The sequence below is a fragment of the Panthera uncia genome, chromosome A2, assembly GCF_023721935.1.
Source record: "Panthera uncia isolate 11264 chromosome A2, Puncia_PCG_1.0, whole genome shotgun sequence".
Classification (NCBI taxonomy): domain Eukaryota; kingdom Metazoa; phylum Chordata; class Mammalia; order Carnivora; family Felidae; genus Panthera; species Panthera uncia.
In genome coordinates this window covers 111,135,080-111,203,731 of record NC_064816.1, presented here as the reverse complement: position 1 = coordinate 111,203,731, position 68,652 = coordinate 111,135,080, and the positions used below count along the sequence as shown (strand labels likewise).

Genomic DNA, 68,652 nt, shown 5'->3' with positions numbered 1-68,652 from the left:
GAAAGAAAGAAAGAAAGAAAGAAAGAAAGAAAGAAAGAAAGAAAGAACTAGGATAAAAGGTTTGATAACGTCCTTCTTAAATTATATCCACCTATCACAATATATTCAGTATCTACTATGTGCCAGATATTGCCCACTCAATACTTTTGGACTGACTCTCTGAGTTCAGATTTGAAGAAAAGAGTAAATGGGGAGGTTTTCCTCCTTTTCAAACTCATGAAGAAGAAAACTTGATCATTCTAGAAAGAGGGCAGAGCAGCCACTTCTGCAGGCACCGGGGACCTGACCGTCTCTGAACACACTAGAAAAGCCTCTGGCTTTGGAACAGGTAGCGAGGGAAGGCTGCTGTAGAAGTGGGGCTTCAGCAGAGACCTGAAGAATGAGAAGAAGCCACTCATGCAAAGTGCTGAGAGAAGAGCATTCCAGACAGAGGCAAGAGTGTGAAGGAATGACAGAATCCATGAAATAGAGACCACAAGTGATAGGAGATTCCAGAGAAAAGGGATCAGTCCTTTAAGGTTGGGAATCAGAAACTTGGGAGTCCTAAGTATGTAAAACTAGAGAGCATATGAGAAAAGGACCAGGCATTCCAGGCAAGGAAATGGAAAAGAGCAAATCTGAACTATATGATGTAAAACAGGGCAGGCAAAACCTGACAAACAGGAAACAATAATCGGATTGTTTCCTAGTTGTGACCAGTTCTGGGCTTGGCTTCATCTGTTTGGAATTCCAACAGAACGTTCTCAGATGGCCAAAGGGCTCCAGCTGTGACTAGAGTTGGAACACTGTTTCCATGTGGCCAGCACTCACGCCTTATTTGCAAGCCCAAATTCACAAGCAAGAAATACTAGTTATTTTGGTTTTGCAGGAGCAAAGGAAAATACTTTCCATCTGGCCTGAGTTGTGAAGAAACCAATTCTTCCTACTCTGAAGCCAGTATATGTAAAGTGTAGACTCCCTGAAAAAGAAACGTATGGAAGATATAGCTTAAATCTTCCTGAGGATAAAAGAAGGACCCGAGGTCATCATTTTCCTGGTAAAGCTAACTGAGCCCTAATCAACAATAAGAAAAATTTCCTCCTTTTAGAGTTGTGGCCTTGGCTTCCTTTTTAGCCTCAGGAAAACTTTATCATTCAAGAAACACAGGGCAGAGCAGCCACTTATGTGGTTAGTCTCTCAGCCCCTGCGATGAGGCTCTGTGTCAGAAAAGCCACTTGTTCTAATCAGAAAAAGAGTTACCTCTCTTCTGCTGTTGACCATGGTTATTTGGTACTATATTAAAACCCAATAATACATGATAGGGAAGAAGATAAAAGAAGAATTGAGCCATGCAGAGAGATAGAAAGTGATTTTAACTTAAAATTCTCAACAGTCATACCACTTTCCCCGGGAGAGTTTAATTCCAAGTGCCACTTAGTTATTTTCCAAGGCAGAAAATGACAGCAGACTATCTGAGGAGAAAAAGAGAACAAACTACATTAATATATCAAAACCACCCCCCACCCCAGCTTCTGCCTGCCTTCCTCCTACAAGTGTGTCTTTGCCAGGAAGCTAAAAGGAGAAGGGTATTTGCAGCTAAAAGACACTTTTAGAGTTTGCAATAAGCAATCTTTACATTCTCAACATTTTTAAATACATCAAGTTCAGGGGGGAAGACCAAAGAGCTGCCCTTTTATTATATGGGGCAAGTAATAATTGACAATGCTTAAAATAAGGATTTCCATGTCACTTTTTACCTCACTTCTCTATAGAGATGTCAATTCCAGTCTCATGACCAGTGTGTGGACCATGTGCAGTGGGCAAGCTTTGGAGAAATGGCTAGGTTTTTGTTTTTTTTTAATGTTTATTTATTTATTTTGAGAGAGACAGAGAGAGAGAAAGAGAGCATGGATGCAGGGAAGGGGCAGAGAGAGAGTCCCAAGCAGGCTCCACGCTGTCAGTGCAGAACCCCACACAGGACAGGACTCAAACTCAAGAACCGTGAGATCATGACCTGAGGCAAAATCAAGAGTGGGAGGCTTAACCGACTGAGCCACGCAGGCACCCCAAGAGAAATGGCTGGAAGTTTTTAAGCCTCTGAATATATATACATATATACATATATATATGCATGTATATGTGTGTATATGTATATATACATATACATACATTTTTTTTTTTTTTAAAGACAGAGGACACAAGTGAACAAAGAGCAGAGAGGCAGAGACAGAGGGAGAGAAAGAAGTGGTGCTCATCCGAAGCAGGGCTCGAACTTACCCAATGCAGGGCTCGTGCTCAGGAACCATAAGATCATGACCTAAGCCAAAGTCCAATGCTTTACTGAGTCACCCAGGCACCCCAAGGCTCTGTTAGTATTTCAGAAAACTCAAGAGATACTATGTGAAACTCTTAAATCAAGTCATTATGAGACAATTTCAGTCTCCTTTAAAAGTCATCAAATGGTTCATCTGAAAAACCTAGAGAGATTAAAAGGAGAAAAATAGACCAAGAGAGTGGTGTTGAATCCCACTCTGTCTAGCCTCTAGGAAGTGGAAAATTATAAGAAATATTTTGGCCCCAGAAAAATCCCTAACCTAAACATTGAAAATAAAATGTTAGTATTAGATTTTACAGTGACAGAGAACTGCTGTAGGTGAATTGATAGTGCCCCAAATCCCACGGTGAGTACAAAAAATGGCCCTGACACCTGTTAGGATGAGCACTAGGTGTTGTATGGAAACCAGTTTGACAATACATTTCATAATAAAAAAAAATTAAAATAAAATTTAAAAATGGCCCTGAGGGCAGACTGAGAAGATACTGTTCACCCTGGAAGAAATCTGCACAAATCCAACCCCTCCCTTCCCTTCATTCTAAGATTGGATGTAAGAGACAGTACTATAGCAGGCTCATTTTTAAACTCCCAAATACAATAGCTTGGTGCTCCCAACCAATTCTGCAGGAATGGGTTCATCTCCTATGATCCCCATACCCTGGCCATCCTGGGCATCAGGATCCTGGGTGGTGGGCTACCATCAATGCCTGGGCACCAAATGCATATTGTGTGATGCCCTGCAGACTCTGTGCTTGCTGCTGACCCAGGCCTTTAAGAGCAGAGTAAGGAGTGAAGAGAGAAGCAGATCTTTCTTTTGGATCAAAGGACAGAAATTCCTATGTCCTAGGAACAACATGGACTATACTTAAGCCAAGATTAGTAGAATAGACGGTAAGACATGGTGCTAAGAGTACAAACTCTAGAGATAGACCTTTCTGGGTTTGAGTCTCTACTGTATGGTCTGTAAGACCTGTAACCAGAGCTCCCCCATCCAGTTTTTCTGCACCGGAGTCCCTTATTTAGAAAATGGGGGTAATAGAACCTCATAAAGTTGTTTTGGAGATTAAACAAGATACTGTACATGAAGAGCACAGCACAGGGCACAGCCCTTTGTAGATGCTCAATAACTGTTATTACCGCAGAGATCCCACTGAATGAGAGGCATGATTAAAAACAAATTCTCCAAATCCTTCCTGCTCTAAATCTTTCCCCCTGGAGCACATTCCAGTTTTGAATAGTTTTAATATAGGATGTGTAGAGATTCTGCCAGGAGGCAGGCCAGTGGCCCTTACCTAGCAGAGGTCCTTTTTCTGTGTCTTCCTGCTTCAATCATCCACTCGAGGCTTTTGAAATGAAACTCCCAATTCAGGCTCAAAGAAACAGAATAAAAGGGAATTTTTTCTCTCCTTTTCAAACTCATGAAGATGAGAAACAAATAAGCAAATTAAAAAAACCATATTTATCTCAAAACTGAAGATAACCTAATGCTATGCGGAAATTCCCAAACACCAGCGGCTCAAAATGTTTTGTTCCCTTGGGCCTTGATACCATATCTACCATGACACCCTCTCACCTAAAAAGACTCCTCCGAACCAGTTTGTTTCTTTGAGTGAAAAATTGGTAAACATTAAAGAAAGGGTGGGTGGGTGGATGAATTAATCACCTGAGAAAGTTAAATGAAAAATGATTTATTCAAATAAATGATGCTGCTAATCAACGATTAGAAGCAATGTGAAGTTATCCTTGACCTAAGGACTCAAAAGAGGTCCTAAATTCATTCTGGAAATATGTTTGAAAAATACTGACATTGGTGAAATCGAAAAAGACATTAAAAAAAAAATCGGAGGGGGAAATGGGCATTGAGGAGGGCACCTGTTGAGATGAGCACTGGGTGTTGTATGGAAACCAATTTGACAATAATAAATTACATAAATAAATAAATAAATAAATAAATAAATAAATAATAAAAATCTTTAGAGCCTAACTTCCTTACTTAAACACAGACTAATATTATTGATCCATTTTAAGCCAAAAGGTGCAAAATGACAGACTTGATCTGATTAAGCACAACTCTGACCACTAACCAGCTCTCTAACTCAATTAATGGATTAGCCATTCTACATTTTATTCCCAGTCTTTCTCCTACCCTGCAAAATGCTTCTACCCTCTTGTTTATAACATAAAACAAGGTCTGAGGATGGTCACCCATTTTAGATTTTTGTCATTGTAATTCTATGCAAATGGAGATATTTCACCACTTTGTCTCCCCCAAATTGCTAATCACACTTTACTGGGTTACCCATTACCACCCAAAATAATGGACAGCATGGAGTAATGCAAAGAGGACAAGCTTTAAACTTGTCCCACACCTACGTCTAAATCTTTTATCTGCAAACAAAATGTCTAATAATTGACTGAAAGATATATCAATGGTGATATAGCCACAAAGTAGAATAGCCATGAAAGTTATATACTTACTGACTTGGAAAGAAGTTCATACATTATACAAAAAGAATACAATGTATGGTATAATCTTTAAAAATATAAATAAAGGTATCGATACACAAAGCAAAAGGCATAGAATGGCTTAGTAACTAGTTTTAACAAATATTTATCAGGCACCTATTATGTGTCAGACACAGTCGCATGTGCCCAGATTATATCAGTGAACAGAATGAAGTCCTTGCCTTCACAGAGCCTAGATTCTAAGAAGCAACAGAAAAAAACACAATACATTAACATACAATTTAATGTTAGGTATATCACAATTATGACAAAAAGTAAAAAGGGAAAAAAGAGTGCTAGAGGCATGTTAATTAGGTAGGTGGTCAGAGACATATTTGAGCCAACACCTGAGAATATTGTGGAAGGGGATGGGAGGGGAAGCATGAAGATATCTGGGAATAGAGGAATATCACATTGAAGTCGCTGAGGCAAAAGCATGGAAGAGAAAGTCCCAGGAAGAGAAAGTCAATATGGTTGAAGAGGAATTAAGAAGGAAAGGGGTAGTTAAAGATGAAGTGAGGAGGCAGATAGGAACAAATTAGGGCTTGTGAGGCCACAGCAAGAACACTGGATTTTATTTTAAGTAGAAACAATACAGAGTGTGGGCAGGGGAGATCAGATTCACATTTATATGCTAAAATGTCAATAGCAGTTGTCTGTAGGTAGAAAAATTTCAGATTTGTCCTCCCATTTTGTTTTTCTATATTTATTCTTATTTTCATATTTTCTTTCTCTCCTCTCTAGCTCTTGAGCTCTCTCAAAAGATGACTCTACCATGCCCCCAACCAAAACTTAAGAATCATTCTGGGCTTTCAATTACTTAAAAATTGGTTTCAATTAACTCATTGATTCATTCATGCATTCATTCATTGTCTCTTTCATTATATCATGTCCTCTTTTCAGGTAAACATTTCTCTTAAAAAAAAAAAAGGATAACAATTTAACTACATCGATAGCAGCAGAAAGTGGTTAAAAACAGAACAGTGTTTGCAATTAAACCAAATGTACAAGTCAGAGGTTCTTATGTACGCTGTTAACACTTTAGTCTTCTGAGACAGAATTAAATAAGATGAGGCAGATTCTGTACATTTAAAATAAAGAACATGGTGTCACTAAAAAGGCAGACCTGAGCCTCTATAGTCTACCTAACTCCACAGTCAAGGTCCTAAATATTTCTTGAAGACAAATGAGACCCAAGTTATCATCAACTATGTAAAATAATGTTTAAATTACTTTTTTGCCAGTATACTGCTTAAAGATATTCTGAAATAACCCAAAATTACTCTGAAATAAATATGAAAGTTTTAATATGTTTCGTGACACCCTTTGTGTTAATGTCCTGATTAATTAAGATTAATTGAAGATATAAATACTACAGTATGACCTTTAAAAACTCAATAGTAAACTTCAACTTGAGGGTACAAACCTAGGAACCACCTCCGATCATAATCCTCAGACTTACTCCCATCAAATCCTGAACTCAAACTCTCCTACCATGAACAAAGCAATTTTCCACTGTTTTCTTTTGATAAAACAAAACCCCCAGTTATCTAAGATTCCTTTCAATCACTTACCACTTTTTAAATGCACAACCACCATTAAAGAAAAAAACTTATCACACCTTGTAAGTACAAATAATATATTTTATTTCATCCCTGAAAACAAAAACAAAAATGTCTACATCTAATAAGACTGAACAATTATTCCAAACTTCAACTGGCAATGGTATGTAATTAATTTCTTCACATAGAGTATAGGGAAAAGAGTTTAGAAAGCTACCTTTCATGAAACAATATTTTCTCATACTTATTTTAATAAAGCATTATAATTATTGCTACTATGTGTGGTAACATATTATAATAATAAACAATACAATATCCAAAACTAAATTCAATATAGCCTAAATCTAAAAGCTAGCTGCACTTAAGCAGTTATTATAGAGAATAAATACTATGAAATACAGGGCACCATATGGCAATTAAATTTGCTACAAGGGAAATTTAAATAAAGTTGTACGTTGCTCTATACTAGAATTATCCAAGATTAGGATCTCTTGTGCTATATACAATAGCTGTTTTCCTGAAAAGAGAGTCAATCTTCATAGCTTAAATTAAATGCTCTTGTTTTTAAGTGGTCATTATATAAAATGAATACCTAATATATCTTTTACACAAATCCACAATTTCATGAAGCCAGATACTCTTACATAATGTTAACATTTTCCAAGCAATTTAATGCAGCACAAAATACCTTTAGTATACACACCTGGCTAAAGACCTTAAGCATCCCAGTCTCACAAATATCTCAGTCTCCCCTTCCACTGCCAACATAACAAAAGCAAAACTTACCCAAATATGGAAATAATGTGCTTTCAATAGCACAGACACTCAAAAGGTTAAACTTTTAAATTAATATTCATGTATGTGAAAAATCATGAATTAATACTTTACTTAATTTTAATCTCATCATAAAAATCTTTTATTCTTCAAGGTATATATAAGAAAATGTTATTTATGAGATTAGAGATTCCTATTTTTACATTATTTTTCTCAATGTTTAGAATAGGTTATGGACAGTGGCTACTAACCATCTCAAGATTATAACCTTACAAATGTAATTTTTCACAATATACAATAATTAACCTCCAGTTATTCTGAAGGCTAGTGCAAATGAAGACATTCTTTGGGTCATGATTTCAAAACATTATTTTCAACATTATACTTCCTTTCTCTGCTCATAATCTGAGTAACAAAATATAGTACTGGAAGTAAGCACATTTTCTAATAGTATTAGTCTAACAGTTAAACCTATTGAGAACAAATGACAAAATGATTCAATAACAACATTCTCTAAAAAACATGTTACATATTTAAATAAATATTTTATAGAAATGAACCCATGTCTTTCAGTGTTTTTGTTTCACCTCCATCCCAAACACAAAAGATTTATACAAAGATCACCTACCTGCTTACTACATCAACCATGTTACCAAATTCCCTTTAAGGATATAGTAGTACAGCACTGAAGAGACTTGCCTGAAAGCAAACTAATAACTTTTAAAATTTATATACAGAATTAGAGCTCTGTGAATCCAGCATATTCCTCAGAAATGCGTAGGGCTTTTATTGTACAGTATTATTCTATCCTAGCCAGCAACTTAAAAGCTTTCTGCCATAGGATATGACCCACGGTGGATGTAGCAGCACAAGGTGATCTTCAACTGCTATCTAATGCTGCCCGACGCATTGATCCTTTTATTTGTGGTTACCGGCACCAGGTTTCCACTTGTGCCATTGGTAGTGTTGGTTGCCGAGCCGTTCACAACAATATAGTCCACTTTGTTCTCCAGCTTTACCAGGCGTTGTAAAATGTCATCTAAGAGGACAGCAATTGTTCTCTTTAGATCCGCTACAGGGGAAAAAATCAGAATAAACTGTATTAAACATTGATAGAACACTTAATATTTGTATTTTCCTAGTTTGAGAGGGGGGATAATGAAACATTACTGAGTCATCAGAGAGAAAATATACTAGAGAGAAAGCTCTCATACCACAAATAGGAAAAACCTAATTGTGTAAATCAATAGCACCATATACAGACCTTCCTAAAGGAATTTCAGAGTTATAAATGTGAGGGCAACTCTCACCTTCTAGTGCAATAAAACACATTTGAAGTCTGGTTCAAAACTGTATTCCCTTTGTAAGCAGTTTGTAAAGATGACTGTGGACTAGGCAGGTAAGGTAAAACAAACTAGGTAAGTAAGTAAGAAATTCAATGAAATGCAGAAACACGAAACCTGGATTCTCCAGAGGCTGAAATGTGTGTATGAGTGGGGGAGCCTAGGATCAGGGCAGATGCCAGGAAACTGATTAGTGCAGTAGAGATAATAACAATAGTTCCAAGTTAAATTTCTTCCAGAATGACAGGGAAGTTTATATGTCTTTGGGAGATTAAGGGGTTTCAATAGAATCTACCTAGAAAGAATGAAATTAGGGCTTTTCCTTAGAATTATTTTTTCAAGTTTCCCAAAGGCGCCTGTACATATGAGGTACTCAGTAAGTGGCAACTAATATTGTTATTTTTTGCTGATTTTGAACTAAAAAGCAACTCAAGCCCTAATATGTGACCAGGGAAACAATCATCTAACCACAATTGATAAATTTGCTGATGGTTCTGTCACTAAGAGATCAGAAAAAGCAAAAGCAAAATAAAAAAGATACATTGGACTTCATCAAAATTTAAAACTTTTGGGTATCAAAGACTATTATCCAGAAAGTGAAAATAACAGGCAGAATGGAAGACAATATTTGCAAATCATGTATCTGACAAGGGCTTAATTTCAAAAACATATAAAGAGCCCTTAAACAACAAAAGGATAACAACCCAATTTTTTAAATGAGCAAAGGACTTGAATAGACATTTCCCCAAATAAGATATGCAAATGGATAATAAACACAAGAAAAGATACCCAACATCACAATGAGATATCACTTCAGGATGGCTATAATCAAAGAAAAGGAAAAACAATATGATACTGGCACAAAAATAAACATATGGCTCACTGGAACAGAACAGACACTCCAGAAATAAACCTGTGCTTATATGGTCAACTAATCCATGACAAAGGAGGCAAGAATACATAATAGGAAAAAAGTTTCTTCAACAAATGGTGCTGGGAAAACCAGACAGCTTCAAGCAAAAGAACGAAACTGGACCACTTTCTTAGATCAGACACAAAAATAAATTCAACATGGATTAAAGACCTAAATGTGAGACCTAAAATCATAAAATTCCTACAAGAAAACATAAGAAGTAATTTCTTTGACACTGGCTATAGAAACAGTTTTCTACGGGTGCCTGGTTGGCTCATTCGGTTAAGCGTCTGATTTTGGCTGAAGTCATAATCTCACATCCGTGGGTTTGAGCCCCGCATCGGGCTGCTGACAGCTCAGAGCCTGGTGCCTGCTTTGGATTCTGTGTCTCCCTCTCTCTGCCTCTACCCTGCTCACACTCTGTCTCTGTCTCTCAAAAAAAAAAATGTTAAAAAAAAATTTTTTTAAAGAAACAGTTTTCTAGATATGTCTTCTCTGGCAAGGGAAACAAAAGCAAGTATTTGGGGATTATATCAAGATAAAAAGCTCTTGCACAGTGAGGGAATCAACCAACAAAACAAAAAGGCAACCTACTGGATGGGAGAAGTGATCTGCAAATGATATAACTGATAAGGGGTGAATATACAAAATACATAAAGAACTTACACAACTCAACACCAAAAAAACAAATAATACAACTAAAAATGGGCAGAGGACCTTTGTAGACATTTTTCCAAAGAAGACATAACAGATGGCCAACAGATATGTGAAAAGATGCTCAACATCACTCATCATCAGGGAAATCCAAATCAAAACTATGAGATATCACCTTACACCTGTCAGAATAACTAAAATCAAAATAAGAAATGACAAGTGTTGGCGAGGATGTGGGAAAAAAGGAACCCTCGTATACTGTTGGTGGGAACGCAAATTGGCACAGTCACTGTGGAAAACAGTATGGAGGTTCCTCAAAACATTAAAAATAGAATTACCATATAATCCAGTAATTCTGTTACTGGGTATTTACCCAAAGAAAACAAAAAACACTAATTTGAAAAGATATATGCCCATCTATGTTTACTGAAGCATTATTTACAACAGCCAAGACATGAAAGCAACTCAAATGTCCAGTGATAGATGAATGGATGAAGAAGAAGAGGTACATAAATACATAAGGGAAAATTACTCGTCCATAAAAAAGAATGAAATATTGCCATCTGCAATGACATGGATGGAGCCAGAGCATATAATGCTAATTGAAATAAGTCAGACAGAAAAAGACCAATACTGTATGACTTCACTCATATGTGTAATTTAAGAAACAAAACAATTATATTGTACATCTGAAACTAACATAACACTGTATGTTAATAATAATTCAAAAAACATTTTTTTAAAGAAATAAAATAAGCATGGGTGAGCATATGGAGAAACTGGAATCCTCATACACTGCTGGTAGAAATATAAAATGGTCAGCCACTATAGAAAGTAGTTTGGCAATTCCTCAAAAAGCTAAATATAAAATTACCACATGACCCAGGAATTCCACTCCTAGGTATGTAGATACCCCCCAAATTGAAAAGAGACTCAGAGATACTTGTACACCAATATTCACAACAGCCAAAAGGTGGAAACAATCCAAGTGTCCATCAATAGATGAAGAGATTGACAAAATGTGGTATATGCATGCAATGGAATATTATTTAGCCATAAAGGATGATGTTCTGATACATGCTAAAACATGGATGAATTTAAAGACATTATGCAAAGTGAAATAAGGCAGACAAAGAAAGGGACAAATATTGTATGGATCCACTAATGTGAACTACCTAGAATAGACAAAATCATAAAGACAGAAAGTAGATTAGAGACTACCAAGGGCCAGTGAAATGGGGAAACAGCAAGCTCTTGCTTAATGGTTACAGTTTCTTGCTTAAAGTGATGCAAGTTTTAGAAAGTTAATAGTGATGTTTGTACGACACTATGCATTAATGCCGCTGAACAGTATACTTTAAAATTATTAAAACGGCAAATTTTATGCTATATACATATTACCATAATGTTTAAAAGTGAAAACAATGAAAAAAATTAGAATGGAGTAGTGAGAATAGTGGTTGTTGGTGGTAGCAGAAGGTGATTAGAAAATGCTTATTAAAAAAACAAAACAAAAAAATCAATGTAATATAAAGTTAGGGGAAAACTTTATTTGGAAGAATGAGACTCTACAAAAAGTATATCTTCTGGCATCGTTCATCATGAGAACTTACATATTCTAGTACAGCAGAAATGTACAAGAAAAAAAAAAGTGTAAAAAAAATCCTGTGACAAGTATTTAGGGATGAAATGTCATGGTACATAAAACTTTCAAATGGTGCCCCAAAAAACAAATATATTTGTATACAGGAGGAAAGATAAAAACAAATGCAGGAAAGTTTTTAGCAAATGGTGAGTATAGACAAAAGATATAGGATGTTTATTATACAATTTTCCCTAATTTTCGATAGACTCAAATTTTTCAAAATAAAAGACTGCAGAGAGGAGACCTTTCTTTATTAAGATCTTCCAATCAAGAGTTATAATAGTATTGGTAAATAGGGCAGAATTAAATAATTTTTTTTAAAAAATCCTTCAGCAACAAGACTAAAGGGTTTTTCTCTGGAGGTTATCTCCAGTACAGTATTTGAAGAGGTAGCAACATAGGCCAGAGAGGTCTAGAAAGAATAGAACGGGGTGGAGGTAGGGGGTGAAGGGGTCTACCAGCATGTTAACATAAAATGAAGCTAAAGCTGGGGTGCCTGGGTGGCTCAGTCGGTTAAGCATCCGACTTCAGCTCAGGTCACGATCTCGCGGTCCATGAGTTCGAGCCCCGCGTCAGGCTCTGGGCTGATGGCCCAGAGCCTGGAGCCTGCTTCCGATTCTGTGTCTCCCTCTCTCTCTGCTCCTCCCCCGTTCATGCTCTGTCTCTCTCTGTCTCAAAAATAAATAAACGTTAAAAAAAATTTAAAAAAAAAAAAGAAGCTAAAGCCCTAGGATGTTTGACACCAAGCTGAGGTGTGACATGAATTATAAAGGTAAGCCTAATTATTGATTAGAATTAAGTTACATAGCAATTAAAGGAAAAGGCAGGACTAATGAGAAACAACTATATGATAATTTTATTTTAACGATGTCCTAAGCTGTTAAATGTATCCTTTCAAATATTCTAAAATCAAGTGTTTTTAATAAAACATTACATGGGGCGCCTGGGTGGCTTAGTCAGTAAAGTGTCCGGCTCTTGGTTTCGGCTCAGGTCATGATCTCACAGTATGACAGAGAGAGCCCCACCTGTGCTGGACTCTACACTGACAGCTCTCAGGACCTGCTTGGGATTCTTTCTCCCTCTCTCTCTCTGCCTCTCTCCTGCTCATGCTCACTCGTTCCCTCTCTCTCTCTCTCCCCGCCCCCACCTCAAAATAAATAAACTTTAAAAAAAAATACAAAAAACTCAGATTTGGGGGGCACCTGGGTGGCTCAGTCCATTAAGCATCCAACTTCGGCTCAGGTCATGATCTCACAGTTTGTGGGTTTGAGCCCCACGTTGGGTTCTGTGATGACAGCTCAGAGCCTAGGGCTTGCTTCAGATTCCATGTCTCCCTCTCTCTGCCCCTCCCTGCTCACATTCTCTCTCTCAAAAATAAACATTAAAAAAAAAAAAAAAAAACCTGTTTAAAAAAAAAAAAAAACTCAGATTTTTAACTACTTTGCTCCATGATATAAAATTAGTTAGTTGACAAAGAAGAATAAAATTAATGTTTCCTGAACTTGGGATTCTTTCGAATATACCAAAACTCCCTTTCTCTAAATTCACAATATAATTTTATGTTTACATCTCAAGGGATTGCATATTTAAAGAAATTTATATTATATGGGAGTTCACAGTACTCCATAAACCCTATTAACTAAAGGTGCTGGTAATAAGAACTCTTTCCGTAACTATGAGCCCTGTTCTGAAACCCTAAAAGCAACTTGAAAGCAACCATATCATATCCAACCTTTTACCCTCAGCTCACCATTTTGACATTTTATCACACAGTAGACACTGAACAAATGTTTGAAATAAACATTTGCTGAATGTCCGATTCATGTGTTTCGTAGGTGGTATTGTTGAGATTGACATGAAGGATCAGATTTAGGAAAAGAGCCTTTTAAGGTTGTTCTATTTCTGCTTTAAGCTTCCCTATTCTGGAAGAAAAAATCAAATAGTTTATGGGGGGTGGGGGGAAGGAAAGTAAGAAAAAAATGAGCTGTAACAAAGGCACATAAAGACATAGATACTATCAAAATAGTACCTAGCCCAATTATTTCACTCTACACAAAAACCAAACGGAGGATATAATGCTACTAAATATACTAAAGATATTGGATATTGGATATAAACAGATTTTAACTATACTAAACATAATCAGGGACAGTGAGACATAGCAGAAAGCCACTCTCATACCAAGGAACAGAGGGAGAAAGAAAGTAGTGATGTAACCAGAGCCCAAGTCCAAGGAAAACCACCAGTGGAAAACAAAGCCAAGGCAGGCAGTCTGGGGAAAGCTGGGGCTACAAAAGAGACACCACCTCCAGCAGACAGGGAGGAAGAAAAGTACCCTAGCCTTTCCCTTGTCTTACTTTCCAAACTCCTGCCAACGCCCCCCACTGACTCAACCCAGGCAGAAGCTAGCTGATCTGGGAACTTGGAAAACACTACCTACTCAAATCACCCTCCTTTGAGATACAAAACAGAAGAGAGAAAGGTAAGTGAAGGACACCAGGTACAGGACCAGCACAAACAGCAAGTATACATGCCTTTGTGAACCCCATACTTAGGTCTGTCTTGATTTATCTCTTATTTACATCTCAATAGGTTTTACTGTTTTTATTATTATGAGCTGCCTCAAATCTGATAACTAGGTGTGTCTAGTCAAGGATTTTCATATCTATATTCATGAGAGATATTGGTCCATAGTTTTTATTTCTTATATAACCTTTGTCTGATTTTGGTATTAAGCTAATACTATTTTCACAAAATGAACCTGAGAAATGTTCTCACCTATTTTCTGGAAGACTGTGTGGAATTCATATTCCTATTTAAACTTCTGATAGAATTCTCCAGTGAAATCATCAGGGCCTGGAGATTTCTTTTTCTTAAACTATAAATTAAACTTCCCTAATAGGTATAGGGTCCCCATGATTTTTATATTGTACTTTCATTTTCATTTAGTTCAAACTATTTTTTAAATTTCCCTTCAGACTTCCTCTTTGATCCATAGATTATTTAGAAGTGTGTTTAGTTTCCAGTTACTTGGAGATTTTGTTACTGATTTCTAGTTTGAGTTCATTGTGGTTAGAGAACACACTCTGTATGATTTTAATTCTTTTATATGGATTGAGGTTTGTTTTACAGCCTTGGATATGATCTATTTTGGTAACTATTCCATGGACTGAAAAAACATGTATATTCTGCTGTTGTTGATAGAATTTCTATATATGTAAATAAGATCCTATTGGTTAGATTGTGTTCTAATGATCTTCTGTATCTTTGCAGATTTTCTAAATGGTTCTATCAGTTCCTGAGAGGGGGATGTTTCAGGTCTCAATTATAATTGTGGATTTACCTATTTCTCCTTTTAATTCCACCACTTTGTACATACAAATTTAGGATTGTTTTTTCTTCTGAGTGGTTTGACCCTTCTATGATTACATAATGTCCTTCTCTGACTTTGCTAGTTTTCTTTGCTCTGAATTCTACTTTATCTGATATTAATGGAGCCACTCCTGCTTTCCTTAATGTTTGCATGACAAATCTTTTTCTATCCTTTTACTTTTAGGCAGCTGATATTATTAAATTTGAAATAAGTTTCTTGCAGGGAGCACATATTTGGGTCATGTTTCCTAATGCAGTCTGTCAATCTCTTTTAACTGGTATACTTAAAACAGATTTATATTTAATGTAATTGTTACATATTAGTACTTAAGTCTGCCATTTAATTCTTTGTTTTGTTTGTTCTGTTTTTCACTTCCCTGTTTAATTTTTCCTGCTCTCTTATAGGTTATTTGGAATATTTTTTAGAATTCTTTTTTTGGTTCATCTGAATGTATCTTTTTGTACAGTTTTAGTGGCTACTCTAGATACTATATCATGTATATAACTTACCAGTCATTTTACCAATCTGAATGAAATACATAAGCTTTACCTCTCTTTACCATCTATGATGGTTCATTATATGTGTCAACTTGGTTAGGCTATAGTGCCTAGGCAAACAAATACACCATTCTGGATGTGGTTTTGAAGGTAGTTTTTAGATGTGATTAGCATTTAAACCAGTAGCCTTTCAGTAAAGCAGATTACTCAATATAATGTAAGTGAACCTCAATCAGCTGAAGACCTTAAGAAAAAAGACTGAGGTTCCAGGAAAAGGAAGGAACTCTGCCTCCAGACTGACTGCCTTTGGACTCAGGACTATCATGTTAACTCTTGCCAGAATTTCCAGCCTGCCAGCCTCCCCTGAAGATTTTGACTTTCCAGTCCTCACAATTGTATAAACCAATTTCTTAAAGTCCATCAATCTCTCTGTTCTATTTCTCTGGAAAACCCTAATACACCATCCTTTTATCCTACTTTCATTTATATTGTCTTAAATATTTCCTCTACACACATTTAAAATCACCTCAGCACTATAATTTTTGCTTCAACCATCATAGTTTAGAAAACTCCAGAAAAGGAAACCTACTGAATTACCCTTATTTTTATTTACTATATTCTGTCTTCCCTCCTTCCTGATAGTACCAAGGTCCCTCCTTTTACCATGTTTTTATTTACACTTCCTTCAGCCATCTCTTAGATTAGGTCTGCTATTCTTTTCCTTCATCTGAGAAGGTCTTTGACTTCCCCTTTCATTCCTGAAGGATATTTTCACTGGATATAGAATTCTGTATTGATAGTTCTTTCCTTTTAGCACCTGAAAACATATTTTATCACTTCCTTCAGGCCTCAGTGGTTTCTGATGAGAAATGCACTGTTATTTGAGTTGTTTTTCCACTATAAGTAAGATGTCATTTTTTTCTCCAGGTGCATTTAAGATTTGATGCACTGTTATTTGAATTATTTTTCCACCATAAGATGTCATTTTTCTCCCCAGTGGCATTTAAGATTTTTTTTCCAGTTGCTCTTTAAGTTTCAGAAGTTTAATTATGATTTATCTTGACATGGATTTTAGGGGGCTTAGCCTCCTTGGGGTTCACTCAGCTTTTTTTTAAATAAGTTTATTTTTTTTAATGTTTATCTATTTTTGACAGAGAGAGCAAGCAGGGGAGGGAGGGAGGGAGGGAGAGAGAGAGAGAGAGAGAGACAGGGGATCCAAAACAGGCTCTGTGCTAACAGCAGAAAGAGTGACATGGGGCCTGAACCCACGATCACAATCTAGGATCATGACCTGAGTCAAAGTCACAGGCTTAACTGACTGAGCCAAATAGGTCCCCTTAAGCTTCTTGAATCTGAGGTCTTGTCAGATTCAAGACATTGAGACATTGACAATGTCTTGTCAAATTTAGGAAGTTTGCAGCCATTATTTATTTATTTTTTTTAGTACTTTTCCAGCTCTGCCCTCATTCTCCTCTCCTTCCAAAACTCCAATGACACAAATGTTACATCTTTTGTTATAGTCTCACAGGTTTCTAAATCTCTGGGTTTTTGTTTTTTTTTTTTCTCCCAGTCTATTTTTTTCTCTTGTTCAGATTGTGTAATTATATTGTTCTATATTCCAGTTCACTGATTCTTTCATCTTCATTCTGTTAAGTCAATCTGCTGAGCTTTTTATTTCAATTACTGTACTCTTCAGTTCAAAAATTTCCATTTGGTTATTCTTTATATGTTCTATTTATGTGCTGAGACTTTCTATTTTTTTGTTGAGGCTATTTTTTCACTTGCTTTGTGTAAATTCCTCATCGAAGCACTTTTAATAATAACTACTTTAAAATCTTTTTCAGATAATTCTAATATCTATCATTGGTTGTAAAGACAACCAATCTGACTTCATTCAGTCAGATATTCCCAATTGTTGGTATGAGAAGTGATTTATATTTGAAACCTAGACACTTACATATTAGTTTATGAGATCTTGGATCTTATTTAAACCTCCTATTTTAGGGTCACCTGAATGCCTTAGTCAGTTGGGCATGTGACTCTTGGTTGCAGCTCAGGTCATGATCTCAGTTTGTGAGTTCAAGCTCCATATCAGGCCCTGCACTGGCAGTGGGGAGCCTGCATGGGATCCTCTCTCTCCCTCTCTCTCTGCCCCTTCCATGCTTGCTCTCTCTCAAAATAAATAAATAAACTTAAAAAATATATGTATATGTATGTATACATACATACACACACATATATCTACATATATGTAGATATAGATATGTTTTAGATGACTTTCTCTGATACCACTGTGGCAGGACAGAGGGGTACCCCTTATTATTGCCAGGTGGAAGAAGTCTAGGTTCCCCATTTAGCCTCCACTGTCACCTGAGGGTGGTAAGCTCCCCATCACTGCTGAATGGAGGTGGAAGTTCCAGGTCCCCATGTACTCTGCATTGATAATGTGGTGGGGATGGCCTCCTTACCCCTGAGCAATAGTGAAAGTCCTGACTGTCCACTAAGACTCCTCTGACAACACCTCAGAGGGAAGGGGATGGGCACCTCATTAGTGCATGTAATGAGGTATGCAAGTCCTGGCTCCCCATGTAGTCTCCACAGGTACCATGGGGGAGGGAGGTATTGGATACCTTATTACAGTCTCACAAGGGTGAAGTGTAGGCTCCCCGTTTGGCCTTTGATCATGCAGGTGGTGGTGCAGCCACAATATTTTTATGTGATCTCTGGCTGAAGGAGAATAGTTATTGTCCAAAAGTTTTCTGTCTTGCCAGACTGCCCCTTTCTTGGCTACAAGAGCAGGTGTCTGTTGGGGAGATTACTGACTTCTTCAGCTCCAAGTCTGGAATATATGAGGTTGAACACAACAAAACAAAACAGGGATCATACCACTGTGTCCTGAGGTCCCTAGCCAGTATTTTTCTCTTTCAGATTCTTATGTTTGTTTTATATAAAATGTCCAGGACTTTCAGTTGTACTTAAATGGGAATAGGGAAAGATGGATAGCATAGGAACAGGAAAAGGAGGGATCTCCATCTTCCCAAATTCCCCAGTTTAGGGAATTTTATTTAAATTGTTTTTCTTCAACTATAAAAGATATTCTCTAGCAGCTTATTATAGCACTGTTTTCATTCATTACTTACATGATAATTTACATATTTGAAAAATTGATTAAAGTTAAGAAATTTTAGGGGCGCCTGGGTGGCTCAGTCGGTGAAGCGTCCAACTTCGGCTCCAGTCATGATCTCACAGTTCATGAGTTTGAGCCCCATGTCAGGCTCTGTGCTGACAAGCTTGGAGCCTGGAGCCTGCTTTGGAGTCTGTGTCTCCCTCTCTCTCTCTGTCCCTCCCCTGCTCATACTCTATCTCTCTTTCTCTCTCAAAAATAAATAAACATTAAAAAAATTTTTTAAATAGTTAAGAAATTTTAACTTGTGTTTCTAAAGGTTATTTTTTATAGACTTATATGGAAAAACAACTATTTGTTAACTTATTTTCAGAAAAGTATTTATTATTTATTTATTTATTTGAGAGAGAGAGAAATAGAGACAGCATGCAGGGGAGAGGGGGAGAGAGAAAGAGAGAGAGAGAGAGAGAGAGAGAAAATCCCAAGCAGGCTCCGCACTTAGTGTAGAGCCCAACACAGGACTTGATCCCTTGACCCTGGGACCACTACCCAAGCCAAAAAAAAGAGTCAGATGCTCAACCAACTGGGTCACCCAGGCACCCCTGCAGAAGAGCATTTAAATATCAACATTAAATTGTTCTCCAGTTCTTCCAAAATATTTTTGAAATCTAGTTTTTAAAAGTGTTCAACCACATTAGTAGACAGTAAAACCAAAACTCTTAAAAGAAAGCAGGGTTCATCTTTGGAAGGAAAAGTCTGTAGTGATAAAACAATAGTACTGCTATAGATTCAGAAACAGTTTAGGAAACAAAACAATGCCTCAAGTGCAAAGTGTTCTACGAACAGTCACTGGGAAGCTCAGACCAAGTATCCCCAATTCACTGTTCTAGGCAAACCTCAGAATCCAAAACATGTTACATGGGAAGAAAAAAAATTATATCAGAGAAGACTAAGAATATTGAGAAAAAGATCTAAAGCAGGGGAAGTGGTTTTTTACAGGGAAAGCACAAATTACTGTTCAAAATTTACAGACAATGAACTATAAAGGTGAACTGATCTGCCTATGACCTTTGTGATAGTAACAATTCATTGGTGACTGGGATTAAAAAAAAGCTTATGCTTATTTTCCCAACTGGGAAAAACAGGTTAAACAGTTCAAGGGGAGACTATTCAATAAATAAATAAAAAGCCTTCTAGCTTTTTGTATAGCAATGAGAAGCTAAATGGCTTCTATAGATGGTTAAAGGTTCAAGTTCTCCAGAACTTGTAAAATTCTGATTTTATTGTAACTTAAATAAATATTTATATATTACTGCCATGTCAAATGAGTGGAGCAAAAGATGGAATTCAAATAATAAATCTGGAATAACTGGCTACCTAATGTGGAAAAAAGAATCTGCATCTCTTACTGCTTACACCAGAAATCTCAACTATATTATAGACGTAAATGTAAAAACAAAAACAAAACCCACCACAGTATATTAGAGTGTAAGCTTTGGGGCAAATATTTTAAGCATAAACCTAAACCATAAAAAATGATAGACACAGGGTGCCTGGGTGGCGCAGTCAGTTGAGCATCTGACTCTTGTTTTCACCTCAGGTCATGATCCCAGAATTGTGGGACTGAGCCCAGCATCCTCTGTGCTGAACATGGAGCCTCCTTAAGATTCTCTCTCTCTCTCCCTCTGCCCCTCTCCCCTGTTCACTGTATCTCTTTAAAATTAAAAAAAAAATTGTTTAATAAAAAATTACACACACATTCTGCTACCCAAATTTTTTAAACAATAATACCAAGTTATTAGGCAACTGAAAAACCAGAAGAAAAACATTTGCAACACATAATAACGGCATTAATGCCTTTACAAAGAATCAGTCACTTAAGAAATTTCCCAGCAGAAAAACTGGCAAAGGATATAAATGACTCACTCACACATACAAGAATTACCAATAGCCAACAATCCTTTAACCTCTACTGTAAACAAAGAAATGCAAAAGCAAACAACTAGAGATCATATAAAATTAAATAGAATTGGTAGAGAAACTGGCACTTTCACACTGTTGTGAAGGTCGCAGTAGGAATGTATACCAGTAGAGACATTCTGAAGGACAATCTGACAAATGCCTATTAAATTTAACTTGCATATCCTTGACCAAAAAATTCCACATGTAAGGAATCTATTCTTCAGAAACATTTACACAAACATGAAATACACATTTATACTCACACATATATGTCATACACATACAAACACACATACATTGTAGCATTGAATCAAACACAAAATAGGTTAGCAACAAATTATCCATCATTACAGAATAAGTGGGCAAGGAGTGAGGGCGGGCAGGTTAAGGAATATTTATAAAATGAAACAATATTAAGTCATTGTAAAGGATGAGACAGACCTATATGTAGTAATATGGAAAGATATCCACAGTAATTAAGTGAAAACAGGTAAGCTGCAAACCAGTATCCACAGTACAATCCCATTTTTGCTCAAAATAAAATAATGTGCTAGATCATGTGTAAGCAAACTACAGCTGGTTGGCTGCCTGTCTTGGTAAATAGTTTCACCAGAACATAGCCATGCTCTGAAAATATTTACTATTTAGCCCTTTAAAGAAAAGTACACTTACCCCAATACGGAACAAATTAAATGACATTCTTTCTGCCCTTTTAACTTATCTATCTTGTATATTTCTGCACTATTTGAATGTTTATAATAAACATATTTAGAATCAGAAATAAGTAAAAAAATATATCAGGGATTGGTTAAATATCACGTGGCCATTAATGACGTAGGTATATATTCACTGACATAAATATTTCCACCATACATTAAATTTTAAAAGTTTATCAAATATCATGTGTAGCTAGGTCTGAACGTTGCTTTTAAAACTGAGTTGTGGGGCACGTGAGTGGCTCAGTCAGTTCAGTGTCCAACTCTTGATTTCTGCTCAGGTCATGATCCCATGGGATTGAGCCCTGTGTTTAGTTCTGTGCTGAGCATACAGCCTATTTAAGATTCTCTCTCCCTTTCTCTCTCTCTCTCGCTCTCTCTCTCTCTGTCTCTTTCTCTCTCTCTCTCTCTCTCTCTTTCTCTCTCTCTCTGTCCCCCTCTCCCCAGCGTGTGCTCACTTTTGCTCTCTAAAAAAAAATAATAAAATGGAAAAATAAATAAATAAAATGAAAAAAATATTTTTTGAAAACTCGAGTCATTACACACAGCTGGGCAGCATAGCACAGATGGCTGCTACCTTTTAAAATATCACAGTTAGGGGCACCTGGGTGGCTCAGTTGGTGGGGCACCCAAATTTTTTTAATATTTATTTATTTTTGAGAAAGAGAGAGAGAGAGAATGCAGGGGAGGAGCAGAGAGAAGGGGTACAGAGGACCTGAAGTGGGCTCTGAGCTGACAGCAGTAAGCTGGATGTGGGGTTCGAAATAATGAAGCAAGAGATCATGAACTGAGCCGAAGTTGAATGCTCAACCGACTGAGCCACCCAGGCGCCCCAGGCATCCAACTCTTAATTTTGGCTCAGGCCACAATCTCATGGTTAATGGGTTCGAGCCCCGTGTCGGGCTCCATACTGGCAGTGCGCAGAGCCTGCTTAGGATTCTCTCTCCCCACCCCTCTTTGCCTCTTCACAGCTCAGGCTCACATGTGCTCTTACTCTCTCTCAAAAATAATTTATATATAGAGAGATCTATATATATACATATATATATAGAGAGAGATCAGTTATTTTGCTCAAGTACAAAAACTTTATTTTCAAGTATTTTTCTTATTATTAAAAGATTTACTTTCTATCAGTGTCCTTGGACTAAGCAGAATGCAAAACAATGTAATTTCTGCATCTCTATCTGCCACAAGAACCTCCATCTCAGTATATACCAGCTCCTTCATCTCTAAGTCATCTAAATTTGATCTTCAAGAGCAAATGCAGGCTAACCTTCATCAACTCATAAGAACCATCATAAAGGTGTTTCTATAAAAATAGAAAGTGCCTAGGGCATTTCCAGATAAAGAAGGTAAACTGAAAAAAGGCAATTAACCTCTGCTGACTTTGGATGAAAGAGGACTTCAACCACCTCCATTTTGACCTCAGTCTGGACTTTCTAATTGATTAAGTTCTTATTTCCAGCTTCTCTTAACTCAGGCTAACAATCTTGTGGGAAAAGCACCCTGTGATGGGAACCAAAACTACCCCCTCAAGTATAAGGACTGCCCTGAGCCAGCAAGATTCTGTGTGACTGACCCAAGACACTGATCAAGTAGACCTTTACTGCCCAACTGTAGTACCCACCAACCCCTGTCCCACATTTTCCTTATAAAAACATGAGGCATTTTCAGCACTACGGAGACATTTGGGACACTAGTCCACTGGCTTCTCGGTGTTGGCCTCACTAAAACAAATTCCTTTCTTGTCTCACCACCACCCTTTTCTCTGCCTTTGGATTCTGTTAGCAGGGAGCCAAACTTGGTCTGTTGGGGACCCCTGGAACCAGGTGCTCTTGCACCCATGGGTCCCAGCTACATGGACACTCCACCAAAACAGTAACTGTGCTTTTTGTTCTCTTTTTCTTTCTTTCCTTCTTTAAGCATAAATCCACAAGGCCAAGGATAACAGAAGAGACCATAAAAACACAACTCCAGAAGCTAGAAAGCAAAGGGACGAGTGTTAACTGACTTAGAAGCTCTGAAAAATTTGATCTTAGAAGAAAAACTAAGAAACAATTCAATGTTCTCCACGGAACCCCACCCTTAAAATGCCCAGGAACTGTTGTTATAGTGGGTACCAGTGAAAATAGGGGTTAAAAAAGGGACTAAAACAGAAGAATTGGGTGAAAATGTATCTATGGAGACATTTGATTCCTAAATTATCTAGAACACTCCCCAACTGGGCAATAGCTCCTCACTCCCTGCAGAAAAGCTGAGGTTCATTTTCTGAAGCCAGTGAAACAGCTAAGGGCCTGAGTGCCACAGTGAAAACTGGGGGAGTAAATGAAAATTTACACAGTGAGTGCTGAGACTACCTGTCCTCCCCAGCCTCTTCCTCTCACTGGGATCCCAGAACAGTTGAAGGCCTATACTCTCCAGCAAGATTGGAAGGACTTCTCTAGGGAATCTGATCAGCTCAAGAAGAAAGACCTAAATACACGCATATTTGGGATACTGCAAAGAAACAGACAGTGATAATGTGTAATAGAGTTTGGCCGGACTTTGTCCCTAGTTCCTGGGAGGTAGCCTCTAAATGTTTGGAATTTCCTGAGCGATAAGACTGTCTTTGTTATTCATGATGGGCCCCTGGGACCCCACTGATAGTTTATATTAACAAAGTGACTCAGACTGGGCCCCTAGATAGTTTGTCCTAATGACATGACTCAGGATGGGGACTGGGCATGCCAGAAAGACCAAACTATGTAATTAGAGAGTCGTGGCTTTTCAGTAATGTCAGATGAGAGAGAGGGGCTGGAAAGTGAATTCAACCATCTGGCTAAATCCAATCAATCGTGTTTGCACAATAAAATCCCAATAAAAATCCTGGACACAAAGTTCAGGTGAATTTCCCTAGGTAACAATACTCTTAATATGATCATACACAAATGTGCCAAGGGAGTAATGCGGCCTGATTCCATGGGAAGAAGACAACAGAAACTTCGCCTCTGGAACCCTCTCAGACTTGCCCTATGTGTGTATCCCTTTTGCTGGTTCTGAGTTTCTTTTTGCTATAATAAAACTGTAAGTACAGTCCTTTCAGGGAGTTCCCTGGGCCAATCTAGTGAATTACCAAACCTGAGGGGGTAGTAGAACTGGTCAAAAATGAGTGTGGCCTGGGACACCCAAACTTGTGGCTAATATCTGAAGTGAAGGCAGTATTTTGGAGGATATGCCCTTAACCTGTGAAATTTGGCTTAATTCCAGGTAGTTCGTATCAGAAGTCATTACAAATATTAAGGATGCTCCCAAGGAAATGTCCCAGCCAGATCATGCTATAGTGAATACCAACCAACAACTCAACACTTCCCATCAAACTTTAAGTGTCTCATTCTTTAAAAAAGCCTCAGGGGCACCTGATTGGCTCAGTTGGTAGAGCATGCAACTGGATCTCAGAGTTGTGAGTTCAAGTCCCGCATTAAGTATAGAGATTACTTAAAAAGCACAAAATCTTTAAAATAAATGAATGAAGGAGTAAATAAATATTAAAAAGCCTTCATAGGCTAAGGATCACCAGACATGTTTGGATGAAACGTAAAAATATTTCAGAAAATGTATCATTGACAACATTTGAGAAATAAAAAAAGAGCTCTTAGAAATTAAAAATATGATGGGGTGCCTGGGTTGCTCAGTTGGTTAAGCGTCCCACTCTTGGTTTCAGCTCAGGTCATGATCTCACAGTTCATGAGTTCGACCCCCACATCAGGCTCTTTGATGACGGCATGGAGCCTGCTTGGGATTCAGTCTCTCCCTTTTTCTGCCCCACCCCAGCTCACACTCTCTCTCTAAATAAATAAACATTTAAAAAAAATTTTTTTAAGAAATTAAAAATATGAAAGAAAATAAAAAAGTCCAAGAGTTGAAAATAAAGATGAGTAAATATCTCAAAAAATAAAACAAAAAGACAAAGAGATGGAAAGTAGGACAGTAAATAAAGGAAAATTTGAGAACCAGTTCATAGGGTCCAAATGCTGAACAACAGAATTTCAGGAAGAATGAAAACAATGGGGAGGATGAAATCAAATAAATAATTTAGGAAAAATATCCCTAAACCGAAGGATGTAAGTTTCAGGATTTAAAGTGCCCACTGAAGCTTCCTTTTCCCTGTCTCCAAAATCATGGCAGGCAGAAATGAGGATGTTCTGAAGATTTTCATCTTCACTACTACCCAGAATTACTTCAGCATCAGAACCCTGGGACCAGCCACTCATGTACAGCTGTCCTAAAATCAACAATTTTTTGGATGACAGGAACCAAACGTTCTTAGGGTGCCGCAATCCAACATCTAATGTCCTTTTCCAACACAACTCAGTTTGCTGACACAAAAGATAAAATGCTGGTTGTTTTCAAGCTGCAACCTAAAATAATTACCAATCAGAATTTACAAAACAACATTCTTGTTTTATCTGTTAGAATCACCTATAAATTCCCTTTACCAAGCAAGCAGCAAGGCCAGTATTTGCACCAATGTTGTTAAAGGATCAGGAATGGAGAATTTTGATCCCAAATTTCAGAATCTTTTGTGTGATCTAGAAGCTAGGTTGGTTATAGTTCTACGAAAATTAGACACTAATTTACCAAACTGAAATTTTAAAAGATGACACATTAAGTATTCTTACACAAACTGATGAGTTCCAGTTTGGGATAGAACAAGCACGTCATGGAAATAAGCAGATTATTGCAGAAAGAGCCAGTTACTTTAAAGAATTATTTGAAACAACTGCAAGAGTTGTGATTCATAAATAGATATATATCAAGCTTTTGATTAAAGCACTTTAGAATTTAAGTTTCACTAGATTTAGCTCCATCTTAAAATCATTACTTGATGGTTGTAAACAAAATATATCCTTCTTAAGTAGCAGGGTTTACTTAAGGTATATATTTAACATAGATACATCTTAGAAAACCAAACTTTAAAGAAAGTTAAATTCTGATCTCTAGTAAATGTTTTTCTCAAAACATAGTTACTCTTCTGCAAGCAGACAAAAACAAAAGCATAATACACTAACAGAAGTTTATCCATGTAAAGGCAGTATGTTCTTTTGAAAGAATGTTCACTTTATTCAAATTAGCATGTTGAAGTAATCTGAGATATAAAGTCTTAGTTTTATACTTGATTGATTATTCTTTACTATATCTACAGAGAAGTTAAATAAGTGACCATTTTTAGCAGTTACAAAAAAGTCTATTCTTTTCAAAATAAATATGCAGAAATTTTCTATTTGCTCCCAATATTATTTCAATAATACCATTTTTAATGAAGTGTTTGAAATGGTTTTAAACTTTTTTTGCAGCAATGATAAAATGTAAAATAAACCTTGTACTCTGACGGCATCAGTGGTAACTTGAATCAACACAGTAAATGAATGGATATGTAAACTATAATGGGTGACATCTATGTTGCATTAAGGTAACCTCCGTTGGGTAAAGAAATGAATCCACATTTAAAGGAAATTAGGCCGGGGAGCCTGGGTGGCTCAGTCGGTTGAGCGTCCAACCTCAGCTCGGGTAATGATCTCACACTCCATGAGTTCGAGCCCCACGTTGGGCTCTGTGCTGACAGCTCAGAGCCTGGAGCCTGCTTCAGATTCTGTGTCTCCCTCTCTCTGCCCCTCCCCTGCTCATGCTCTGTCTCTCTCTGTCTCAAAAAAAAAATTAATTAAAAAAAAATAATAAAGGAAATTAGGCCAAGGGTAAAAATAAATGAAAGACTTTCTGTAATTTTTATTTTTAATTCTGACATTTATGAAATTTATATTTGTGAAGGAACTTGCAGGGTATTTGCATAAAGAAGTAATATATCGGGGCGCCTGGGTTGCTCAGTCGGTTAAGTGTCCGACTTCAGCTCAGGTCACGATCTCGCGGTCCGCGAGTTCGAGCCCCGCGTCGGGCTCTGGGCTGATGGCTCAGAGACTGGAGCCTGCTTCCAATTCTGTGTCTCCCTCCTCTCTGCCCCTCCCCCGTTCATGCTCTGTCTCTCTCTGTCTCAAAAATAAATAAACGTTAAAAAAAAAAATTAAAAAAAAAAAAAAAAAGAAGTAATATATCATTCGGTAGAAAAAGGAAAAAATGGTACAGTAGGTATTAGAGTTATAGCAGTTGAAAAGTCTGAAAACATTTTGACTATATTGCTTAGGTACAATTATGATTACTTTTTTTAAAAAAAATTTTTTTAACGTTTTTATTTATTTTTGAGACAGAGAGAGACAGAGCATGAATGGGGGAGGGTCAGAGAGAGGGAGACACAGAATCTGAAACAGGCTCCGGGCTCTGAGCTGTCAGCACAGGGGCCCGATGCGGGGCTCGAACTCACGGACTGCGAGATCCTGACCTGAGCTGAAGTCGGCACTCAACCGACTGAGCCACCCAGGTGCCCCCAATTATGATTACTTTAAGAACAAATGTATTTGTGGGGTCGCCTAGGTGGTTGAGCGTCCAACTTCAGCTCAGGTCATGATCTCACGATTCGTGAGTTCAAGCCCTGCACTGGGCTCTGTGCTCACAGGTAAGAGCGTGGAGCCTGCTTTGAATTCTATGTCTCCCTCTCTCTCTGCACCCCACCCCCCACTCATGCTCTGGCTGTCTCTCTCTCACAAAAATTAAAAAATTAAAAAAAAAAATTTTAGAACCATGTATTTTGGTTTTAGGACTTTCATACCTTGGACAGTATATCCTTATTGGAAATGGCTGACTTGGTGGAGACCTCTTGAGATGTTGTAGATGATGTGTAGCGACAAACAGAGCATGATCATTATCCTGAGTCACAAATGTTCCATCTCTTAGATATAGGTACTAGTAAAAAATAAACATGAAATTTGGGGGGAAAATAAATCAAGTCCAGCACATATGTGAAAGAAATCCAGACCCAGGGACGTCATTCTGAAAAATCTCAGAACAGCATTATGGGACTGTGATAAAGATCTCACAAACTTCCAAAAATAAGTCACATATAAAGGGTGAAGAATCAGGGGCACCTGGGTGGCTCAGTCGGTTAAGCGTCTGACTCTTGGTTTCAGCTCAGGTCATGACCTCACCGTTCATGAGATCATGTCTCATGTCGGGCTCCACACTGGCAATGTGGGGACTGCTTGGTATTCTCTCTCTCCCTGTTTCGGTCCCTCCCCTGCTCATGTGCACTCTCCCTCTCTAAAAATAAATAAATTTTAAAAGGTAAAAAAATCGAGGGGGCACCTGGGTGATTCAGTGGTTAAGCATCAGACTTTAGCTCAGGTCATGATTTCACGGTTTGTGGGTTTGAGCCCCAAGTTGGGCTCTCTGCTGTCAGCTCAGAGCCTGGAGCCTGCTTTGGATTCTGTGCCTCCCTCTCTCTCTCTGTCCCTCCCCTCTCACACTCTGTCACATCTCTCTCTGTCTCAAAAATAAATATTAAAAATAAAATAAATTTAAATTTTTTTTTAATTTTAAAGGATAAAGAATCAGAATAGCATTAAATTCTCAAAACGAACACTGGAAGCTAAGGGGGCAGCGGGGGGAAGCCTTTAAAATCCAACAGAAAACTATTTCCAAACTAGGTCTCTATACTTAGTCAAATTTTCAATTAAACATGAGAGTAGGGGGATAAAAAGACCTTTTCAGATATGCAAGGAATCAAAACTTTGACCTTCCTCATATCTTTCTGAGGAAACTACAAGAATCAGTTCCCCTAAAATGAGGGAGAAACAATAAAGAGGAAGCCACGGGATTCTAGGCAACAGGAGATCCAACGCAAGAGAGAGATAAAGGGATAATTATGTAGGAAGATCCTAGAATAATTTACCACCACAAGCCTAGAGAAGAAATAGTCCAAACCAGAGATCAGAAGGCTCTAGGAAAGATTTCTTCAAGATAAATAATGTGATAAAATACCTTATGTGTCTGAATATACTGGGAGGAGACTTAACAACTGGGAGAGTTAGGGTAGAAAACTAGGCAAAGAAACAAAAATCAGTACTTACTAATTAATTCTAGAAGGGGGAAATACAGGTGTATGTGAAAGGAAAAGTCATAATGTACTACATGGCTCAGTAATGAATACCACTAACACAGTCATAATAATGCAAATATTGAATATTGTTCTAACCAAAATTATGATGGGAAAATGGCAGGACTATAAGAACACGTGTGTGTGAAAACAGCCTGGGGTGGGTGGGATGCAATTTGGGTTGAAAAAGAAAGCTGAACCCTCACCCTGCACAGTGGGAAGTTAACAGATAATTTCTATAATTGAAAAGTCAAGAAGCAGCTCATAGAGCATGTTATTTAGAGGTATGGAGGTAATCACCAAATAAATCAGAAAAAATAACTTAAGATGGCTGGCAATAAGGAATGGGAAGTTTGAGTACTGTTGGGGGTGGGAAAAACTGCCCTTTTTTATTACCAGACTCATAACACATTTTGATTCTTTAAATACATACATGTATAACTAAAAAAAAACCCACTGAAATAGAGAAAATGCCCACACACTCATATACAAAGTGTTCTATCTCTTCTCTCTCTCTTAAGTCTTAAAGGCAAGTGAGACTACGGCAGGCATACAAAACTTAAAACACAGCAGGAAAAAAAACAAAAAAAAAAAACACACCACAGCAGGAAACCAGGATGTGAACAGGTGAATGGCAATAAACCATATTGAAGATACGGGCAAATGCTGCTTCTTAGGAATTGATAGATGTTATACAATTGACGGTCTATACTGGCACAATCAAGAAAATGTAAATATGAACTAAGTGTTATAATAGTATTACAATTATGTACAACAAGATTTTTTTAGAGATGCATATGGAAATATCTAGCAGTGAAGTGTCACAATTTCTATAATTTAACTGGTCTTCAAAAATTAGACAAATTGGTAAAATGTTAATAATTATTAAATCTAGGCAACAGATATATAGTATTTATCATAGTTTCTATTTGTCAGTATATCTGAAATTTTTCATAGTAAAAAGTCAAGAAAAATTTACTCTGTAAAGACCTACGCATGAAGTGATGAGTTAGATTTCCTTCCATAACTATCTTTAAATGGGAAGAAGTTGAAGAGGAGAAAACGAGGAATAGTCCATGGTTATCTTACCATATCCTGCCATAGAAGCGCCATTCTCAACATCCACTGCATTCTTATTTTCCTCTGCTAGAGCTTTAACATATCTTTTGCTTAAATCTAGTATTTGTTCACGTAACTTGACACTGCTTTGATGTCTTGGTTGTTGAAAAGTATAGTGCAGTAACATCAATCCCCAAATGAGTCCGAATACAAGCAACAGTAAACTCAATTTCTGGGACATAGTTTTTCTTGAAATTGTAAAAATCATTTCTGATGAAGAAAACAGACTCAAATGAAGAGTGGTAACTGGACGTAAGCCACCAATCAAGACTTTTGAAAGAAAAAAAAAAATCTCCTCCTCTAATACTGTGTATTCTTCATCTTCAGCAACGTTGCCTCCAACTCTCAATTAACTCTGTGAAATTGAAAAGAGAAAAGTTGATTAGTCTTAACCTATACCAGCAACAGAATAGACGATGATAGATTTAAGAGATTCTAAAAGGGCGCCTAGGTAGCTCAGTCGGTTTAAGTGTCCAACTTCAGCTCAGATCATGATCTCACAGTTTGTGGGTTGGAGCCCTGCATCAGGCTGACAGCTCAGACAGCCTGCTTCAGATTCTGTGTCTCCCTCTCTCTCTCTGCCCCTCCCCCAACTTGTACGCATGCTCTCTCACTCCCTCTCTCTCAAAACTAAACATTAAGAAAGGAAAAAGAAAATACTCCCTTAAAAAAAAAAAGGGAGATTCTATAAATCATCGTGATTTGAAACTACATCATTTCTCTGACAACTTTCTCCACCATTATGCAAGCTTTCAAGGCTTTTATCAGTTTCATTTACATTGCTCTACAAAAATAGAAATAAATGTCCATTAATTGAAATGTCACCATGGTCACAAAATTCTCTGAATGACTTGTCATTTGTAACTAAAACTATGGACATATAATAAGATTTACAGTAGCCTATTCAAATATAGATTACCCAACTGTATAAAAGCTATTCCTCCTCCTCCTCCTCTTCCTTAAAAAAAAAAAAAAAAAAAAGGCAGATACCAAAGTGAAAGTTAGAAAATGTGGAAAGGTAAGGGGTGCCTGGGTGGCTCAGTGGGTTGAGTGTCTGACTTCAGCTCAGGTCATAATCTCGCAGTTTGTGAGTTCGAGCCCCCCATCAGGCTCTGTGCTGACAGCTAAGAGCCTGGAGCCTGCTTCGGATTCTGTGTCCCACTTTCTCTGCCCCTTCCCCACTCATGCTCTGTCTCTCTCTGTCTCTCAAAGATGAATAGACGTTTTAAAAAAAAAAAAAGAATTAAAAAAAAAAAGAAAAAGAAAATGAGGAAAGGTGAAACCCACAAGAATATGACAATATTTGGAAATGTCACTAGAAAATATTACTAATGGCAAGGAGATCATCCTGAGCATCCGACCTAAAATGAAAAATAAGTTACCATTTCTAAGTTTCTACTTCTAAATTAATGCCAGGCATAATGACAAGTGCTAAAACAGGTTCGAAAATTTACCTATGTTTCCAAATCTGCAATTTTAAATTTTAAGTGCTGCAGGAATATACTTTTATAATTTAAAGAAAAATTGAAAGGTTATATATACTTCAATTTTTTTTTTTCAAGAGAGAAAATCCCAAGCAGACTCCACACCATCAGCGTGGAGCTCTACATGGGGCTCAAACTCACAAACTAGGAGAACGTGCCCTGACCCAAAATCAAGAGTTGGACACTTAAAGGACTGAGCCACCCAAGTGCCCTTGTACTTCAATTAAAAAAAAAAAAAAAAAAAGGTGACAATCATGGAATGTAGAAAGACCTGGAGAGTAATAATGTGTATGAATCACCAAAGTGTCCAGCAAAAGAAAACTCTTCAATTATAGCTAATGGAATAAAATTCTTTACATAGAAATACATCTGGAGTCACAGCTTAATGAAAATAATCCTTAAGAACTTTTTTAACTTTCAGCAGTATGGGCAAATAAAACATACCTACTTTAATCCACTTAAATAGGGTCTACTCACATAGGTGAACTAATAAAATCTAGTTTGAGGGTAAGACTAGAATTCAGTAAAGGTAAACTCTGCAGAGCATTTAATTACTTTTGACAGATGTTTACTGAGCCAACACACATCTTAGGCACTATGGCTCTGCCCTAAAATCTTGCTTTCCAGCACAGGTGCTTTCAAAACTTTTTTTAAATAATAAAAATAAAGAATATCTTTTAATCTTATGTAAAAAATCCAAATACAAAACTCTGTCTCTAGATGTGAGTGTGTTCAGATATGTGTAAAGAGGGGTCTTCTACCCTGGCAATCAACCTGTCCAGTTCAGAAAACTTCCACTGTTTCTTCCTCCTACCCTGCCACCCAGTCCCTGATATACGTCTAATAAATTCTGGGCCTCCAAAGTTTGCAGAACACCCATCTACTCTTGTTGAAATGTGCCCATCCTGCCAAACCTCACTACAAGCATCACTACACCACTCACTGGGCATACTAATTACTATAAGAAAGTAAAAACCGCATTAAAAATTAGAAACTGACTCCTTTTCAAATTTTCTTCTATTTCTGCCTATTTCTTTAGTTATCATACAAAGAATAAATAAATCTCTTCAGATCTTACTGAAACATCACTATTAATATCAATACTGGATTACTAAACATCGCTTAGCAAAGTCAAGTAAATGTAACCCTATGTTTTTTCTACAGAAATTTCACATTTGAGATTAGAAAGTGGAAGTTCTGGATTCCCCAGCTAAATTTTAAAAGAATATTCTTCACACGTCTATTAAATATATTACTCCTTAGAGATTTTGCTTCACTGGTTCGGATGTCTTTTTAAGTCTGATCTGTGTGCCACGTTATCAGACCTACCACCAGCAGAGGACCAAGCAGGTCCTTCTGAAGCAGTCACAATAGGGTTCTAAAGATGGCATGGTAACGAAATCAGAAAAGTGACATCACTGGAGAATTAAGAGCATAGACTCCTAGGTATTTCGGCAAATGAAGGTTAAAATGACAGCCTGGAAAGTTTCAGGTCACTATACATCTCTAAGGCCAAAACGGAAGATACCCAAATCCAGAGGCAAAGAGGGTACTTCAGTTAAATAACAGCAACAGCCTTGCTACAATCACTTACTCTGTACCAGATTCTGCTTTAACTAAATTTTCACAACTCCTACACTAAGAATGTTTTCACTTAGCAGGTAAAAAAAACTGAGGCAAAGAGAAGTTAAATAATTTGTCCAAGGTCATACAACTGGATAGAGATAAGATGGTAGAGATAAGATTCAAAGCTCAGGCTCTGAACCTCTGCCCCTCTTTTGCAGGAATGGCAATAAAATAATAACAGCAGAAACTGCAGCCATGAACAACTACTGAGTTCTTATAAAGTAAATACTTCACAAGGGCTATTTCATTCATTATCTGCAATAACCTCAAAAGAAAGTTGTTTTTCTCCCATTAAAGATGATCACATTAGGGGCGCCTGGGTGGCTCGGTCGGTTGAGCGTCCGACTTCAGCTCAGGTCATGATCTCACGGTCCGTGGGTTCGAGCCCCGCGTCGGGCTCTGTGCTGACCGCTCGGAGCCTGGAGCCTGTTTCAGATTCTGTGTCTCCCTCTCTCTCTGCCCCTCCCCTGTTCATACTCTGTCTCTCTCTGTCTCAAAAATAAATAAATAAAATAAAAAAAAAATGATCACATTAAAGCTTAGAGAGGTGGTTAACCTAAGATTTTTACACAGGCAACTCACCTTGCCTGAACTTTGGCAAGATCTCCAAGTTCAGAATGTATACCTCTATTCAGGGTCTGTCCTTTCCTTTAAAAGAGGTCCTTAAACTCAGCCCTATTAGAACTCCTAAGTTTTACGGAACTCCAGTAAAATGACAAATCACAGGACTGTAAAAACATTAGGCAGAGAACAGGAGATTGGCAGAGGAAGGAGGGGTTGAAAGTCAAACACAGGGAGTCTAATCTCTAAGAGATAAAGTCCTTCCGATTAGGTACAAGCTGAACAATGAAAGCTGCACACCACCATGAACTTTGACTAAAGGATGAGTGGCAACACCAACACCAGACACAGAGAGAAAACACACTGATGGTGGACAAGACAGAACATTAGCTAAGGAGAATATGCCCCCAAAGTAATAAATCCCAAAGAAAAAGAAAACCTAGTCTAAACCTAGTGTTTCTCAGTGTGGCAGGCCCAAAGACAAATAAAGAGCCCCTTATTCCTCCATATTAACTGTATACCATCTGACTATTAAATTCAGAGAAGCCTACTAGGAAGGTCTTCATAGCCTTGACTCTCCTTAGAAGGTGTCTGGCTCATTACTGCCCTCAACAAAATTAAAGCACACCATCTCAGAGGGAAGTCAAGAAGCTTTATAGGGACTACTATACTAAATTCTTCATATGCTTTATAACTTGCTTGTGTTTGTTACATGTTTTTCTTTCTTTAAGTTTGTTTATTTATTTGAGAGAATGAGAGTGAAGGAGAGGTAGAGGGAGAGGGAGAGAGAGAATCCCAAGCAGGCTCTGCACTGTCAGCACAGAGCCTGATATGGGGCTCAAACCCAAGAACCGTGAGATCATGACCTGAGCCAAAGTCAGATGCATAACATGCATAACTGACTCGGCCACTGAAGCGCCCCTGTTACACATTTCTCTATCTCGATAAGAAGTTAAACATTTAACATAAAAAGGGTTTGTTTTTGAGAACCGCAAAGAGGTGAGAAGTTAGGAACTGTTAATCCCACTCGACACTAGGGAACTAAAGAAGGACACCAAGGAGTGTGGGAGCTACTAGGGAAAAAAGACACCCTGGAGCCTTCTCCAAGTAAAAAAGATGGCTGGGAGCCAGCTTATACCTGACAAACTGACAAATGGCTGAGTAGTTCAAAGGCACAAGAGGATTCTCTGAAACTAGCCAAGAAGGCCTGAAAGCTATTCTAAGGGTTCATTTCCATAAGTAATTCCAAGCAAGCCCAGCAGAGGTGACTAAGATTCCCAAAAGGATACAATTATGCCTTTGGTCTCTCCTCCGTATGCTATACATTAAAAGCACCTGGAGAGTTTTAAAAATATCCCCATGCCAGGTCACACCCCATACCAATTAAATTAGAATGTCTAGGAGGTGGGAACCACACATCCATTTTTGTTTTTTAAAGAGCCCTAAATTATTCCAATGTACATCAAAGTCTGGGAACCACTCTCCAAATCTCAAGTTTCTTCATGAAGCAACAATGAGAGCTACACTCATTGTAGCTCTAGGACCACTCATTGTAGGACCACTAAATTCAATGTTACAAGTCGGTCCATCAGGTGTAACAGAGGCTACTTACTTGGACCTACCTATAATGATCCTAAAGAGGAAGGGGTAAGGGGGAGAAAAAACAGGTATCTTTGTTGTAACCCAAGTCACTCCTGCCAGGGCAAGCTAAGTCCTATATTTACTAGACGAGGCAGAGGTGGACTGAAGAGAAAATAACTTCTATCAGTACCACTTTAGTCCCTGTGATCAACAGGAATATACTGTTCTGTTCCCTGAAAGATATTTTTTGTGATGCCATATAGAAAGAAAAAAGCAGACAAGAAGACTTTAGTTGTTTCGCAACTAAAGGTAATTTACTTTAGTAGTTCTAAAGAGAAATTATTCTTAGACTCAATCTTCAGGAAAGAAAAAGGAAAAAAAGGGAAGGGTTTAAGATCTCCTGTCTGGGCAATGTTCAAAGCTGCAAGTGACTAAGGAACTTGCATTCTGAACATCCCCTATGTTTCTCTAGGTTTCACATAAGGATCCAGCTCCTGGAAGGCCACCTAAGTCACGATGGAGATAATTACTAGACCTAAAAGGCCTACATTGTCACTAAGAACCTATGGCTACCATCTAGCACAGTATTTATTAGAGTCCTTTCTCAACCAAAATAGTATATACTCTAAAAACTTTTAATCCCAAATTCTAGGCCACCATATTAACTGTCTACCAATGACTAAAAAGTCAAATGTCATATTTGGCCCAAATAGTTTTTAAAGGAAAAAAAAAAAATCATCACCTTCATCATTATTTTGACCTAAGATAGACTCAATATTTTTAGTATTCCCAGGGGAAAGTTCTTGCCCCACTGCAGAAATTACAAAAGGCCCAAAAGCAGAAGAATGAAGGAGAGGAGACATACTTAAAATGAAGTATCTGTAGAGCACTGTATATGAAGAGGGAGCAGAGTGTGGTCCAGATATCACCTCTCCAACTAGATTCCTGCAGCTCTTTCTCGAGTGGGTTCCCAGATTCCTCTCCAACCCCACTTCAGGCCACTGTCCTCAGAGCAGCCAAAATGTTCTTTTAAAAACAAGTCATGACTTGAATAGTCACAATTTGAATGGTTCTCAAAGGAGATATGCAAATGAACAATAAGCACATGGAAAGATGCCCAAATCTCTAATCACTAAGGAAATGCAAATTAAAACCACAATCAGATACCACTTCATACCCATTATTAAGATTATATGAAAGGCATCAGAGTATACCACCCCAAAATATGCCACATTGGTTTAAGGATTATTTTGAAGTGAAGATGACTAAGAAACAGCAGACGCAGGAAGGGTTCCATGCCCTTCACTCCCCCTTTCTTCCTAAAAGCAAGACATGGATTTCCCACCAGAAATGTGAGAACATTCTTACCAAGGGAGACAGGGAGTTGAGGCTGAGATGAATCTGTACAAACACATCTTAAACAACCCTTGTCTTCAGTTAGTTTCCCCCACATATTTACCTTCTCACAATTTACTACTTCTAGAAGCTAAAACTCCTTTTCCTTTGTCTTGTCAGATCTCCACAATTTATGGTTCTTTGGCTAAATGATATATAAGCTCTCTCAGGCCTAACCGCTTCTTTAGAGTTTTCATTTCATTTCTGTGATGCTCTCATTTGCATATGAAATAAACCTTTTCTTCCTGTTAATCTGTCTTTTGTCAGTTTAATTTGCAGAGCCCTGGATACTGAACCTAAGAAGGTAGGGTAAAAAGAGTTTTCTTTCCCTATAACTATTACTAAAACACACACACACACACACACACACACACACACACACGTTAGTAGCTGTGGAGAAATTGGAACCCTTGTGCACTGCTAGTAGGAATGAAAAATGGTGCGGCCACTGTGGGAAACAGTGTGTCAGTTCCTCAAAAAAATTAAACACAAAATTACCATATAAGCCAGCAATACCACTTCTGGGGATAATCACAAAAGATTTGAAAGCAGGGACTCATAGATACCCGTGCACCTATGTTCACTGTAGCATTATTCAACAATAGCCTAAAGGTGGAAATAACGCAAGTATTCAACAAATGAACAAATAAACAAAATGTGGTATATACATACAATGGAATAGTACTCAGATTTAAATGGGAATAAAATTCTGATACAAGCTTCAACATGGATGAACCTTCAAGACATCATAGGAAGGGGCACCTGGCTGGCTCAGTGGGTGGAGCATACGACTCTTGGTCATGAGTTCAAGCCCTGCGTTGGGCATGGAGCCTACTTTAAAAAAATAATAATAATAAAAATTAAAAAATAAGTTAATAAACCAGACACAAAAGGACAAATATTGCATGATTTCACTTATGATAGGTACTTAGAACAGTTAGATACAGAAAGTAGAATGATAGTTAACAGAGGCTGAGGGAAAGGAGGAGGGTGGATAGGAGAATGGAGAGTTATGGTTTAAAGTTTAAGGTATAGGGGCGCCTGGGTGGTTCAGTCGGTTAGCGTCAGACTTCAGCTGGTATCATGATCTTGCGGTTTGTGAGTTCGAGCCCCGCATCGGGCTCTGTGAGAGGTTGGAGCCGGCTTCAGATTCTGTGTCTCTCCCTCTCTCTGCCCCTCCCATGCTCGTGCTCTGTTTCTTGATCTTTCAATAATAAATAAACATTAAAAAAATCTTTTTTAAATAAATAAAGTTTAAGGTATAGAGTTTTACTTTGGGATGATGAAAAAGTTCTGGAGATGTATAATGGTGATGGTTGCACAACAATGTGAATGCATTCAGTGCCCCCGAACTGTACACCTAAAAACGGCACATTTCATGTTACGTATTTTTTACCACACACACGCACACACACACACATAAAATCATATCACATCACTCCCATTTAAAACCCCTTCAACAATTTCCCACTGCACTTAGAATAAAATTAAAACTCTTTACATCAGGCCACAAGGCCCTGCAAAATCTGACTTCTGCCCTTATCTCTTGTGTACTAATCGCACACCACTTCCACCTTGCCCACTGTGCTACAGTCACACTAGGCAAGACTGACCAAATTCTTTCTAACCTCAGGGTCTATATACAACTACTCTTCACCTGCTTGGAATGCTCTCCCAGCCAGCTTGTTCCTTTTCATCTTTCAGTATTTAGCTCAAATGTCGCCTCTTCAAAAAGTAACACTCCCACTCCTGCCCCACCTCCAGCCTCAAGGTACACCATATGAAACTACATATTCTATCTTTAAAACCTTGAGCAAGTTATTTTATCTCCCTAGACCCTGATGCCCTCATTTATGTAATGGGGACAACAGTAATTACCTAATATTAATAAAGATAAATGGCACCCCATACTACTCAATATACACTAACATTTATTAGAGTCAGGCACTATTGTAGCAATGCCACTAATTCTTGATAATCTGAGTAATGTGAGTTAATACAGGAGATGTTTTACTAAACCCAAATAAAACTCCTCTGATTAGCTCTCATGGCCCTCCATAATCCAGTCCCCAAAAGCAAATTTATTTCCCATTAGTCAAAAAAATATTTCCCCCAATCAAGCCACTATTCTCACTGTCTCATACAATAATAATAATACCTTACATTTATATGTATTTTTATTTATGAAACATGCTTCCTTATATCCTCTCATTCAGTAAGTTAGCAGCTATCAGAGAGGCTGCAGGCTTGAACAAGTTTCCACTCAGAATTTGTGAACAACATGAAATACTTCATTGATACTAGTCCCTGAAGAATCATCCAGTCCTAAAAGATGGCATAATGGCATACTGTTGGTGGCAAGAGTTCATCTTCTAAATAGCCTAAAATGAGACTAGAGTATCTGTTTAAATGCTTAGCCAGAAGGATTTCAAATCCTCATCACCTTATTGTAGTCCATGCTGACCTTTTTTCTTTTTTTAAGTAGGCTCCACAGCCAGTGTGGAGCCCAATGCAAGGCTTGAACTCAGAACCCTAAGACCTGAACTGAGATCAAAAGTCAGTCACTTAACTGACTGAGCAACCCAGGTGGCCCTAAGCTGATCTTCTTCTAACTCTCACAGCATATTACTTTATATCAGCTGATTTTACACATCACATCTTCTCATCCAGTCATGAGCCTTGTCCCATCAATCCCAGGTTCCTAAGGACAAGAGTAACAGGTCCTCCACTGCTGCCACAACTCCCAGAGCCCAAGGAACAATCAGTAGAACTACTCTAATTTACTTTAAGCCCATCCCTGAGCCCAACCCCACCTTCTCCCAAGCAGCAATGTGACCTCCCTGCAGTGTTTTTGGTGGGTAAAGGGGCAGAAAAAATGGAAGTTTTGAGATAAAATTGAAGTATCTTCAATTATCCATTTGGGCGCTGGAAGGACTTGAGAAGAAATCTAACCTAATCCCCTGATATTTCACATGAAATAAAACCCAGGGATGTGAAGTATCTTACCTAAAATGAGACAATTAGTGGCAGAAACTGTATTGGTCTATAACACAGGTCCTGACTTACTATTTAGGTTTTCTCTATACCACACTACTTTCTTTACCTCCACTAGGAAGGCTAGGTTTGTAAATACTGAATGAATTGTAACATTAAATGAAAGCCTGTTCTCTGTTCTCATGGCATTTAGGGCAATGATCCTAAAATTCTGAAATTTTACTTAAATCTGAAATAACTACTCATTAAATTATCAAGTAGGCACATTAAAATTTCAAATACACCTCATTCCCATAACTCAAAGTATTACAAAGTTGCTACAAGATGAATTTAGGAGGGGCACCTGGGTGGCTCAGTTGGTTAAACCTCTGACTCTTGATTCTGGCTCAGGTCATGATCTCATGGTTTGTGAGATGGAGCCCCGCAACAGTTAGTCTCTTTCGTCTCTGTCCCTCCCCCAACTAATGCCATGTGTGCTCTCTCTCAAAATAAATACATAAACATTAAAAAAAAAAAAAAAAAAAGGGGGCACCTGGGTGGCACAGTCGGTTAAGCGTCCGACTTCAGCCAAGTCACGATCTCGTGGTCCGTGAGTTCGAGCCCCGCGTCGGGCTCTGGGGCTGACGGCTCGGAGCCTGGAGCCTGCTTCAGATTCTGTGTCTCCCTCTCTCTCTGCCCCTCCCCCGTTCATGCTCTGTCTCTCTCTGTCCCAAAAATAAATAAAAAACGTTGAAAAAAAAATTAAAAAAAAAAAAAAAGGATTTAAGAAGACTTAAAGCTTAGGTTTTTTTACATAAGCAAACAACAATGGAAAAATATATGAAGTAAAGCACAGATAAATATAAGGTCTTCTGGATGGAGACACCTTCACAATGACCAGCCAAGCACTGATAGGAAAAAACATTTTTCCAGAAAAAAGAATTTGGGGGAGAGGAAGGCTGCATAAAGGTGTAGGCTCAAACACAACTTTTGCTATATGAAGTTTCATTTAAAGCATGAAAGAACTGGGGTACCTGGGTAGCTCATCAGCTAGGCATCTGACTTCGGCTCAGGTCATGATCTCACGGCTCGGCTGGTGAATTTGAGCCCCTGTCGGGCTGGGCTCTGCACTGACAGCTCAGAGCCTAGAGTCTGCTTAGGATTCTGTGTCTCCCTCTCTCTCTCTCTGCCCCTCCCCCGCTCACACTCTGTCTCTCCTTCAAAAATAAATAAACATTTAAAAAAATTTTTTTAATAAAATAAAGCATGAAAGAACTTGCTTGGTTTATTCATTCATTTGCTCCCTTATTTATTCACAACGTTTATTGAAGTACCTACTATGTGCCAGAAACTGGAGATGTGAAAGGTGAAACAAGACGGGATTCTTTTTCTTCTAGAGATTATGTTTTAGTTGGAGTGAGACAATAAACAAACACAGAAACAAGTTAAATTCAGCTTGTCACAAACTGCTATGGAGAAAATAAACAGGGTGATGTGAGGATATATGAGGAGTCTATGTGAAGTATCAGGTCAAGAAAGCCCCATTAAGGAGGTCTCATCTGAGAAAGAAGAGGAAGTAGAGTCTGGTTCCAATTTCCTTCCAACGAAAACCTTTAGAACCAGAACCTTGGGAGCAGGCAGTAAATTCCTTAATCTTAGCCTCCTCAGTACAAACAAATGAGAATGGGAGGGATCCTAGTCCCCAGCATGGAATGGTTTGGTTTGGAGAAATCGTCCAAAGTGAACAGAAGGAAACCCACAAGCAAAGGAAGTTCAGTGTTCTCCTTTCTTATAAGAATGGCAGTTCCACTGTTTGGTAATATACAGTAATAGTAATAATCTGATATGGCGATCTTTGCACAAAAAAATATACCCCCATTGGCATTTTCTAATATATGAAGGGGGCAATGTGGTAAGATGGGGTACGGAATACAGTCTAGGTAGCAATCTACCAGTGTATTAAGTTACAATTGTTATTAAGCATTTTAAATACAAATTTTCAAACTCTAAAATATTCCTTGTTAAAGGGCATAAAGGTAGAAAAAGAAAAACATAGGGAAACTTTTTTTCTTAGTTTTCACATTTATTACAGGCCTTAATGTCTCTACTCCAATGTACAAGATCTTTGGAGATTTGGAGATCTGTAAGTCTCCAAAGATCTGTTCAAAGTTCTATTATTTCATTTACCAAATAACAAACATGCAAACAAGTAGATATTTAAGCAATTTTTTAGTGGTTTCTCCCTAGCCAGGGACCTAAAGACAAATATATTAGTCCAAATTATTACTATGGTAAAGACAGAGGATCAATGAGTATTTAAACTATAACACTCTCATTTTAAGGAAAAGGAAAGTGAAGCACAAAGAGGACTGATGATTACCCAATGGCAAACAAATGGGGGGAAATTAGACAAACTCTCAACCCAGGACCCCCGTGTTTTTCAAAAGCAAGGAACAAAACTCAACAGTTTGCAAATGGCGCTTCAAAAAAAAAAAAAAAAAAGGATAAAATAGAAGCCATCAAAGTAGACTGTATCCACTGTAGATTTTTGTTTTACATCAGTTTTCTTTCAGTTATATACCTATTTTTTTCATACACAGACACACGCATGCACACACACACAATTTATGGAGTCTTGACATAAAAAAGATCTCTTGCTATGGGTTGCAGTCAAAAATTTTCAAAACACTTTATTTCACACTACCTGTCTTAAATACTTGCTTCTATTTCTTATATAAACACTGCAATAGCAACATTAAAAACCATTAATGGATGGTAATCCTACCTAAAAAAAATCTGCCCTTCAATATGGTTTTTGCATTTACTCAATGCTCTTGCTTTTTGCACTCTTTATGACTAGAGCTCAAGTAACCATCAACAGCAATAGTAGCAACTAGCAAGCAGAGAAGCTCTCACTCAGCTAAAGGTGCTATGAGAGGAAAAGAGAGGATAAAATAGGCAGAGAGAGAAAAAATAGGACCTGAAGTCCCTGGGTGGGGAAAAACACATATTTTGGAACAATGCTGGGAGTGTCTGACCAGAGCAAGACACCCCCCCAACCCGCTTAACATCTCTCTTAAGAATGTAACAGACACCACCTACTCCCCCTCAGGTTTCCCTCAAGAATTTGACAAAAGACCTGGCTGAAAATAAGTAGACCATAAAACCTATGACCCACAAGGAAAGATTTGGCCACAGACCACCCCTCATACAATGGAAACAAGGCAATCAGGAATGGACAACCCAGCACCTAGAATTGTTCAGCCAATAAGGGTAGAGCTTGAGAGGATCAAGGGGGAAGAGGGTGGGGGGCGGCGAACAGAACCTTATAAAACAAAGACCCTTGCCTATTGTCGGTGGGCATTCACTTCAAATGCCCCCTCTCTGTAAGAGAGCTTTCCTACTACTCTTACTTTCTAATTTTACACTCTAATAAACTTTTGCCCACTGCTCATTTTGTGCCCACCTCTTCTTTCTTCAAAGTGGTGAGACAATGAACCCCGGGTATTTAGGTAAAAAATCCTGCAACGGTGCCACAAGAATCAGTGCCTATTAGTCTCCTAAGGAATTTACAGTTAGAGAAGCACATATTCTTTACAAAAAGACATGGTGTGTTTACCAGAACTCAGAGGTTCAGACAATTCCCTCCAAAAAAAACTCAGAAATAAGTCCTCCATAGACTTGACCTCAGAATATAACTTTAGGGGGAAAGGCCCATTCTTAAAATATTTTTTCTACATAATATTGCCAGAGGCTAATATCTAGGGAAAAACATTAACATAGGACACAGCCATCCACTCCTAATTAGGTCTAAAATTTAAAATGAGAACTGCCTTGGGGCACCTGGCTGGCTCAGAGGAGCATGCAACTTTTGATCTTGGGATCTTGAGTTTGAGCCCCACATTGGGTGTAGAGATTAGTTTAAAAAAATAAATTATTTTTAAAAATAATAAAATAAAATAAAACGTGGACTGCCTTGAGAGAAGCTACACTAAAATTCCAGGTGAGATATAGAAACATATCTCAAGATATCAGATTGTTTTTAGATGGCATATTTGGGAGAAAAGAGAGAAGACAATAGCTCTGAAGAGTACAAAGATAAAAGAAAATGGGTAAAGTAATTCAAGGTTAAGAAGAGCAAATGTTAGGGCAAAAGGGAAACTACTCAATCACTATGCCACAGCAAAAGTTTAATCTAAAATATATTAGGCAATGCCATATATTTCAGTCACCTGCCCACAGCCTCAGCCAATCATGCTTTGTGCCACATGAGCCCACATCCCCTTCCACAGCTAACTAGACTACCACTGGGCACCTCTGCTTGAGGCTTTGGGGGGAAAAGAACCCCTAGGAAAACAAGGATGTTGGGAATAGAAGCAAAAAGGGAAAGAATTCACAGAAAGAAACAATGATGTTGGATCAGAATTGACAAACTAGAGTTAAAAAGAAATAGGCATAATAAGTAAACAGGCAATGAGTAAAATAAAAGATACACAGCAGAGTGGAAGAGAACTAAGCATGTCAAAAGTGTAAACAACACATGGGCAGTTCATGAAAGAATGAACTCGTCAATAAAGATTCTTATTTGTGGCAGCTTTCTAGTTCCTACATGTGTATTCCTCAAGCTGGGGCAGGGAGGTGGGGGGAAGGCAGGGAGTGGACCCTAAGACACAAATATATGACTAAAAGAGCTTATACTAATTTGTTCCATGCTAAAAAGAACATCTAAAAATCTTTTTCATTTAAAGTCTGGAATCAGAACAATTCACTATGTTAGGCATGAGGAAAATGAGGAACACAAAGGAATATAAGGTTATACAGATCGTGACAGAGCTAGGACAAAAAATAAGGTCTCCTATTTCCTTAGTCCATTACTCTCTGTCCTACACTGCACTAACACCAACATAAACACTTTTTTTTTTCAAAATGAGTATTTTTGCCACATATTTTTAAATTACTCAGAAATCTTTATATACATATGTCCTGTCCCACAGTTTAAGTTTTCCCTTTACTTACTCTCTAGCTCTCTGTTATCCTTATGAAGTACATTCATTAGATTTCTCCTTCTTGAATTTTTTAAAATGCATCAGTCGCTAAAGACAGGACACAGAAAATTTATCAGGCCCTACTAGCTTTCTCTCGCTATAACTGTACATTCAAAAACAGCATTCCTCAAGGCATATTACTTCACATATCACACAAAAGTGTTTGAACCCAAACTAGTACAGAACATTTTTTCTTTTTTTTTATTAATTTTTTTTTAATTTTTTTTTTCAACGTTTTTTATTTATTTTTGGGACAGAGAGAGACAGAGCATGAACGGGGGAGGGGCAGAGAGAGAGGGAGACACAGAATCGGAAACAGGCTCCAGGCTCCAAGCCATCAGCCCAGAGCCTGACGCGGGGCTCGAACTGACGGACCGCGAGATCGTGACCTGGCTGAAGTCGGACGCTTAACCGACTGCGCCACCCAGGCGCCCTCTTTTCTTTTTTTTTAATGTTTATTCATTTATTTTTTAATCAGAGTGAGCAAACAGGAAGGGGCAGAAAGCGAGAGGGAAAGACAGAATCCCACGCAGGCTCTGCACTCGAACTCACAAACTACAGGATCATGACCTGAGCTGAAATCCAGAGTTGGCCTCTTAACCCACTGTGCCACCCAGATGCCCCAAAATAGACATTTTCGATGGAAAAAAAAAAAAATCAACTAAGGACCATAAACATTTCCTTAAAGAAAAACTCATCGCCAATGTTAGTAAGTAGCAGGAGAGAACAGGGCAAGAACCAAATCTATAGAGGGACTAATGTGCAACGTTTCAAATCCCTCCTTATGAATTTTACTGCACTCATTCAAGATGTTCTGCGAAGGAAACTGCCACTTGCAAACAAAATTCCCTGAGGGGGAAAATTACTAACCAGTGGGAAAGTGTAGAGAGAGAGGTGGAAAAAAAGTTGACGTAGGGTAAAGGTGGTGAAGCCCCACGTCAGGAAAGCAGAACACCTAGATGCTTACCCTGCTGAAACAAACACTTAAGCTCCTCTAAAGAGTCTCCCAAAGGACACAGCTGGGGGCGGGGGGGGAGAGGTGCGCGGGGAGGGGATGGTGAATAAGTCCTTGTATCTCCAGAGCTGATCCACAGAAAAGCAGAGTCATCAATTTCCTAAGAACATTCTCAGCCATCTTAAAACAGTGGAAATGAAGAAGACAGCGTATTTTAAAGAATACCTTGCTCAGGTTTAAGGTGAACAAAGTACAAAGTGAAGAACACACAATCTAGGGTACAAATGATTAAACAAAGAAACGCACAAAACTCATAAATCCAGAGGCCACTTCAGTGTAACTAATGCAAGTATCATATTCAAAGGACTTTTTCGTCATATGAATTAATGGCGTTGTAAGCATTATTATTTTTTTATTCCAACAACTTAAAGGTGTGTTTTGTTATCTCCATTTGACTGCCGAGGAACCTTTAATTAACCAAGGTCACAAAGCCAGGCAGTGACTCGATCAGGATGGAAATCCGGGTTGTCTGAGCCACTCTTACAACCGCTTTCGAGTTAAAGTCACAGTCAACACGGCAGTTTAAGTTCATCCTTACCAGTCACCCAGCTGCTGAGTTTGAAGAGGGGGTAAAAAAGGGGCATTTGACTTTCTCCCTCAAAGTAGAACACAGCTGAGCTGTCAAAAGCAGAAAAAGAAGTGAGTGCGGCTGCCCCGCGGACGCTCCATCCCTGCACCAGGTCCATCGCTCCCCCGCGCCAGTGGCCACGGGACCGAGCCCGCCCCGCTCAGATCAAGCAGCCTGAGCCCCGCTCGGTTCTGCGCCCGGGGCCGACGGGGCCACAGCTGTCAGACCCGGAGGGACAGGGACAAAGAGCCTCCACAGCCGCGGGCTACCGGCCGATCCCGAGCCTGGTCTCTGCGGACACCTGGGGCAGCGGCCCGGGTGGGGCGGGGGGTTGGGGGGGGGGGGGGGGTAAGGACTGGACAAGGCGAAGGAGGAGCGGCCGCCGGGCCTGAGGGGAATACCGTAAAGGCGCGCGCCGGGCGAACGGAGACGTCTCCACACACCCCCCCACCTTCTCTCTCGCCCCTTCCCCATTACCTTGCCAGTGGGCTTCTTGTCAGTGTCGCCGGCCGCCAACAGGCTCCCGAGCCGGGGCGGCGCAGCGAAAGTCGATTAGCAGGCGTCAGCTGCGTCCCGTGCTCACGAAGCAGCCTCGAGGTCGGGATGGAGAAAGGCCGAGATTGAGAATCAGGGACAAGGTGGTTCCCAGCTTGTGGAGATTCTACTCTTCTCGTCCCTCGCAGTCAGCTTCCGCTCCGCCTCCCGGCCCGTCCTGGCCCTTCCCCCACTTCGGAGACCAGCCGATTGCGGCGCGCTGTATTATGGGGGATGTAGTCCCGGAACGCGGAAGAGGCGGCACGTGCTTGTAGCCCAACTGCACCTACTCCTGGGGCAGGACGACGCCGTTGCGTGGCAACCAGAGGAAGCGGCCGGCTCCTTCTCCAGGATTGGAAAATGAGCTTACGAGAGGCAGACGCTCTGCCTTAACTCACTGCTGGAGATGAAACGAGATTGTGGGCGTCTTAACGCCCGACCCTCCCCAGGAGACTAATGATTCCAAGGCTGTGAGCTGGAGGCAAAGGGGTTTACTAGTGATTAAAAGGGTGCTGCTGACAAGAATGCCTGTTTTTGCCCCTGAATGTCCTTAGTGGTGTAAGGCAAGAAAAACGAAAAGACTAACCATTAAATAAAAAGAAACAAATTGTTATTATTCACAGATGATGTAATTATTATGTATGTGGCAAATCCAAAAGAATCCACAGATAAATTGTTACAATTAATGAGTTAAACAGATTAATTTAAAAATCATATTTTAAAAAAATCAATATTTCTATAGTCCAAGGAAAAAGAATTAATTTTTTTTTTTTTAAGATACTGCTTATAATAGAGCACCTGGGTGGCTCAGTAGTAGATTAAGCATGGGGCTCTTGATTTTGGCTCTGGTCATGATCTCATGGTGGTGAGCTCCAGCCCCACATAGAGCTTCCGTGCTGGGCATGGAGCCTGCTTAAGATTCTCTCTTCCCCTCTCCCCCACCTCCCACTCACTCACTCTTTCTCTCTTTTTCTCAAAAAAAAAAAAAAAAAAAGATACTACTTGTAATAGTTTCAAATTAAATATCAAGCACCTAGGAATAAATCAAAGAAGTGCAAGATCTATATGAAGAAAACATTTTTAAAAAACATAGAAGAAGGGGTACTCGGCTCAGTTGGTAGAGTATGCAACTCTTGAGCTCAGGGTTGTGAGTTCCAGCCCCATGTTGGTCATGGAGTCTACTTAAAAAAATAATAATAATAAAATAACATTGAAGAAGACCTAAACAAGAGATAATATGTTCATAGAAATTGCAATGCTGAAAAATGTCAAGGGATGCAATGCAATTCCCAATAGGTACTTGTGTGTGTGTGAAACTTTAGCCAATTAAAAATTTTATGAAAGATCAAAGGCAAGCACTCATGAGGAAGAGAAGAAAGTAAAAGAGAAAGAAGAGGAAGACTTGTATTATCAAATATCAAGTTTTATTATAAAGCCATAGTAATTAAGGCAGTGTGATATTGGATCAAGAAGAGACAAATATGCCAATGGAACAGAATAAAGAGCCCGGAAAATCTCACCCATACATGGGAATTTATATTGTCATGGTGGTGATGCACAGCAATGCCTAAAAAATGGTTTCAATAATTGGTGCTAGGACAAATAGATCCCCATTTGGAAGAAAAACAGTGAAATGATACCCTTCACATCACATACAAAAATCAATTCCAGTTGGGGCACCTGGGTGGCTCAGTCAGTTAAGGGTCTGACTCTTGGTTTCAGCTCAAGTCATGATCTCACAATTTGTGAGTCTGAGCTCCACATCGGGCTCCACACTGACAGTGCAGAGCCTGCTTAGGATTCTCTCTCTTTCTGCCCCTCCCCTGCTTGCGTTCTCTCTCTCTCTCTCAAAATAAATAAACTTAAAAAAGTCGGGCACCTGGGTGGCTCAGTTGGTTGAGTGTCCAACTCTTGATTTCAGCTCAGGTCATGATCCCAGGGTCATGGGATCGAGCCCCACATCAGGCTTCCCTCTGAGCATGTAGCCAGCTTAGGATTCTTCCTCCCTCCCTCTCTCTCTCTCTCTCTCTCTCCCCCCCTCTGCCTTTCTCCCCCACTTGTGCTCTCTTCTCTCTCTCTCTCTCTAAAATTAAAAAAAAAAAAAGTATATGTTGAAAAAAATCAATTCAAAAAAAAAAATCAATTCCAGGTGGGTAATAGACATACATTTGAATGGCAAAACAACAAAGCTTTTAGAATATAAAATAGGAGCATATATCCATGACCTCAAGAGTAGGGGACACACCTAGGGTGCCTGGCTGGCCCAGTCAGTAGAGCATGCAACTCTTGATCTTGGGGTTGTGAGGTTAAGCCCCACATTGGGGCAGAGTTTAGTTTAAAAAAGGGGGGGGGGGAGCCTGGGTGGCTCAGTTGGTTAAGCATCCAACTTCGGCTCAGGTCATGATCTCACAGTGAGTTCGAGCCCCACATTGCTTCTCGGCCTTTTGGCTAAGATCAAGTGTGGAGTTCAAGCCCCACGTCAGGATCTGTGCTGACAGCTCAGATCCTGGAACCTGCTACAGATTCTGTGTGTGTGTCTCTCTCTCTGTCTCTCCCCTGCTCATGCTCTGTCTCTCTCTCAAAAGTAAATAAACATTAAAAATTTTTTTAAAAAATAGGAGACAGCTATTTTAAACTAATCAAAAAATACTAACTATAATAGAGAACTTGATCACTTTGACTACATTAATATTTAAGACTCAGTTTCATCAAATGACATCATTAAAGAGTTAAAAAGCAATCCTCAGAGTCTAATAACAGATTTACAACATTATACTGTACATCTTAAACTTATACAGAGATGAATGTCAATTATATCTCAATAAAACCAAAAAAAAATTTATAACACGTATGACCAAGAAAAGTCTTATATCCGGAATATATAAAGAACTACAATCATAAGAAAAAGATTTGAACAGGCAAATCACTAAGAAATTCAAATAATCAGTAAACGTGAAAAAATATCAACTTCATATGAAAACAGGGCAATTGAAACCACAGTAAGAGAATACTACACCACCCACAAGAATGGCTAAAATTGGGGCACCTGGGTGGCTCAGTCGGTTGAGTGTCCGACTTCGGCTCAGGTCATGATCTCACAGTCTGTGAGTTCAAGCCCCGCATCGGGCTCTGTGCTGATGGCTCAGAGCCTGGAACCTGCTTCTGATTCTGTGTCTCCCTCTCTCTCTGCCCCTTCCCTGCTCATGCTCTGTCTCTCTCTGTCTCAAAAATAAATAAAAACATTAAAAAAAAAAAAAAAGAATGGCTAAAATTGAAAAAGACTGAAGGGACACACGGGTGGGTGGCTCAGTCAGTTGCGCATCTGACTCTTGATTTCGGTTCAAGTCATGATCTGAGGGTCATGGGATCAAGCCCCAAGTCAGACTCTACACTGAACATGGTGCTGCTTGAGATTCTCTCTCTCTCTCTCTCTCTCTCTCTCTCTCTTTCCCTTTGCCTCTCTTCCCCGCTCACACTCTCTCCCTACCTCTCTAAAATAAAAAAAATAAAAAATAAAAAAGACTGAAAATGACAACTGCTGACTAGGAGTGGAGGAATGGGAATTTTCACTTCACTCTAGGGAGAGTAAATTAATAGACCAGTGTGGAAAAAGCATTTGGCCTTATCTACTAAAGTTGAACACAGGCCCATACATGAGCCAGCATGTCACTTCCAGGTATAAACTCTTAGAAAGGCACTCTCATGGGCACCAGGATGCATGCCAAAGAATGTTAATAGCAGTACTATTGGTATAGCTAAAAATGATAAACAGTCCAATGTCCTCTATCAGTAACATTATAGATAAATTGTGGTATCATTGTATAATGGAATGTAATATGACACAAAAATGAACCAACTACATGCAATGATATATATGAATCTTAAAAAAATAATGTTAAAAAGAAACCACTCACAAAAGAATATATACTGTATCACTCCATTTTTATAAAGTTAAAAAATATGAATAAATAATGCATACTTAGGTGTTAAAACTGTAGAGAAGAGTAAGAAAATAGTTAAGTTAATGACTGTCTCTAAGACAAAAGGAACTTTATGGAGAAGAGTTGAGACTGGGAAGAAACAATAGGTTCGAATTCTACAAATCTTCTGTTTCTTGATGTAGATAGTGGTTACACTGTTGTGGGCTTTATGATAATTAGACTACATATTTCTTTTTATTATTTATGCATTTTTCCACATATGTGGTACATTTACCTATTTAAAAATAAAAGAGCGTAAATCTGGAGTCAGATTACATTCTTTCGATTCTAGGCCCTACAGCCTAATGACCCTAGGCAAGCTTCATAATTTCTCTAAGTTTCAGTTTCTCCATCTGCAAAATGGCAGTAGTAAGGGTACATCATGAGGCATTATGAGATTAAAATGAGAAAATGGGTTAATGTGTGTAAAGCAGATTGCATAGTGTTTGGCATATGGCAAGACCTCTGGAAATATATATTGTTATCGTGATCACGTTAAAGTGTTGAAGACACTGAGACCAGTAAAATCATGAGATGGTCCCTTGTGGCAGGGGGTAGGGAGGAGAAGATAAATATACGAGCAGCCACAGTGGAATATATCTGCTATACGGACAGTTTTCTCTATATATCACTGCTGTCTAAATGGGAAAAGTGTGCATGGTAGCCTGGCATAAAGGAAAAGAGAATACAGATCGTGTGCACAAAACATGGGATAATCTAGGTAGAGATTACCTCAGCTGTCCCATACAGTAGCCACTAGACATACGTGGCTTTTTAGAACTTGCCATGTGGCTAGTCTGAATTGAGATGAACTGTTAAGTATAATCTACACACCAAATTTTGAAGATGTAATACAAAAGAATGTAAAATATCTCTAATAGTTATAAAATACTGATTATATGTTAGCATGATAATATTTTGGGTATATTCAGTTAAATAAAATATATTATTCAAACTAATTCACTCGCTACATTTTACTTTTCAAATAAGACTACAGGGTGCCTGGGTGGCTCAGTCGTTAAGCATCTGACTTTGACTAAGGTCGTGATCTCACATTTGGTGAGTTGACGTCTCACATTCAGTGAGCAGGAGCCCCGCTTTTGGTGAGCTCAAGCCCTGTTTTGGGTGAGCATGAACCCTGCTTCAGGTAAAAACACGATGATCCCCAGACGAGCCCTGCTTTTCTCTCTCTCTCTCCCTCCCTCCCTCTCTCTCTGCCCCTCGCTCACTTGTGCCCTCTCTCTCTAAAAAATAAAATAAAATTGCATTTGTGGTTTGCAGTATACTTCCATTGGACAATATTGCTAAGGAGATATATGGGGAAGAGAAAAAAAAAAAAAGGTAGTACAGAGCAAGAACTTAGAGGGCCTCAAATGCCAAACCAAGGAAATTTTACTTACTTTGAAAAGTTCTAAGATGAAGAGATGGTTATGAATTTGTCTATGAGACTCTATCTTGTCATGTAGTATTTATGTATGTTAAATCAATCTCCTATATTAGATTGATAATAATAAATAAGAACAGATAGATTATTATCCACTGTTAGCAGACACTGGTAGAAGGCACTCAGTAAATATATGGTGAATGAATGAATCCTCCTGCTGACCTCATATGCAAAATCTCTGGACATCATTTATATTTAATAAATGCTGTTTGACAGAGATTTCCTTGGCCAAGATTCATTCAATGCTGTTTTCAAGATTTCTTACCACCTCTATTCTATCCCACATCTTGGTGGACAAAGAGAAATTAATTTGGAAGATTTGAGAGATTATAATAATGATCATTATCTTTTCTAGCACCTTACAACTTAGAAACAATTTTCTTAGATGGAATGAGATGTATTGCCAAACTCCTCACATTCACTTATCAAAGCAAGAAGTGGAATCCAAAGAATGTAATCAGCTTCTCAAATAAATTTAATCAGAGTTGAAGTCTCAGATAGGAAAGTGCCTTGTTAGCAATATAAGAGTGAAAAGGTAGTCTATTCCTAAAAGACAAGACTAGTAATATTATGCTAATAAGAAAAATAGCCTTTCCAGGGGCTAATCACATTGTCTCTCAAGAAAAGAGAAACTGAACTGGGGGAAAGAATTGGAATTGGAGGACCTTTTTCTACTCTTATTTATGAGACAGCAGGACACAGCTCAGACCTGATGTATTGCTCAGATTTGCCGAGGCCATACAAAGAACTCTGGACTAAACCTGTAGGGAGATGTGGCTCTTTCCTGAGAGTTTGAAAAGGGGAGAACAGGAGGAAGGAGAGACAGATGAGAAATGAAGGGAGCCTCCCTGAAAGACATAACCATTCTTGGTAAGGACTAAAGAGCACGTTCAAGTTAATCGAATCTTTGTTCTTCCTCCATCATGATGTTTCTGTGATTTGCCTGACCCTTCATGGACAGTTCTATTTTCCAATATAGTATATCAAAGTGTTTCTTTCATCTGAGGGAGCTTCACATGCTAGGGGAGGGATCACCCTGAAATGTCTTTCTTCTTTGGGGTTTGAGGATGTGAGAGGAGCCTGGCAACCACAGGAAAAGCTTCTAATCAAAAGTATAAGAAGATGGCCAACAGACACATGAAAAGATGCTCAACACCACTCATCATCAGGAAAATGCAAATCAAAACCACAATGAGATATCACTTTATACCTGTCAGATGGCTAAACACAAAAACACAAGAAACAATAAGAGTTGGCAAAGACATGGAGAAAAAGGAACACTCCTGCACAGTTGGTAGGAATGCAAACGGGTGCAGCCACTGTGGAAAACATTATGGAATCTCCTCAAAAACTTAAAAATAGAACTATCCTATGATCTAGTAATCCTACTACTAGGTATTTACTAAAGAGGTTTTTTTTAATGAAACACTAATTTGAAAGGATATATGCACCCACCCACCCCTATGTTTATTGCAGCATTATTTACAACAGCCAAATTAGGGAAGCAGCCTAAGCATTCACTGATGGATGAATGAAGAAAATGTGGTATACACACACACACACACACACACACACAGAGAGAGAGAGAGAGAGAGAGAGAGGAATATTATTCAACCATAAAAAAGAATGAAATCTTGCCATTTGCAATAGCATGAATGGAGCTAGAGAGTATAACACTTAAGCAAAATAAGTCACTCAGAGAAAGACAAATACCATATGTTTTCACTCATATGTGGAATTTAAGAAACAAAACAAATCAACAAAGGAAAAAGAGAGAGAGAGAGACAAACCAAGAAACAGACTCTTCACTATAGAGAATAAACTGATGGTTACCAGAAGGGAGGTGGGGGGGGAGGGGAATGGGTGAAAGAGGTGATGGAGATTAAAGAGTGTACTTGTTTTTTTGTTTGTTTTTGTTTTTGTTTTTGTTTTATTTATTAAATGCCTGCAGGCTGCAGGCTCCGAGCTGTCAGCACAGAGACCTACGTGGGCCCAAACTCACAAACTGTGAGATCATGACCTAAGCCGAAGTCAGATGCCCAAATGATCGGGCCACCAAGGCGCCCCAAGAGTGCACTTGTCATGATGAGAACTGAGTAATGTATAGAATTGTTGAATCACTATACTGTACACCTGAAATTAATATAAAACTTTATGTTAGCTATACTGCAGTTAAAACTTAATAAAATTAACAAAAAAAAAAGGTATAAGCAAGAGTTTGGGCTGAGATACGTATGCCCCTTATACTAGGAACTCATCATATCTCACACAATTGAAATGTAGCCTACTTTACAGAAGACAGATCTTACTCATTTAAACTCCCAGATATAAATTGCAAAAAAAAGTCAGAGATGCTGCATCCCAAAGCAACACAATATACTTTCTTCTCCAGTACCCATGGAACATTCTCCAAGATAGATCACATACTGGGTCAAACAATAAGTATAAAAGAATTAAGACCATACCATGCACACAAACCACAATGCTATGAAATTTGAAATCAACCACAGGAAAAAGTCTGGAAAACCTCAATGTAAAGAACACCCTACTAAAGAATGAATGGGTCAACCAGGCAGTTAGAGAAGAAATTAAAATATATACGGAAACAAATGAAAATGAAAATACAACAATCCAAATGCTTTGGGATGCAGCAAAGGCAGTCCTGAGAGGAAAATGCATTGCAATCCAGGCCTATCTCCAGAAACAAGAAAAATCCCAAATACAAAATCTAACAGCACACCTAAAAGAAATAGAAGCAGAACAGTAAAGACACCCCAAACCCAGCAGAAGAAGAAAAATAATGAAGATCAGAGCAGAAATAAACAATATAGAATCTAAAAAAATTGTAGAGCAGATCAATGAAACAAAGAGTTGGTTTTCTGAAAAAATAAACAAGATTGATAAACCTCTAGCCAGGCTTCTCAAAGAGAAAAGGGAGAGGACCTGAATAGATAAAATCATGACTGAAAATGGAATTATTACAACCAATCCCTCAGAAATACAAGCAATTATCAGGGAATACTATGAAAAATTATATGCCAACAATCTGGACAACCTGGAAGAAATGGACCAACTCATAAGCACCCACCCACTTGGAAAACTCAAACAGGAAGAAACAGAAAATTTGAACAGACCCATAACCAGCCAAAAAAATGGAATCAGTTATCAAAAATCTCCCAACAAATGAGAGTCCAGGACCAAATGGCTTCCCTGGGGGAATTCTACCAGACATTTAAAGCAAAGATAATACCTATCCTTCTCAAGCTGTTCCAAAAAATAGAAAGGGAAGAAAAACTTCCAGACTTATTCTATGAAGCCAGCATTACTTTCATTCCCAAACCAGACAGAGACCCAGCAAAAAAAGAGAACTACAGGCCAATATCCCTGATGAATATGGATGCAAAAACTCTCAACAAGATACTAGCAAACCGAATTCAACAGCATACGAAAGGAATTACTCACCATGATCAAGTGGAATTCATTCCTGGGCTTCAGGGCTGGTTCAATATTCACAAATGAATCAATGTGATACATCACATTAATAAAAGAAAAGATAAGAACCATATGATCCTGTCAATCAATGCAGAAAAAGCATTTGACAAAATTCAGCATCCTTTCTTAATAAAAACCCTCAAGAAAGTTGGGATAGAAGGAACATATGTAAACATCATAAAAGCCATTTATGAAAAGCCCACAGCTAATATCATCCTCAATGGGGAAAAACTGAGAGCTTTCCCCCTGAGATCAGGAATACGACAGTGATGTCCACTCTCACCGCTGTTGTTTAACATAGTGTTGGAGTGGTGGCATCAGCAATCAGACAACAAAAGGAAATCAAAGGCATCAAAATTGGCAAAGATGAAGTCAAGCTCTCACTTTTTGCAGATGACATGATACTATACATGGAAAACCCTATAGACTCCACCAAAAGTCTGCTAGAACTGATACATGAATTCAACAAAGTTGCAGGATACAAAATTAATGTACAGAAATCAGTTGCATTCTTATACACTAATAATGAAGCAACAGAAAGACAAATAAAGAAACCGATCCCATTCACAATTGCACCAAGAAGCATAAAATACTTAGGAATAAACCTAACCAAAGATGTAAAAGATCTGTATGCTGAAAACTATAGAAAGCTTATGAAGGAAATTGAAGAAGACACGAAGAATTGGAAAAATATTCCATGCTCGTGGATTGGAAGAATAAATACTGTCAAAATGTCAATAGTACCCAAAGCAATCTACACATTCAATACAATCCCAATCAAAATTGCACCAGCATTCTTCTCGAAGCTAGAACAAGCAATCCTAAAATTCATATGGAACCACAAAAGGACCCGAACAGCCAAAGTAATATTGAAGAAGACCAAAGCGGGAGGCATCACAATCCCAGACTTTAGCCTCTACTACAAAGCTGTAATCATCAAGACGGCATGGTATTGGCACAAAAACAGACACATAGACCAATGGAATAGAATAGAGACTCCAGAATTGGACCCACAAAAGTATGGCCAACTGATCTTTGACAAAGCAGGAAAGAATATCCAATGGAAAAAAGACAGTCTCTTTAACAAATGGTGCTGGGAGAACTGGACAGCAACATGCAGAAGAATGAAACTAGACCACTTTCTTACACCATTCACAAAAATAAACTCAAAATGGATAAAGGACCTGAATGTGAGATAGGAAACCATCAAAACCCTAGAGGAGAAAGCAGGAAAAAAACCTCTCTGACCTCAGCCACAGCAATTTCTTACTTGACACATCCCCAAAGGCAAGGGAATTAAAAGCAAAAATGAACTATTGGGACCTCATCAAGATAAAAAGCTTCTGCACTGCCAAGGAAACAATCAACAAAACTAAAAGGCAACCGATGGAATGGGAAAAGATATTTGCAAATGACATATCAGACAAAGGGCTAGTATCCAAAATCTATAAAGAACTCACCAAACTCCACACTCGAAAAACAAATAATCCAGTGAAGAAATGGAAAGAAGACATGAATAGACACTTCTCTAAAGAAGACGTCCAGGTGACCAACAGGCACATGAAAAGATGCTCAATGTTACTCTTCATCAGGGAAATACAAATCAAAACCACAATGAGATTATCACCTCACACCAGTCAGAGTGGCTAAAATGAACAAATCAGGAGACTATAGATGCTGGAGAGGATGTGGAGAAACGGGAACCCTCTTGCACTGTTGGTGGGAATGCAAACTGGTGCAGCCGCTCTGGAAAACAGTGTGAGGTTCCTCAAAAAATTAAAAATAGATCTACCCTATGACCCAGCAATAGCACTGCTAGGAATTTACCCAAGGGATACAGGAGTGCTGATGCATAGGGGCACTTGTACCCCAATGTTTATAGCAGCACTTTCAACAATAGCCAAATTATGGAAAGAGCCTAAATGTCCATCAACTGATGAATGGATAAAGAAGTTGTGGTTTAAATATACAATGGAATACTACTTGGCAATGAGAAAGAATGAAATATGGCCTCTTGTAGCAACATGGATGGAACTGGAGAGTGTTACGCTAAGTAAAATAAGTCATACAAAGAAAGACAGATACCATGTGTTTTCACTCTTATGTGGATCCTGAGGAACTTAACAGAAAACCATGGGGGAGGGGAAGGGGGGAAAAAAAGACACAGAGAGGGAAGAAGGCAAACCACAAGAGACTCTTAAAAACTGAGAATAAACTGAAGGTTGATGGGGGGTGAAAGGGAGGGGAAAGTGGGTGATGGGCATTGAGGAGGACACCTGTTGGGATGAGCACTGGGTATTGTATGGAAACCAACTTGACAATAAATTTCATATTTTAAAAAAAGGCAGAGGTGAACATCCAAATTATCAAGATCATAATGACCACTGTATTTCCTAGCAGACTCAAGGTCATACTCACACACACTCAGTAGGTTAGATTTTAACCAAAGAGAAGGTGCAAATATTTATCTTTTTTTGCTGATGTACCTAACCACAAAATTACCTACATTTTGCTCATTATTTTAAAATTCAGAATGAGTACCCACTGTAAAGTAAATGAAATGATGAATTCTATAGCATTCAAAACTCATTACTATACATTTTTTTTCCACACAAGGAACTAGATTTAGAAGTTAAATCCTCCAGGGACTCCTAGGTGGTTCAGTCGGTTAAGTATATGACTCCTGTTTTTGGCTCAGGTCATTTGGAATTCTCCCTTTCAAGATAAATAAATAAATATTTTTTTTAAAAAAGAAATTACATCCTCCAAATAGTCTAATTTGGATAAAAAGGATTCAATTTTTAATAATTGTGTTTGATTAATCCCAAGGATTAAGCTACTTTCCTTGGCTATGTCTTAGTTTACCCATTCATTAAAAAAGGCTAGTTATGGGGGTGATGGGTGAAATAGGTGATGGGGATTAAGGAGTTCATTTGTCATGATGAGCACAGGGTGTTGTATGGAGGTGTTGAATCACTATATTATACACCTAAAACAAATATTATATGTTAACTAACTGGAATTAAAATTAAAACTTAAAATTAAAAATAAAATAAAATAAATGTTTAATATATAGGTATCTCTGATTTTTGTCAGGTTGATTATAAGATCTAGTCAATCAAGCTGTATGACACTGTGAATTTCAGAAAAGATGTTACATAGTGCAGAGTTTATCAATATTTTGGTCTAAGCATTACCTAACCTCATTGTGTTTAATTCGTATGATCCCGAGAGCTTTGTCTGTCATACATTCCATTTTAACGTGTTCTATAAAATTCACACATTCCAATACATTCCCCATTGCACACTACTCAGATCAATCCTTTGGCAGAACAGATAGATGCAACCTTGAAACTCAGTGCCTGTCGGATCCATCTATTCCCACCCACATCCTGTCAGCCATCTCTCTCAGATTCCACCAAAAATGAGAGGGAGGGAATAAAGAGAAAAACTAGCAGGCATTAACGACACTCTCTCCTCACTTCTTGCCTCCCTGCTCTTATGGCTGATGATAACAAGCAGGGCACATACTCTCAGTTATCATACAAATAACTTTCAATTCAATCACTCCACACCCAAGTATTTATGGAGCACCAACTGCCCAGCTTCATGGCTAGTGCCTTGGAGAACAAGCCAAGCACAAAATAGGCCCATGCTTAATGATTTTACAAGGTGTTTGGGGAAACAAGCCCAACAAGGAGAGCAATTAAAGAGCAATATAGATATTACTAAATGATATGATACCAGTGATATTACAGAAATACAAGATAATATAATGTTTATAAAGTGCTTAACTCAGACCGTCTGGTGGATGAGTAAAGTTCAATCATGAAAGGACATTGTTAACTTTGGATCCCTATTCTTCTGTTACCAACACTATTGGGAACTCATAACCAAAATGTTCTATACAAGTACAGAGGCAATAACATGTGTGGGTAAAACATAGCAGCTAACATTTGTAGAATTTTCAAAGCATTTTTGCATTATCTCATCTAATTTTTATAACACTCTGAGAAGTACACAAAGAAGATATTATCTCAATTTCTTTGTTGAGGAAACAAAGGCTCAGAGTAGGGACATGACTTGCCCAAGGAGACACAGACTGTTGGTGGCAGAGTCAAGATTAGAAATTAGATCTTTTGAGGGACACCTGGGTAGCTCAGTCAGTTAAGCATCCAACTTGATTTCAGCTCAGGTCATGATCTCATGTCTCATGAGATCAAGCCCCATGTGGGGCTCTATGCTTAAAGTGTGGAGCCTGCTTGGGATTCTTTCTCTCTTTCCCTTTCTCTCTGCCCCTCTCCTGCTCACATATGCACCATGTGCATGCATGCACATGCTTGCTGACATCTCGAGGACTCTACTCTTTCAATAATAGTAGCAGTCTGTTTTCTGAATAGCTGTGTAATGGGATGAAAAACTAAAAGCATTTCCCTCCCTTTTCCTGTGTATGGGAGCAACCATAGAATGTTGGGGACTTTAGTTTTCTTTCCTACAATTTCCTATTATCTACACCAGCACCTCACTTATATTAGGTGTTCCAAATAAACATTTGTCAAGGAAGTCAACCTTAGGAGCACCTAGGTGGCTTAACCAGTTAAGCATCAACTCTTGATTTTGGCTCAGGTCATGATCTCACAATACCTGAGGTCAAGCCCTGCATCAGGCTCCATGCTGACAGTGCATAGCCTGCTTGGGATTCTCTCTCTCCTCCCTCTCTGCCCCTCCCTGGCTCACTCACTCTCTTTCTCTCTCTCTTTCTCCCTCCCTCTCTCTCTCTCAAAATAAATAAACATTTAAAAAAAAGAAGTCAATCCTATACAATATTTTGGAGAAAGATTGATTTGCTCAGGGCAGAGGTTCTCAACCAAACTATAATTCACTACCTGACTCACTAAATACGGATTTTAAAATTATTCAAGTTTCCAGAACCCAATTCATGGAAATTTTTATTCAGGGGGTCTTGAGTGAGGCCCAAGAATCAATGTTTTTAAAATGATTCTGCAACAATTCTCATGAGCCACCAGATTTGGAAACTTCTGGTTTAAAGCATCTTGTTTCTCTTTATTCCTCCCTCCCCTCAGATTAGTCTGTAGAGAAAAGCAAAAAAGTAGATGGAAAGAGGGGTGTCTGGCTGGCTCAGTCAGTAGAGCATGCCAGACGTAACTCTTGATTTTGGGGTCTTGAGTTCAAGCCCCACGTTGGGCATAGAGTTTACCTAAAACAAGAAAAGTAATTGGGAAGAGAAAGACAAACACATGGGCCTAAGGATTAACCCTTGGGAGAGACCTGCCCCAGTCCTGATGGTTTTCAGTTCCAGTCCCTTATGAACTTCAATTTGGTTTCAGCCTTTGGATTCATTTATTTAAGTATTTATTTAGCAATAAACCAGATTCTGGGAAAATAGCAGTCCCTACTCTACTGGAGTGACAGTCCAGTGAAGTCAATAAACAAATGGATGCTATAGCAGAGGATGATAAATACTATGAGGAACAGTAAATCAAGATAAGATGGAGAGTGGCAAGGGGCATGGGAACTATTTTATACAGGGAAGGTCTATATGAAATGAGTTCCATAAGACACTTCTGTATCCCTATAACAAATGTACCTTGTCTGAAGGCATCTTGATTAAAGGGATCAGTAGGATTTCCTGATCGCAGGCAACAGAAACTGATTCTAATTATCTTAAGAAAAAAAAGGAAATATATCAGGGATTCAGTGAGTCAATAAGACACTATAAAACAAAAGTGAGAAGATAGATAAGAATTGAGGCTTCACTGGAGTGTCCAGGGGGCCAACGACTGTCTTTTAACAAGGATGACCTGGTCAGAACAACTCCACCACTGCTCTGTGACATTGCTAGCTTCACAGGTACATTTAGTGAATCTTAACAGTCTCTCAGGGCACCTGGGTGGCTCAGTCGGTTGAGCATCTGACTTCTGCTCAGGGCATAATCTCGCGGTCTGTGAGTTCGAGCCCCGTGTCAGGCTCTGTGCTGACAGCTCAGAGCCTGGAGCCTGCTTCAGATTCTGTGTCTCCCTCTCTCTCTGTCCCTCCCCTGCTCATGCTCTGTCTCTCTCTCTGTCAAAAATAAATAAACATTAAAAAAAATTTTTTTTAAACAAAAACAGTCTCTTCACCTAGGCATCATTTGCTCCAGACTTAAAGCTCCAGGTTTAAGAGACTGAAAGGTCAGTCCTAAGGTGGCCACCTGCCAGTGTTCCAGCTACAAAGAGTAGAAGAGAAGGGAACTCCCTTCTGGGGCAACCAAGGAGGGGAGCACAGCACAGTATCCCCAAAAGTTGCCATCTAATAAGAGATTCACCATGCAGGTAAGGCCTTGGATAATGGCCTACCAAAAAAGGCAAAAATTCCGCTATATGTTTCTGTTTCTTGCAATGTAATTAGCTGTGGCATAGCCCCCAGAGGAAGGCTATACCCTAAAACCAAGTCTGAACATAGAATGTAAAATATCCCAGGACATTCAATAAGCATTAAGTGGGCACAATGCCAAGGTGTTGAAGACCCAAATGTGAGACCAATAAAAATATTTATTTTTCTAGGCTTAGTGATCCACATGGTCTAGGTGAGGAAACAAAACACATAAAAAAGAAATTTCAAAATAAGATAGCATATGCCATGGGCCAAAAAGTGTTACTGCTAATAGAAAACAGTTCAGTGTAGTGCTTAAAACCCTTGCTCTAGAACTACACTGCCCCAATCTTGCCACCATCCCTTATGAGGAACAAAACCCTAGAAATGTTAGTTTCTCTGGGCTCAGTTTCCTCATTTGTAAGAACAGGGATAATAAATATACCTACCTTGTAGAGTTCTGGTGAAGATTAAACTAAAATAATCCACGTAAAACCCTTCCAACTATGCCTGGCCAAAACATAACAAGCACTAACATTAACACATAATAAGCTAAGTTAATAGCTACTGTATTTCATCAGTATCAATTAATGCTACCGGTTATAAAAATACATCATTATTTTATGAATTATAATGAAAGAAAATCACTTCTGATCAAACTCGGATACAATGCTTTCTATAACTTAGACTTTTTCTACATAATCTCATCCTCCGTGCCATCAGGGATGTTGGTGACGCAGCATTGCTTAAGAGGCCTCCCTGGGGCATCTGACCAGCTCGGTCAGCAAAGCATGTGACTCTGGATCTGGGAGTCATGAGTTTGAGCCCCATGTTGGCTATGGGGATTACTTGAAAAAAATAAAATCTTAAAAAAAAAAAAAGAGTGTTCTCAATGATCTCTGGGATTATCTACCAAACTACTGGCATCCATTCTGTAGGTCATTCTGAAGATCAACTACATTCAACATATGTGGTACCGATAATGTGTTTAACTCAGTTGAAGTGATGACAATTTGAACAGCTATGACCACATTTACCTCTGACCAGACAATTACATCTATGTCGTAACTGCACCTGGCTGATAGTGATTGCAGACATATCCTGATTTCATAGATGTTAACATGTGAATTTATAAAATTATTAGAATTTATACAATTTTAAGGGACTCAGAAGATGACAGGAGTTTGTTCAGGAGTTCAAACTCTAGTTTTATAAAGTGAAAGGACAAAAAGGAATAGCTTTGACAGATGTTTGCAATGAATCATCTTTGTTGCTGTAAACTTTTAGAAAACTGTTAAAATTGTTACTATAGTGAATTCTAAAAGGAAAGCATTTTCAGAACTGCCAGGCCAAACTGATCTGCAGAGATTTTTTCAAAGGAAATTTATCTAAGGGAAATCTGCTTAAAGTTCTTCCACATGTTTAAAAATAACAACAACAGGGAGCCTGGGTGGCTCAGTCGGTAAACCTCCAACTCTTGATTTCACCTCAGGTCATGATATCACAGATCGTGGGAACGAGCCCTATGTCAGGCTCTGCACTAGTAGCATGCAGACCCTGCTTGGGATTCTCTTCTCTCCCTCTCTCTTTGCCTCCCCACCTCCCCCCACCTCTCAAAATAAATAAATAAACATTTTTAAAAATGCTCTAAAAATAACAAGAACATAAAACATAACTTCCTATGCCATCCACCTCTCTGCCTGAGTCCTATCCTTTAGGACTATACTCACAAACATAATCACTCTTTGTTCTACCTGTGGCCTACCCCAACCCACACCCTGCCAACATTGTGTCTTCTCTTTTCCAAGGTCCATCAATTCTGAAGGTCAACAATTGGAGCTGAGCTCAGTTGTGTGGCTCTTCTACTGGTCTTAGTTGGAATCACTATGCATCATCTAGCAACTTGACTGTTGCTGGGTTGTCTAAGACGGACTCACTCACATGTCTAGTGGTTGGCCTGCCTGTCAGCTTCATGTCTCTCCAAATGGTCTTCTGTCCCCAACAGGTCTAGACTACTTTAACACTAGTGTCAAGAAAACAAGAAAGTGAGAGCAGAGGCTGCAAGGCCTATTAAGACCCAGCCTAAGTACTCCACATTCTATTGGCCAAAAACAAAACAGGCCATTTCAGATTAAAGGAGGTAGATAATGGAACCAGAAAAGACCCTGAATAGCCAAAGCAATCGTGAAAAAGAAAACCAAAGCAGGAGGCATCACAATCCTGGACTTCAAGCTATACTACAAAGCTGTAATCATCAAGACAGTATGGTACTGGCACAAGAACAAACACTCAGATCAATGGAACAGAATAGAGAACCCAGAAATGGACCCACAAACATATGGCCAACTAATCTTTGACAAAGCAGGAAAGAATTTCCAAAGGAATAAAGACAGTCTCTTTAGCAAGTGGTGCTGGGAAAACTGGACACCGACATGCAGAAGAATGAACCTGGACCACTTTCTTACACCATACACAAAAATAAACTCAAACTGGATGAAAGACCTAAATGTAAGACAGGAAGCCATCAAAATCCTTGAAAAGAAAGCAGGCAAAAACCTGTTTGATCTTGGCCGCAACAACTTCTTACTCAACACGTCTCTGGAGGCAAGGGAAACAAAAGCAAAAATGAACTATTGGGACCTCATCAAAATAAAAACCTTCTGCACAGCGAAGGAAACAATCAGCAAAACTAAAAGGCAACTGACAGGATGGAAGAAGATATTTGCAAATGACATATCAGATAAAGGGTTAGTATCCAAAATCTATAAAGAACTTATCAAACACAACACCCAAAAAACAAATAATCCAGTGAAGAAGTGGGCAAAAGACATGAATAGACACTTCTCCAAGGAAGACATCCAGATGGCCAACTGACACATGAAAAAATGCTCAATATCACTCATCATCAGGGAAATACAAATCAAAACCACAATGACATGCCACCCTACACCTGTCAGAATGGCTAACATTAACAACTCAGGCAACAACGGATGTTGGCAAGTATGTGGAGAAAGAGGATCTCTTTTGCATTGTTGGTGGGAATGCAAGCTGGTGCAGCCACTCTGGAAAACAGTATGGAGGTTCCTCAAAAAACTAAAAATAGAACTACCCTATAACCCAGCAACTGCACTACTAGGTATTTATCCAAGGGACACAGGGATGCTGTTTAGAAGGGCCACATGCACCCCAATGTTTATAGCAACACTATTGACAATAGCCAAAGTATGGAAAGAGCCCAAATGTCCATCTATGGATGAACGGATAAAGAAGATGTGGTATATATATACAATGGAGTATTACTTGGCAAACAAAAAGAATGAAATCTTGCCATCTGCAACTACGTGGATGGAACTGGAGGGTATTATGCTAAGTGAAATGAGTCAGTCAGAGAAAGACAAATAATCATAGGACTTCACTCATATGAGGACTTTAAGAGACAAAACAGATGAACATAAGGGAAGGGAAACAAAAATAATATAAAAACAGGGAGGGGTACAAAACAGAAGAGACTCATAAATATGGAGAACAAACTGAGGGTTACTGGAGGGGTTTGGGGGGGATGGGCTAAATGGGTAAGGGACGAAGGAATCTATTCCTGAAATCATTGTTGCACTATAAGCTAATTTGGATGTAAATTTAAAAAAATAAAAAATACAATTAAAAAAATAAAATAAAGGAGGTAGATAAATAGACTCCACTTCTTTGGGGGAGGAACAGCAAAATCACAAAGGGATGTGCATACCAAGAGGCACTTAGCATTTGATTTGCATCATCTCACTTACTTTCCTCAACAACCTATTGAGTAGTCACTATTGTTATTATGTCATATTGCATATGAGTAAGGCTGATACACTGAACAGGTGGGATTCATTAGTTATAATTCAAAAAACAACTGTCTTTCTTTTCTCCCCTTCCCCTTCACACCAGTTCTTTAAGGATGAAATCTAACATAAATCCTATGACTTTTCTGGTCACTCAGGTAATAAAGTATGTTTATAGGCTTCTAAAACAGTCTTAGTTCAGCATTTAAACATTTTAATTATTCAGTCCCATGTAATAGGATGGCTTCCAACTTCTCATTCTACAATGGTCATAGCACTAATTGATTCAAGCAAGAATCATCAATGAATGTTAAGCATAGTTGGTGGAAGTTTGATTAGAAAAAGGAAATTTATGTTGTCTCAATATATTTTCCTTCAAAATAATTACTCATTACAAATGGGAAAATCGTAATTTTATGGTAGAGAAATCTGGCAGATGCCATACGATCCAAACAAAGTCAACATGAGGGGTGCCTGGTTGGCTCAGTCAGTGGAACATTAGGCTCTTGATCTCAGGGTCATGAGTTCTACCCCACATTGGGCATGAAGCCTATTTAAAAATAAGAAAAAAAGTAGGGGCTCCTGGGTGGCGCAGTCGGTTAAGCGTCCGACTTCAGCCAGGTCACGATCTCGCGGTCCGTGAGTTCGAGCCCCGCGTCAGGCTCTGGGCTGATGGCTCGGAGCCTGGAGCCTGTTTCCGATTCTGTGTCTCCCTCTCTCTCTGCCCCTCCCCCGTTCATGCTCTGTCTCTCTCTGTCCCAAAAATAAATAAAAAACGTTGAAAAAAAAAATTTTTTTTTTAAAAATAAGAAAAAAAGTTAACATGAATAATGAAACAAACTGGCACCATATGCCTCTTCATATAAAGTGTTAAGAAGAACAGAGAGTCAGTTATGAAATACCCCTGCTACAAATGCAAAATTTCAATCTAGTCATTGGGAACATCCAATAAAGTCAAATTGAGAGATGTCCCACAAAATAAATGGACTATAATCTTAAAAATGTCAAGGTCGTAAAAGACAAAAATGGCTGAAGAACTGCCCAGATTAAAGGAGATTGAAGACACATGACACTAAATGTAATGCATGAGTGGGATCCCACTTCAGGGTCAAGAATACCTAGCACAATAGTTCTCTCCAAATATCCTATTCTAATTTCCAGCCTTCCCCTCAGGATAGGGGTGTTGTCAGCTAAGTATTGGGAAACCAATGTTCAACTACCCCTTCTTCAACTTCTGATTTGGTGATCTTACCCATCACTTTAGAATTTGGGATAGTTTATAACCATTTTGGGGGGCTCATTCCAAATGGGGATAAGAAGAGTCCTATTTTAACATTCCATTACATGCGGAAACTAAGGCCTTAAAAGTTTAAATAACTTGTCCTAGGTCATAGATAATAAAAAGGAGAGTTGGAATTCCAAAATTAGTGTCTTAAATTTATTCTCACAAATTTCACATTAGTAGATTTAGCCTGTTGTTCTGAGCAGATCTTTTTAGATCCTAATTAGGTTACTTAAGGAATTTGCTCTACTTTTTGTCTATCAAGCACTTAACTGTGATGTGATTTACATAGTCTCAGTTTACTATTTTTTTTAAATTTTTTTAATGTTTTTATTTATTTTTGAGACAGTGAGAGACAGAGCATGAGCAGGGGAGGGGCACAGAGAGAGGGAGACACAGAATCCAAAGCAGGCTCCAGGCTCTAAGCTGTCAGCACAGAGCCTGACGCGGGGCTCGAACTCACAGATTGTGAGATGATGACCTGCGCTGAAGTTGGACGCTTAACTGACTGAGCCACTCAGGCTCCCCAATCAGTTTACTTTTTATAACTGTATCAGGTAGTTATTTTTCCCATTTAACTGACAAGAAAATTGAGGTTCAGAGGAGTTAAATGGCATGCCCAAGATCTCACAGCTAGTAAGGTATAAAGCCCAGATTCAAAGCCACCTGTATCTTAACTCCAAACTCATGCTCATAGTCACAATGCTATTCACCTCCCCACTGTATAAACTTATCTCCAGCTTTTACCTCACCTCTTTGATAAAGGATTTGAAACTATTTTTATTTAAATGCAAGGATGCATATCAGTCACAAACTGCAAAGGAGAGAAACATTTAACCCAGAAGTGGGAGGGTAGCAGCCAACTGACATGATGGAGATGGAGAGGATGATCTCACCAAAACAAACAAAAAAACAAAACTTAACAAAAGGAAGAAACTCAAAATGAGTACAAAATGAG

At 38.6% G+C, this 68,652-nt stretch overlaps 1 protein-coding gene across 3 annotated transcripts; it reads right to left on the bottom strand.

Moving 5' to 3' along the window:
* Nucleotides 1-7,918: 7,918 nt before the first annotated feature.
* Nucleotides 7,919-47,501, bottom strand: CCDC126 (coiled-coil domain containing 126). Of its 3 annotated transcripts, none has more exons than XM_049642916.1 (3): nucleotides 47,247-47,501; nucleotides 30,492-30,876; nucleotides 7,919-8,227 (listed from the first exon to the last, which is right to left on the bottom strand). In XM_049642916.1, the coding sequence occupies exons 2-3, from the start codon at nucleotides 30,727-30,729 to the stop codon at nucleotides 8,043-8,045; spliced, it is 423 nt and encodes a 140-aa protein (XP_049498873.1). In that variant the 5' UTR covers nucleotides 30,730-30,876; nucleotides 47,247-47,501; the 3' UTR covers nucleotides 7,919-8,042. The 3 variants fall into 3 exon arrangements, with proteins under 3 accessions (XP_049498873.1, XP_049498875.1, XP_049498874.1); XM_049642918.1 differs by lacking the exon at nucleotides 47,247-47,501 and adding an exon at nucleotides 34,214-34,733; XM_049642917.1 differs by lacking the exon at nucleotides 47,247-47,501 and adding an exon at nucleotides 33,262-34,126.
* Nucleotides 47,502-68,652: the final 21,151 nt, after the last annotated feature.

Bases quoted from the DNA above. Each gene is read 5' to 3' on its own strand.
- CCDC126 (XM_049642916.1), bottom strand. From the start codon at position 30,729: ATGATTTTTACAATTTCAAGAAAAACTATGTCCCAGAAATTGAGTTTA. The intron at 8,228-30,491 runs GTAAGATAACCA...TTTCCCCTGTAG, and splicing joins CGCTTCTATGGCAGGATATG to CGGATCTAAAGAGAACAATT.